The sequence below is a fragment of the Mustela putorius genome, unplaced genomic scaffold (genome assembly GCF_011764305.1).
Source record: "Mustela putorius furo isolate JIRA1106 unplaced genomic scaffold, ASM1176430v1.1 tig00000487_pilon_pilon_pilon, whole genome shotgun sequence".
Lineage (NCBI taxonomy): Eukaryota > Metazoa > Chordata > Mammalia > Carnivora > Mustelidae > Mustela > Mustela putorius.
Window position 1 is genome coordinate 3,781,908 of NW_025421399.1, and position 51,471 is coordinate 3,833,378.

General features: G+C 53.5%; 1 protein-coding gene and 1 long non-coding RNA gene across 2 annotated transcripts; both read right to left on the minus strand.

The window, feature by feature from the left end:
- Positions 1–5,985: 5,985 nt before the first annotated feature.
- LOC101684507 lies at positions 5,986–13,854 on the minus strand. The gene is made up of 4 exons (XR_001176434.2): positions 10,904–13,854; positions 9,833–10,008; positions 9,438–9,484; positions 5,986–8,941 (listed from the first exon to the last, which is right to left on the minus strand). It is a non-coding gene; the product is annotated as an uncharacterized LOC101684507 (long non-coding RNA).
- Positions 13,855–21,780: 7,926 nt separating this feature from the next.
- On the minus strand, positions 21,781–43,580 carry WNT9B (Wnt family member 9B). Its single transcript, XM_045080826.1, has 4 exons — positions 43,417–43,580; positions 25,909–26,165; positions 24,214–24,479; positions 21,781–23,369 (listed from the first exon to the last, which is right to left on the minus strand). Exons 1-4 carry the CDS (start codon positions 43,494–43,496, stop codon positions 22,896–22,898), a joined length of 1,077 nt encoding a protein of 358 aa, XP_044936761.1. The 5' UTR covers positions 43,497–43,580; the 3' UTR covers positions 21,781–22,895.
- Between the last annotated feature and the right edge of the window lie 7,891 nt (positions 43,581–51,471).

Below are 51,471 nucleotides of genomic sequence, written 5' to 3' on the forward strand. Positions count from 1 at the left end.
GCAATTTTTACTATCTTTTTTTTTTTTTTTTTTTTTTTTAAATCAGGAGAGCTGGGTTGCAGTAGGGGTCTCCAAATCCTTGTGTAAGCCAGGAGCTAGGGCTGGAGAGCAGGAAGGACCCCTTAGGTAGGAGCAGAGGATCAGTGGTCATCCCTCCCACTGAAGCCAACGGGCACCTTGCCCACCCTCCTCAAACACTGGGGACCAGCCAGCCTCCGGTGCCCTGAGTGCTCAAGGCCATGGTTAGGTCTCTCTGCCAGGAAGGTCAAGAGTATGGATGGTCTTCCATTCTCTCTTTCCTTCCCAAGGGAACCCCAACTGGGGCCCCCTAGTCCTGAGAACAGCAGGGCCAAAAGAACCTCAAACCTTCATCGTTGCTCATCAAGGCATCAGAAAGGCCTGCGTTCAAATCCTGACACAGCCCCGTACCCCCTGTTGACCTTGGCAGGCTTCTTGAATTCTCTGAGCCCCATTTCCTCAATGAGCAAGTGCTATTAGTAGACACCTGGCATAGAGGAAACTTATCTGGCCTTGCTCTCTGAGAGACCAGGGTTGGGGCGTGGTCCGTGGCTGGCTGTGCATCCTTGGGTAGGTTACTTGACTCCTCTGACTTTCATTTTCCTTACGAAGGATCAGATGAAATCACATATTTGAAAGTACCTGGCACAGCACGTGGCAGGGGCGGCCATTGGATGAAATTCATGCTCTTGTGTCCTGCCCTCCCACCTCACAATAGAGCTGCCCTTGGTGCCTTCCCAGCGGAGGTCTGGTCACCCTAATCATCCTCAGTGTCGAGTAGCTGTGGCAAGTTCAATTCTGGTCTCTCAGGCAGGGGGTTCCCAGTGGGACCCTGTGATAGCACCTGGCACACACAAGGTGCGCGCTCCAGCAGTGGTCATCTTTGTGCACCTTTGGGAGCCAGGGTCGCCTACGAGTTAAGAGCATCCACTCTACAGCCCGAGTTCAAGACCTGGTTCTGCCGCTTACTGGATGGGGCGTCTGAGGCCCGTTGCTTAACCTCTCTGTGCCTCAACTTGCTCATCTGTGAAATGAACAGAATGATGGCCCCATCCTCATACAGTTGTGGGAAAGGGAGTTACAGAAGGTGGTAATTTATAAAGGACACACACTACATGCCGCAGGAGTGTTTTGTTAAATCAAATTTATGGACCACCTTCCCTGCCCAGAGATGCACCCATCCCTCTGCTGGCCCCAGTTGGGGCCTCTGGCAGGCTCTGTCCTATTAGTTCAGGGAAGTCCTTTCTGACCCTATGTCTATTTTCTTACGGGAGAGGGGAGAGAGCCAAGCTCTAGAAGAGGCCTGGGGAAGGCCTTGGCTTGGCCTTGGGTCTTTACACCCTGTCCTCCCCCCACCAGCAACACAGGTCAGAAGCCAGGCCTTGCTGCTCCTTTCCTGGGCTGGCTTTCTCCAGGGTGGGGGGCTGGGCTGGGCGAGCTGCCCCTCACTTTCAGGAAGAGATCCGACAGGCAGGGAATGCATTTGTAACCGCCCAGTGGTCAGCACAAAGGTGGTGCAGGAGGAGCTTCCTCTCCAGGAGGAAGGGAGAAGGTCAGCGGCCCACATCCGGCCCTGCCTGTTCCTCCCAGATGCTGTGGAAAGATGTCCTAGCCGCTTCGTCATTGCTGGGCGGGGTCTTTCCTTCACACTCGGGCAGGTCCCTTGGAGGACCCTGGTCTGTGGGACCAGGCACATGCTCAGGGGCACACAATCTCTCCACCTTGCCCCCCCGCCCCCGCCATGCACACACACAGACACACAGTCCGGGGGCTGTGGGACAAAGCAGCCACATTCCACTGGGCTGTCCCAGGCTCGAAGGCTCAGCTACCTGGATGCACCGTGAAGTTTGGGGAATGATGACTTAACTGTCCGGGTTCTTTGCCTAAGAAGTCAAGGTCATGGGTCAGTCCTTAGATAGGGCCAGAGATTTCCTTCTTTTCCATAGCTACAGGTGCCACCCTGTATCTAACCTTCCTCTCTCTCCCACGGGCAACAGTAACAAAAGGGATCAGCTGTGACTCAGCAGAAGTGTACAACTGTGCCTTGTTGCTCTGGCCCGCTCTGGCTGGGCACAGGCTATTCCAAGCCTCGTCTTCACGGCAGACCCTTGGATTCTGTGATGCAGGCTAAGAACATCTTGCTAGGGCCACTGTATAAAAACAAGAGGCTTTAGGACACGTGGAGACCTGCTCCAAGATCTCAGAGCTGGTTCCTTCGTGGTGGGAGTAGACAGTTCCTGCTCTGTGTTTTGGGAGGGGGAGGCCCAAAAGAGGGGGCCCAGGGGATGGGAGCACCTCATATCCAAGGGAGAGGCAGAGTTCTGTGGGACCTGGGCAAGGGGGCCCAGGGTCATGGACTCAATGGCATCCCTGAGAAGTAGGATATTTTTCTGTCTTTCTGCCTAACTACTCCCTGAGTGCTTGCCAGCTCACCTCATGGTGTCAAAGTGGCTGCCACACGGCTGGGTACCACAGGCCAATACTGTAAATAACAGACGTAAGAGGACGTTTCTTCTCATGTCCCTTTTTATGAGAGACAGAAACTTTCTCACAAACCCGGCAGAACTTGCTTTGAAGTCCTTTGGCTAGTCTTGTGTTACCTGCCCATGTTCAAATTAATCTCTGAAAAGGGAAAAAAGGATGATCACACCTGGATTTACCCCTGAGCTGGGGGATAGAGATCGCTTCCCGGGAGGGAATGGGCACCTCATCCGAAATGAGGTTCTCTTTACCAAGGATAAGGGGGAGGTGGCTACTCACGGTATCTGTTGGCAACCAGATGAAAGATCCAGATGTTTTGGATTTCTTCCCCCCACCCCAGGAGCAGTAAACCCATCCCTGGCTTTCTCAGACCCCTGTTTTGTTTATTTTTCCCTCTAGAAGGACTGCTTGGCCACAAACTGCTCCTTGTTTGTTGTTAAAACTTAACCAAGTGAAAACTTCCTGCCACAGCGTTCTCGCTCTTTCTCTGTCTTAGACACACACACACACACACACACACACACACACACCCTATCTAGTGTCCACTGAATTACTCTGAACCCTATGTAGGTCTGAGCAAAACGCCTGCCCTGGTGCATCCCCCTTGTTCTGGCCGGGACAGCGCCCCCATCTGTCTCTGACAAGGTGTGCGCGGGTAGGCATCTATGAGCCTCCACTTTTTCATAAACAAGTCACAGCGAAAGACTGGGCTTGATCTAAAGCAAAGCAAAAAATGATCCCTAGCCTCATGTGCTCCACGTGGCCCAACCAGAAGAAAGACCCTCACGAGGCAGTGTTCAGGGAGGGAGCACCTTATCTAGCTGGACCCATAGCAGGCCCCAGTGGTAAAAAATCTTCCTCCACCTCACCCAGAGGTAGGGTCTGGCAGCTGGACATTGTGGAGGGAACCAAATATTTGTTGCAAATGACCCATCCCCACGCCACTGCTGGGAGCATAGGGAGACCCCATACTAGACACCATGCCCTGGGGTTCTGCTATTCCCCTCCCGTTCCCCCTTGCAAGAAGTTTGGAGACCCTTCCCATGCAGCCAGCTGCCCTACATACAAAAACCAAGTCCCTAACGAAGACCTGCTCACTCTGTGTAATGGGACCTCCTCTGACCTCAGGGTCTCCCCTTGCTGCGCCCTCAGCTCCGGCCACCCTGGCCTTTTTACTGTTCCCGAAATGTGCCAGGCTTGTTCCCACTTCAGTTCCCTCTTCCTCATGTGTCCCCATCCAATCTTAGCCCACAAGACAGTTTGTCAAGGGAACTTCCTTGAACACCTGTATAAGGTAGTCCCTCCCAACTTTATTTTAGTTCTTTCGATGGCATTATAGCTGGCAAGAAAATGCATTCTTTACAGGTTTACTTCTTTATTATCCCCCACCCCCAGCACAGAAGCTGCATAAGGACCGGGCCAATGCAGGGTCTGGTCTGGACTGGCCCGGCCCCCACTCCGTCCTAGAGCACAGAACTTGGCCTGTAGATGGTGGTCAGTCATGAATAAATACATGGTATCTCCAGACCAGACCACTTTTCTGGGATGAAATGGAAAAACTAACAAACCATCATTAGTCCGTGGCAAAAGTGCCTGACGTCGGGGCGCCTGGCTGGTTCAGTCGGTGGAACGTGTGACTCTTGATCTCGAGGTTGTGAGTTCAAGCCCCATGTGGGGCATAGAGCTCGCTTAAAAAAAATGTTGTGAGATGAAAATGCCCGATGGAGATTAGGTACAACTGTGGTCTTCCCACTCTGCTGTGTCCTGCGGTGCTGATGACGCAGGAGGGAATTGACAGAGAGTGGCAGATGGAAGACCCTCATAAATGCTTCTCCTTCTTCTTCTTCATTATCCTTGTCCTCTAAGGGTGATCACACTTTAGGGGGCTTGAGAAGTAGAAAAGAATGTGAGGAGGTCGCGTACGGTCTCTAATGGTGACAATGCCCTTGCGTTCCAGGCCGTGCTGTGTGCATAGCATTCAGATCAAGGTATCCATTTTACAGATGAGGATTCTGAGTCCCATAAAGACTGACGGACCTGTTTAAGGTCACAGTAGGACTGCAAGTTCTGTGCTGCACGCTGCTGTACTAGGGCCACTTCCCTAGCTCTCCCTCGGGTCTCTTTAAGAATTAAATGCAGTACCAATCAACTCACCTGACAGTTACCTAGCATTTTTCTGAATAACAAGTGTATTGGGAGAATTCACAGACCATAAGTTTCCCCCTTTTTCAAGCGTACAAGTCAGCACTTTGTCGTACATTCACAGAATTGTGCAACCATCACCATGACCCTACTTTCAGAGAATTGTTCACCACCTGCCCCCCAAAACCCAGGCCTGTTGGCAACCACTCCCGATCCTCCCTCCCCACCCACAACCCGGCCCAGACCTAGGCAACCACTGCTCTATTTTTTGTCTCTATGAATTTTTCACTTCTGGACATTTCCTGTAAACAGGGTCGTGCCATGTGTGGTGGTTTGTGACCAACTTCCTTCACTCCGCCGAATATTGTCAAGGCTCGCGCACGCAGCGCTCTGCCTCCGATCGTCATTCCTTTTGACGGCCAAGTGCTATTCCGTGGGGTGGGTAGACCACGTGGTTTGTCCGTTCACCGGTGGGAGGATTGTGGCTTGTCTCCCCCTCCTCACTACTGCGGATAATGCTGCTGCGAACGTTCCTGCACCAGCTTTTGTCCAGACTCATGTTTCCACTCCCTTGGGTAAATCCCCAGGTGTGTTATTGCCGAGCCCTACTGTAACTCCAGGTTAACATTCGGAAGGATTGCCAAAGTGGGTTCCAAAGTGCCTGACTGTGTTATGTTCCTACCAGTAAGGCAGGAGGCTTGTAAGGCATGAAGGATTCCAGCTGCTGTCATTATTACTGTTGAAATAGACGGTCATCTGACTCTCTGTTGAGGCTGGCTTCCCTAAGCAAGGATCCTTCCTGAATTCTGAGGTTCCATGAGGCCAGAACCCCCAACAGGACCCTTATCTCTATTTGATAGTCTCTCCTCTTCACCTCCCTCCGTCCTTTCCTCCTTGCCATAAGCCCTGCCTCACCCCCACAGCTCTGTGACCCCTACAGCCTGTGCCCCCTTGTCACACACAGCGGGGCAGCTGGAGGCCCTCATGGCCCAGAGACTGGGGGGGAGGTGCGGTCTCATGACAACAGCCATGAGCACAGGTGGAATAGAGCAGAGCAGACATGTAACTTACTTCCTGGGGGACTCTTGAACTCGGCAGTGGAAACCTTTGGGGTAGCAGGCCAAGGGTCCCATGGAATTATTGAAAATGTATACCTTTTGGGGGGTGCCTGGGTGGCTCAGTCGGTTAAGCAGCTGCCTTCAGCTCAAGTCATGATCTCAGGGTTTGGGGATCGAGCCCCATGTGGGGCTCCCCACTCAGTAGGGAGTCTGCTTCTCTTTGCCTCTGCCCCTCGCCCCACTACTGCCACTCTCTCTCAAATAAATAAAATTTTAAAAAAGAAAATGTATACCTTTCCTAAAAATTGAAATTACTAAGATTTCCACTGTTAAAAGCTGGGAAATTCATGGACATTTTTGATATTCTGAAGCTGTGTATTTGTTGGCTAGGAGAAGGTGGGGAAATAGAGAAGAATCCATTTCTACGTCTCCTGTCGGGTATCTCAGCAAGGTCCCAGTCATGTCCAAGGCTAAAAAACATGCAGAAATGTTAGCTCTGGGGTGGGTGGGATGGAGAGCCTGTGATTTAGGGAGTCCCTGTCCCTGATAATGGTCTGCTCTGTCTCTGAGGAACTAATGCTGCCTCTTCCAGGAAGTCCTTAGATCCTACTCCTCAAAATAACTTTCTAGAAAATGAGGAGACTCTGTTCAAAGGGCATGCACACCCCCTCTTGTTGAACAGACCCCACTCCGGGATGGATTCTAGGTGTGCAGAACTCACTCCCATGATACACACTAGCTGTTTTCCTCTGAAAAGTTCGCGGTGAGAATTCAGGACCCAGCTGAGTGAGTGGAAGAAGTTCATGCGGTGGGAGAAGCCACCCGAGAGACTCTGTGATATCTTATTGCTGCGGAGTCAGTAAAGGAAAACCTACCCAGAGCCTATCCAAGAGAAGCCCTGTGCTAAGTGTCAGTGTGACCTTACCACAAAGTTTCTCAATCCGCTACAAGTCCAAGACATTGATAACTTTGTGGTTCAACTTGCTGGCTCGCAATGACCCTGAGGTTTGGTTGATAGCAGTCCTGTGTGGGCTATTCTGGGTACTAGGTGCCTATGTCCTGTGGGTCTAGATGGTTGCAGGGGTCAACAGCACCAGGGTGGATGGCCCTGGGTTTCTAGGTAAAGGTAGCCCTGGGCTTTTAGATGAAGGAGGCATTGGCTAAATGGTAACCTCTGATCCTAGGCATCACGGACCCTGTTTATGACCCTTGAAGGCAGTAGCTCTAGACTCCCGTAGCTAATTGGGTGCCTCTCAACCTGCGGTGTTAATGACGGGAGCCCCATGGTTCTAGGTGGCCAACGAGTTTATGAGCATTGGCCCGAGCCTGTCAGAGAGGAAGAGAAAAGGAGCTAAGCCAGAATTGCACCCATCCTCCCCTGCCGCCTCCATCCCCGGTTCCGAGGAGTAGCCCCGAGCCTGCACCGTTAAGCCCTGGGCCGCAGCCACCTCTGGGCTAAGTTATCTGGAAGCACTTTGAACGGGACAGGCACAGCACACAAGTTAGTTATTACAAGTCACTGATGGGGCGGGACTGGGGGGATCCCAGCCAGCAGCCTCCACACTGACCGGTGGCTGAACCCAAGCTGGGCTCCCTGCCCTGGAAGCAGGGGGCGATGCCTGGGGACGGGTGGCCTCCTGTCCTCTCAGTCTGGCCCCGTGGGAGCCTCAGGCCACCTCTCAGGGGTCTCTGTGAAGGTGCAGGAAGGGGCCACCACTGAGGACAGTGGGATCCAGCAGGTCTGGGCAGGTCCACTCTGCCGAGGCCGGGCCCTCTCCTGGGTGGCTGGGGCACCCCAGAGCAGGCAGACAAGCACGTCCCAAGCACAGGCCCCTGCCCGGGAGGCCCGGCTAATGACCCCGTGCATTCCGGCCTGCATGGGCTGGGGAATTGGCTGAGGGCAGACCCATTAGCTGGAATTCTCCCAATGCTCACACATCAGAGTGGAGGGGGGGAGAAGTGAAAAGTTGAAAAAGAGCTAATTATCGCTTTTATCAGAGCGGGTGGGTTGATGGGTCCTGCCCCAGGGCAGCTGGGGCTGCATTAAAGATTAAACGCCAGGTAGGGGGGGGTGGTGAGCAGGGCTCGTCATTCCACAGGAGGGAGGCCGGCAGGCCGCCCTATGGAAAGCTGGTGGCTGGCGGCAGCCTTAGATCTGTCAGCCGAGCCCTTGGACCCAGCGCCCACCATAGCCACATTCCACCAGGGGACCCCCGCAGCGCCCGACACTTCCGCCCGCAGCTGCGGGGAGGGGAGCTGAGGACCAGCCCATATGCTCCCTCGAGGGACGAGGGGTCGGGGCAAGCCTAATTATCCAATTGGTAGGTTTCCTGGCACCTGTCCTACCTGCGCATAACCCAGTGACCTTATGCGTAGAACCTACTTTGGAATTAGGTGAGTCCGGGTAAGGACTCAAGGTCAGAGAGCCTGATACCTCCCTCTTACCACCCAGCAGGAGCCTAAGGCCCAGAGAAGGGAAGGGACCCACTCAATCACATTGCCAGGTGGTTAATCCCTTGAGGCTGTAAGTCCCTTGAAGGTGTGGGCTGCATTCTCAATGTCTCCTCTTTACACGAAGGGAACTGGAGGGATTAGCTTCGAGTCCGAGTCCTCGAGGCCCCGGGAGACTTCAGTATGCCACTGCCACCCAACAGTGTTTCAGAGACACTAGGTGTTCAGTGAATGTTTGCCATGTGGATGATGGACAGGCAGCATAGAGGAAGCATGCCGGTCATTTGAAGCAGTCTCCAAATCTTGGGAACCAATTCACTGGCCAGGAAGAACGGATGGAGGTGACCATTGTGGTCTTGAGTTACTAGAACAAACAGAAGCAGGAGTCAGAGAGGGTCGCTGATTGCCACAGACAGACTGACTGTAGGCCGATGGCGTCAAGGCAGCCAGCTATGCTCATCTTCATTGTGTGTCTTGACAAAGATGTCCACTAAGACATCTTTGTCTTAGGAGGATGTCCACAGGAGGAGCAGGAGGTCCACTGTCTGGCTCTTCTGAGGACACATAGGCTTACACCTGCCCTTGCTGGGAAGGATGAATTAGCCTCCTTGGTTCTTTCTCTTCTCCTAGCCTCTAGAAGCCAGAGCATTTCCGGTTTGGTTTCTTTAGCCTTCCAAGCTCAACTCAAAATCTGGTGCTGTTCTCGTCTCTCACCATGGTGAATAATAATTTATTCGTGTATTCATTATTCAGACCTCCCGATGCTTCTGCCAGCTGGGCAGCCCTTGACCCTCAGGGGGAAAAAAAAAAACATTCATTGAAGGAGGAAGGGATGGAAGAAGGAAAGACGGAAGGAAGAAGGGGCAGGATTTTTGTAGGAACGGAGGCGGATGAGAGCCAGGCCTTAATACCAGGGAGCTCACAGTCCGATCTGGGGGAGAGAGACATGGTTGGATGGGTGCCCACCATTCAGGGTGCTTAGTGTGAACATAAAGGAGAAAACAGTCTGATGGTAGAGGCTCCCAGGTAGACGTGATTCACTCTGGGGAGCAGTGGGAGTCTTTAAGGTGAGTCTTTAAGGTGAGGCCGGAGTAAGGAAGGTGGACCAGGGAGGAGGGCCTTCTCAGTGGGACTGGTATGAGCAGAGCCACAGAAGTGGGGAAATGTGGCTGCATGCAGGGAGAGTAGACGTGGCTTGGCTGGCTGGGGCATGGGACACCCACCTGCACAGGGCCTGGGACACCAGTGTGGGGCCTGGAGCTGGTGGGGAAAGGCTGAGGGGCATACCTGGGGATGACAGCCACGGTTCCAAGCAGGGCTGTGACATGACCAGCCTGGAAGAAATGTAAAGAAGGACTTTGAAACTCTGAGGCCTGGCATTAACTTGCACTATGAAGACAGACCATTCCGGGTGGAGCCAAGAAAGCTCTGGGGTTCCCGAGGCCCTGCAGAGAGTGATCCTCTGACCCTCACGATTAGAGCATGCAAAAGGACCAGGACCAGGTGACAAGGCTAGACTGGGCCATGGATGATGACATCGCAGCCCATAGGCTGTTTGGGCTGGGTGATATGGGAGGCATTTCATTTTCTTCAGGACACTCTCTACAAACTGACATCCTCCGCACTGAAAGGGGGGACTGGGGCAGGGGAAGGTTAGAGGAGCCCAGATGAGATCCACCTACTTGGGTACCTGCCGGAAACCTCTCCACTCTCGGGAAGCGGGCGGCATGGCTCGGAACACTGCAGAGGATGGGGTAGACGATGACTCTCCCCTTGGAGAAGTCAGAGCGCGCAGCAGCCGCTCTGCACCCCCGGGCCCCGCAGACCTCCCTGTGAGTTCTGGCTCTCCGTCTTCCACCTGCAACCCAGGAAAGCGGCTTACCTCTCTGAGCCTTCGTTTCCTCATCTTCAAAAAGAGATGGTAAGCGTCAGCCTCCCCAGGGAGCTCCTGGGGGTTCAACAAATGAGTAATAGCCACAGAAGGCGCTTTGTAAATGGGAGCGTCTTGCGCAAAAGTTAGACGCAGTGATTAAAACGTGATACCCGAGTCCCAGAGCGGGGAGGACCCAGATGTGGGTTGTCAGGGTTCTGCACCCAGAACCTTTGCCGGGGTCTGGGACTTGCCCGGGAGATCCCCTGAGAACCACAGAGTCCCCCTTCTCTGTCACCCTTCATTAGAGGCTCCGCAAGGGAGACAGACGGACCGGAAACCAAACCTGCTTCCCCCCTTCCTAGTTGTGTGACTGGAGAGCCTACCTCAGGGGGCTGTAACGCAAATTAAGGAAGATGAAGCCTGCCGAGTCCTTGGGGACTCACTGCCAGGCCGTGGGGAGAACGTGCCGAAGTGGTCCTTTGCTTGTGCAGCTCCCCACACTGCACGCAACCCCCTCCCGGCCCCCTGTGCTCACTCTTGTCTCTTCCCGTGGAACCCTGTGGCTGGTGAGACCCCTGGACGGGAGGGCAGAGGAGGGCTGATCAGGGCTGAGGAGAGAGGCTTGGCCCTGTGTTTTGGCCAGGAGCCTCCCAAATTCCCCCCAAATCCTGGTAACTCTGGGCCTCCTCTTCGACTGAGTGCCCAAGATGCAGGCCCCAGTGGACTCTGTCTGTTGGAGGACACTGGGCTGAGAGTCTACCCCAGGACCATGAGGTCACAATCCCAAAACAGCCAGTTCCCTGGCTGTTCCCTCCCATAGAGGGCCCCCCAGCCCCCACCCCCTGCCTCCCGCAGCCCCATCTCCGAGACAGGAACCCACCTGGGGAATTCACAGACCCACATTCCTTCTCCCGAAGCTTTCTCCAGCTGGGCAGCCCTTGCCCCTCATGGAGCACTTTAGGCAGAGCTGGGAAACCACAAAAATTTTAAGCTGAGATGAAGGAACGTAATTGGCTCTAATCTGAGCTGACAGGTAGCAGGATTAGCTGGCCGAGGGCCTTGGGAGCGGTGGGCTGATAGGGAGGGAAGGGGACAAAACGGGAGGGGGGCCAGGGACAGAGACACACCGCCAACAGGGAATGAGGCAGGGCCTCGGGGATGGAGGCTTAGGCAGGGCCAAAGTGGTGGTAGGAGAGGGGTAGCCCAGGACCCTGGGTGGGGAGAGTCTTCTAGGAATAGCGGTGATGGTCATGATCATAGCAGCCAACGCTGGTCTAGAGCTGAGTGTGCCAAGAGCAGTTCTGAGAGCCTGGATGAGTGAGCGGACTCCTCACACGGAAGGCTGGGTGGACCTCCTCCGCCCAGGGTCTGGAAGGGAAGAAAAGACATGTTCTCGTAACTACCGCATATGCACGGGGGTCTCCTACGTGCCAGGGAGAAGGGGGGCCTGGAACACAGAGGTTAGAGGTCTGAATTAAGCTTTAAGAGTCAGAAATCTGAGGGTCCATCTAGTCAACCCAGGGGCTGGAGACCATGACCACTGACAGCTGGCTGGACCCCACCGAGGCCACGATGAAGCTGTGGGCTTACGTAACTCCTGCTTTCTCCCGACGAGTAGAGAGGGGCCATGGGCCCCAGCACTGCTTCCTCGTGGCTCCCTAGCTCACAGCTTGCCTGGGGTCGGGACTCTTCCCCACTGGCCCTCAGCCACGGGGTCGCATGCTGAGCCCCCTCCCCAGAGCAGAGTCACTTCCTGTCAGGCTAAGACTGTCACACCCCCAGAGACCCTGACTCCAAAGGGAGCACCTCTCAGGGAGCTGTGCGCCCCTACCCCATCCCACGTCCAGATGCAGTGAATGCCAGACCCATCCGGCCTCCCTGGAAATCAGATTTTTCCAAAAACGTTGTTGCTGTGGTCATGGGTCCTAAGTCCAGAACACAAATAAGGTTTTCGATGTGCTTAGTGGGCTTTACTGAGTTGGAGGAAATGGTTCTCTTCCTGTTGCAGGGATGGGCTAAGCAGACACGCACAGACAATCAGACACGGGAGCTCTGCTGCAGGGCCCGGAAGAGGCTATGAGGCCGCCTGGGGCTGGGGGCAGTCAAAGCCTGACCATGTGACCTCACGGAGGTGACCTCTTGGAGGTTATTTAACCTTTGCATGCCTCGGCGTCCTCATCTGTAAAATGGGGGGAGTTATTACAGTCCCTCGTTCCTGATGGGGTGAGGTGAGGCCAAGGAGTTAGGCCACCCTTTGTGCTTGCCATGCTGGTGGGTCCCCGCTGTGCCACACGCAGCCCTGGGCCTGCGGCCCTTCTGAACCTGGGCATGTTCTTGTCTGTGATGTGCAACCAAAGCACCCAGGCAGCCGTCCTCTGCCTCAGAAATCCAGGCTGTTTGGGGCCTGTGTTCGAGGGAAAACGCGGCTAGAGGAGCTGCGCACCCCTCCCCAGAACAAGGCACCCTCAGCTGGGACCTTCTCTCTGTTTCCCCACACCCAGGGCTGGGTGCATGCATATGATAAAAGGCAGCAAATCCCAGGAACGCCCGTCACCAAGAGACTCCAGAGGACCCGGAATATCTCGTAGGGTCTGCAGCCCCATGAAGGCCCCATCCCTCGTCCCCGCCGACGATAATCAGAGGATAATTGTAGCAGTGACTGCTGTGCGTTAAGCATGTCCTGTATGCAAGACCCTTTCTAGAACGACCATCTAAGCCCCCCAGCAACCCTGCACACCCCATAATCTTCCTGCCAGCATCTCCCTTCTCCTTCCCTCCAAACTCCTCACCTCTGAGGCCTCCCTGTGCTGCGGGCTGAAGCTGGGCTTCTCCTCCTCCTCCAAGGAGCCTTCTCTCCCTTCCAGAGGCCAGGTCTGCACTCTGCGTACCCAGCCCCCCCGTCCCCTCCCCCAGCCATCCCCTAAGCACCCTGCACTCGTCCCTTGTCAACACTCATCACACTTTATTTTTATTCTGTTTTTTATTTTGTTTATTTTCAGGGGTGAGAAATGCATTCCCATGGTTCACAGTCCAGGATAGGGAAAAGCCTCCTAGCTCTCTCCCAGCGCCGTTCCCCAGCCACCGAGTTCAGTCGCCTGGCCTGGGGCGAGCAAGGTTGTCAGTTTCATCATGCTGAGCAGTGATGACTTGTTTATCTGTCTTCTGTCCTTTAGGAGCTGGGACCCTGCCTGCCTCGTTAACTGCTTCATCCCCAAGACCCGGTACAGCGCCTGGCACATACAGGCGTACTGTGATGCAATCTCTCTCTCTCTCTCTCTCTTTACCTTTAGCTACCTATCCCCCTATCTACCTATCAATCATATATCCATCTAGGGCTACCTATATAGAGCTTTCTGTCCTGTTTGTTTGTTTTAATGAATGAGGCCCAGAGAAGAAAGTTAACATGGCTGCTTGGCTCACCTAGAATTCTGTTTATCTGACTTTGAAAGACCCTATCCTTTCTTCTTGGACATTTAAGCACCCTTTGGGAAGTGGATCCTGATTTCGTTTTTTTAAATCCTAATTTGTAATTGGAACATAAATAGTATTCCTCAAAAAATGATCACAAGGAAAGGGCCACATAGCAGGAAATAGGGTCTCCCCACTTCGGAGGTCCCATGCTGCCTGCCCAACTCCGATCCTAAGGATATTAAGGCTGTTGCTCACCTTGGGGCTCAGTTTCCTCATCTGTAAAATGGAAAGAGCCCATTAGGTCCGAAGTTCTCTGGATCTTTGGTGTGTTCCCTATTCTTACTCTGTCCAACTGGTACTGCTTTAAGTCAACACTAAGATGAAGTGCTAGCTATGAGAGCTTTTTTTTTTTTTTTTGAAGATTTTATTTATTTATTTGACAGAGAGAGATCACAAGTAGGCAGAGAGGCAGGCAGAGAGAGAGAGAGGAGGAATCAGGCTCTCCGCTGAGCAGAGAGCCTGATGTGGGACTCGATCCCAGGACCCTGAGATCATGACCTGAGCCGAAGGCAGAGGCTTAACCCACTGAGCCACCCAGATGCCCCCTATGAGAGCTTTTTAACTCAAATGGATGTTTGATACCCATGTAAGAAATGCACGAGGTGGATGAGGTCAGTTTTCTGTCAGTTCTGCACTCTGCACCAGCCAATCTGGCCATGTCCTAGCTCTGGCCCAGGCCCGGGGTCAAGGATGCACAGCTAGGGGTCCTCTGAATGGCAGGAGGGAGAGGCATGGGAGACGCTCACCTGGGGGGGAGCAGGTGGAGTGGTGGGATGAGGGCCTCCTTGGGCAGGGTGGTTGACCCACATACCATCTTTATAAGGAGACCAGCAGGCTACTTTCCAGCTGATTAGCTCTTTCCCAGCCTGGGGCTGCAGGAAGTAGCTCTAATCTCAGACAAGCTCCCGGCTTGGGCTTCTGCATGGCCTTGTCACTGATGGTGGGGCAGCCAAGGGTCCCGGGAACTGGGAAGGTGAGGCCCGAGGGAGCGAGGGGAAGGAAAGGGAGGAGAGAGAAGGACAGGGAGCATGATGAGTGCCGAGCCAGGGCGTCCAGGGTAGGACACTGTTAGGGAGGGAGCAGTAGGGAGGGCAAGATTCACAAATTCATTGGTTCTTCCATCTTTTCATTCATCCAATAAAGCCAAGAATGTCAATACTAAGAGCTATTTGCTAGTCAACATATATGCAACATGTTAAGAAAATGTAAATGAGCAGGCAGACAACAATTTGATGGGTTGCAGGAGTGGGGGAGTTAGGGGAGCCTGCAAATTTCACTAAAGGTATTTAGGCCAAGCCATGAAGGAAGTCTAGCTGTCAGCCCCCAAGCCCTCCCCACCCCTGTGGCCCATCTCTTGCCAGACCTCCAAATCCTGGTCTGGCTGCACAGTGCCCTCACTGGGTCTGAGTCCTAGGTCTGCCACATACTTGCTGTGTGACCTCAGGTCAGTGATCTAACCTCTCTGAGCCTCAGTCCTCTCAGCTGTAAGGGAGGGACAACACCAATCTGGAGGGCTGTCTTGGCGATTCAAAGAGGACAATGCATGGGAGGCAGTCAGCAAGGTGCTTGGCACCTGCACAGAACATGCTCGAAACAATGTCCTGATGACATTGTCAGTATCAGTGGCAGAAGCAGCTTCCTTTCCCCAATCCTGGGCCTGTGTCTCTGGGCAGGAGAGGAAAGCTGAGGCTGTTCCCAGCATCTCCCATTCCTGGCCCCCGGCCTTTGGGGAAACATGAGAAGCAGAGCTGGAGGATCTAATGTGCGCCCCCCCCACGCCCCTTAATCCTTCCTGAACTTGGGGGGGTAGGGAGTGGGGGGGGCACGGCTGTAACACCTGCACAGCTCTGACATCTCCCGCCTCTGGGCAGAGAAAGCAATTTCAGAAATGACATGTTGCCAACAAGCAGAAATCAGCTTCTGAATTAAACTGTGTTGGCGTCAGGTGACCCCAGGCTCGGAGGGCTGGCTGCATGAAGACAGCTGAGATTAGAGCCTGTCAGCCACTAGAGGGGCTGTGCGGGAAGGGGTGCGGGGACCCGGGGGCTACCGTTGGCCGCCCTGGACTTGTTCAGACGGGGGCAGGAATTTGGACTCTGGGTCAGGTTCTCCTGCGACTCTGACCGGCCTCCACCTCTCACCAGTCCACTCTGCACGGTGGGGGCGGGGCGGGAGAGTCCGGCCCAGCTCCCCTGGGCCCGCTCCAGCGTAAACACATTAATGGGATGGAGAGAGCCAGGGAGGAATGTGGGCCTCACAGCCCCTGAGGACTAGAGCAGGGACGGGCCGGTGGGGGGGCGGGGGGTAGGCGGAGAAGGGATCAGACACCCTAGAGGCAGTCAGCCTCAGCTGTGCAGGTATGCAGAGAGTAAAGAGAGGGAGAGGGAAGAAGGAGGCCTGAGCGACAGGGAGGGGACGAGGGGACACCACCAACCACACTGAACCCTTGCAATTTCCCGATGCCGCCTTCTCCCTGGCGCCCTGGTTTCTGCACCAGCCGTGCCCTGCTCTTGGGACAAGAGGCGCCAAGGGGTTGTTCAATGGCCAGCCCTAGAGTGTACTGTAGGGCTTTGGGCATGGCAGGGAACCTCTCTGAACCTCTGTTTCCTTATCTGTACAACGGGCATCGTGTTTGTATACATCCCAGGGTGGCCGGAGGGACTGAAGGAGAGAACCTGGGAAGGGTGCCGAACGTCCAGTGCCATGAAACATCTCTCACACAGCTTAGCACCCAGTGACCTCTTCCCTTGCCTGTCTCCGTGCCCATGACCTCCCTGAAGCCTGCAACTCAGCCTCGTCACCCGGGCCACCCCAGCACACGCCTGGCACCAGGTTTGCTGAGCGAGCAAAAGGGACTACAGGAAGGGACCCCATTTGAGAGAGGGAGCAAAGTAAAGGCGGAGAATGAATGGGAAGGCCAGTAGGTAGGCAGAGGACCCCACCCCGCTGCTCTCACTCCTGCGTGTCCCCCACCCCAGTCACTGCTCTGGGCCTTTACAGCCTTTCTCCTGGAGCCAGGTTTAGGCAGCCAATGCTTGCTTGCTGGCTAGACAGTGACTACGTCTCTGTGACCAGAGATCGGACTTGCGGGATCATTCCATATGTCTTCAGGAGTCAATGGGACAGAATAATTGACCTTGGACCCTTCTCCAGAGCTCTGGGACTTGGGGTCACCATGGTTGTGCTCCACAGAGCCAGAAGCCCAGCAGAGAACAGAACACAGACCGCAGGGGTGGGGGTCTCAGGGGGGCAAAGACAGAGTTGTCAGCACCGCACAGCCTTTAAGGTGGGAGGCAGCCCTGCGAGGCCGGAACAAGGCCATCTCATGATTTCCAAGAGAGGAAATCTCTGTCCCCCACCCCACCCCACCCCTGCTGACCTATAGACCTCTCCCACCTGCTTTAGGAACTCCACTGGGAGAGGGCACCGCTCCTCGCCCCACACTCAGAGCTGAGTCATCAGAGAAGAAACCCAGAAATCTGAGAAGATTCCAGAGGGCAGCGAGTGACAGCTCAAACATGAGGAAGGCCCTGAATTTGAATCCTGGTTCTGCCACTCACTCAGACAATGACGGAAGCTCCCTAGACCTGAGTCCCCTCACCTGTAAAATGCGGGTAACCATTCTTGGGGCACCTGGGTGGCTCAGTTGGTTAAGCATCTGACTTCAGCTCAGGGTGCTGTGATCAAGCCCCACGTGGGGTTCCCTGCTCAGCAGGGAGTCTGCTTCTCCCTCTCCCTCTGCCTCTTTCCCCTTCCTCAAATAGATAAATAGAATCTTCAGGAAAAAGGGCAGGGATAACAATTCTTACCCTGCAGCATGGATCGTGAAGATTAAAAGAAATACCAAGCGGAGGAAGGAAGAAGGGGAATCTCTTCCTTATAGAAGGATGCCAACTACAAAATAGGCGGGGAATGACAGAATTAGAAAATCACCATTTGCAATCAGCTTGGGCAAGGACATCAAGGGATGCTGGAAGTTTTGGGTAAAATGTTTGTTGGGCAGCAAGATATTGCCAGGCTGCAAATATCCCCCCACAGAGGAATCACAAATCACCTGGGTAAAAGGTCCGCCTCATATCAGAGGGATCTGATGGAAACCACCTGACCCCAGCGATGAGACATAGCATCCCCAGTCTTGTTGATGAGCAAACATCCCCACGGCTCCTCATGGCCTGCACAGAGAAGAACGCCCATCACCCAAGGAGATTTCTTGCCAAAATGTTGGACCAGAATCTAGTTCTAAGGAAACAACCACAAACATCTCGATGGAGAGACATTCTACGAGACAGTTGGCCTAAACCCTTTAAAATACCAATGGGATGAAAACAAAGGCAGGGGGACTATTCTAGATCACAGGAGTGGAGGGGCAGGAGAGGCATGACCACAAAACGCAAGGCCTAATTCTTAAGTGGATTCTGGATCTCTCTCTCTCTCTCACACACACACACGTTAGAAAGGACAGTTTGAGGGACAACTGCAGAAGTTTGAATAGGGAGTGTGTGGCTGATAATATTGGGTCTTCTATATGATAATAGCCTTGTGGTTTTTTTGGAGAGTGTTCTTGTTCTTAGGAGATGTTTAACGAAGTGTTTGAGTGTCCTGGGGGTGTGCAGTGTTCTTACAAATGATTCAACAAAATCGGAAGAGAGAAGCAGGTCAGTGTCTTTAAAAGGGGGGGATACGGTATGCAAAATATCCACCTCATGATTGTCTCGGCAAGCAACGGTCCTCAGGGAGAGATGCCCTCACTGAGGGCCTGTTTGGGGACAGGTTCATGGGCAAGAGCAGACAGAGGGAGGCCAAAGGCAGTGTAGAGTAGAAAAAATGTAGAGTTTGGAGGCAAAGACCTGGGTTCTGTGCTGTGTGACCTTTAGTGAGTCTCTTAACCATTTTGTGCCTCAGCTTCCTTATATGCAAAAAAGGGAAGAAAGGTGCCTGCCTTGGGAAGCTCAGGTGAGAAAACGGGTAAAAAGAAGTCTCTTGGAACACTGGAACCTGCTGTGTGGACACTTCCGTCACCAATTGGAACCAGCCAGCCCCGGGCCCCGAGGGACACGTTAGGACGGGCATGCACGTAGAGGCATGGGCCTTCAAGGTTGGGCTGGACCACCATCTGGCTCCCTCTCCAGGGACCTGATGTGGATCACAGCAGGGCTGAAGAGTGGTGGGGGGTGGGGAGACGGGGAAGGCAGCTGCCAAGCCCTCTCTGTGGCCCTCTGCTCAATAAGGGGCCTGTCCCCCGTCAGGCCGCCAAACACAGTGGTGGTGAAGGCCATGCCCTTCCTGAAGCATACTGGGAAGGCAGTATGGCCAGAGAAAGGAACTCAGGGGCTCCCTCGTAAAAGGGCCCAAACCATTGCTCAGTTGGGCCTCTCATTTCCCCTCCTGGGCCCTAAGGCTCCTGCTTTGCATTATCTTGCCCCCCCCAACCCCAACCTGCGTTGCTGGGCTTGGGGTGAAGATGCTAGAAACACTGATCAAGTCTGGGAGGGGACCCAACCTCTAGCCTGGTCTGACTTAGCACATAACCTTGGCCGGGCCACTTCCTTCCTCCAGGCCTCAGTTTTATCCAGAATCCATAAAAGGGAGGGTGGCAGACCAGAGGGGGACCAAGCCACGCTTTGAAGGCCAGCAGATCTGACATCCCTGCTTCTTAGTGGCCTTTGGGAACCTTTACTGGTTGTGTCCAATATGCAGCGTTATTGCAATAAATCAAGACAAAGTGGGTACAGATATCTGACGTGGAGTTTATTGTCTTTCTCCCCCCGTAGATTGTCAGCCCCATGAGGCGGGGACTTGGTTTCGCTCGCTGCTACACCCCAGTGCCCAGAGAGGTGCCTGGAGCTCATTCAGGCCTCCCCCATGTGATTGCTGATTGAGCGGATGGACGTCACGTGTGCTCAGTATACAAGAGCTCCCACTGGAATTCCAAAATGTGCTGAGACAAAAAGCATGTGAAGTTCATGGTTGTTGAGAGAGGAAACTCTGGAAAACAAGAAATGATCTTTGGGGCTGGCATGGGTCTGCCTGTGGGCCTGCCAGGCGATGAAGGACACAGGGACACGGGGCTGATCTGGACAGGGGGAGGGAGACCATGTGCCCACAGGAGCCAGGCAGGAACATCCATGAATGAAGTGGACTGAGGTGGGGGGTACTGGGCAAACTGGGAAACCACCCCCCCCATGCGGCTTCTCTCCTAGGGCTCCCTCCCTGTCACTGACTGTGACCAGGTAAGAATGCAGATCCCGTTGGCCAGCACAACTGATTTCACAAGGCAAGCCCCAAACCCAATGGAAAACAATTCATTTTTAAGAGAAAACCACAAACGTGAGCAAACAAAACCCATCTCTGGCCCAGGAGGGGCTCTATGATGTGGCCCAATTCTCTCGAGCAGCCCCTGGGGTCCTTGCCTCCGCTTGGAGAGATGCTGATGTGTGTCCAGATCCGAAAGGCCAAGGTCACACACAACTGAAGAAGCAGCTACTTCCCTGGGCTCTTGGGCTCAACATGTCTCCAGGCTTTGGGGCTCCTAGGCAAGTCAGCTCCCATAGTGCCTAACCCACGCAGAGTTTTAGTAAATACTTGTCGAATGGATGTCCTCAGTGTGACGCTGGGCACAGCCCTCCAGTTCTAAACCCTGTACAGTATGAGCCCCCTCTCCCCGCTCCAAACAATTCAGGGATTACAGGGGAAATCAAGCAGGATTAAAAGGACAATAATGTTTCTGAAAATCGGAAGTGCTTTACAAATGCAAAGTGTCATCGTTATTCTGAGCAGGACAGTGTCACTGGAGCAGAAGAGGGGCCTGGGACCCAGAAGAACAGAGAATTTACAAAACCTCCACAAGGAAGATCCAGACCGAGCGCACCAGGCCTCCCGCACAGAGGGGATGCGTTCTGACCGGCACCAAGACAGGCTGATTGCAAGAAACTCCTAGACACCCCAGCCTCCTGGGGAACAGCTCAGAGGCGGTCCCTGTCTGGTCAAGCGGTGTCTCCCCAGACAGAAGGCTTCCGACAGCACACACAGCCCCCACAGGTGCTGCCCATGAAATATAGAAATTATATAAATATTATACATAAATATTTTCTCATATATCTTAGCTATATAAATTATTCTCTTTTGCCCTAAAAACTACATATGTGAGGTAGACAAAAAAAAAAAAAAAAATACCCTGTGAGCATTTCCCTTAAAGCTGTAGAATGAGGGGCCCCCGCAAGGCTGAGGTGGACCTTGGGGGCGCCCAGAAGAGAAAGGGATGGAGAAAAAAGAGCTAGAAGAGACAGAGGGCTAGATGGGGGGCGTCCCCCACAGGCCGAGGGGCCCTCAGAGCCCACACCCGTGCTAGTGGCCTAGTTCGTCAGCGTTGGCGGCCAGCTTTGTCCTTGGTCCCTCCGAGTCTGCCTTTATCCTCCTGCAGCCCCAGCCGGCAGGGGGCTCGGGGTGCGGATGGTCGGTTGGTGGATCAGGCCCCTTCTTCTTGTCTGGGAGCCCTCTGGGGCCTTATGCCGAGAGCTGGGGTCTCAGAGGAACAAGATGGATTGGGCTGCCCAAGAAACAGTCTCCACACAGTAGTGGGGGAGTGGAAGAACCTAGAAAACCAGCCCGCTCTCTCTTTTGCTCTTCTTGACAAGAGGTGGCCGGCTGCCTGGGCCAACGAGGTCAGTCCAGTGAGGAGGCTCTCTGGTAAGTTTGGCTTCTCCTCAGAATCTCTGCAGCCAGAGATCTTTCCAGTGTCCCACGGGCTGCCCTGACCCCCCAAAGCCAGGGAAGCTTCTCAGCCCGGGAGGTCCCAGAGAGCCCGGACCTTCTTCCTGGGCTCCCACTGGTGATTTCTGAGCCTTGGGCTGATTCTGAAGTTTCTGTTCAGCGGAGGGTCAGCAACTCCGGGTTCAGGGAGAAAGGAAGCTGACAGAGGGCGTGGCAGGGCCGGCAAAGCGGTCAAGGGCTTCCCGAAGGAGGTCACTTCCTCCCAGCTGGCCTTGGGCCCTGCTCTGGGGAAGCACTCAGCTTCCAGCGGAGTGACCCCGGCAAGGTCCTGGTTCTGAACCAGAGAGTGTGTGCTGCTAAACGGGAACCCTCCAGCCTGGCAGGTCCAAGGGGCCTGTGTGTGTGCACGCGCACGCCTGTGTGTTTGTGCGCGTGTGTTCCCACACACTCCCGCACACTCGTGCATGCGTACCTGGGTGTATGTACCAGTGACTGTCTCCTCCTCCCACACAGGACCTTGGTGGGTAGCACTGGAAATGTCCACAGGATCAGAGGAAATTAGCAAAGTCGCTTCTATTCCTCAGGTAAGAGCCAGAATGGGGGCCATCCGTGAGTGAAGGGGGCCCCCAAGGAACCAGGCTTAGCCAAGACGTTCCCGCGCCTGTAACTCCAGGGCAAAAGCTTAATTAGATGAGTAGCTAGCAGAGTGGCAATGTTAAGCAGAGTCAGAACTCTTCTGGGTCACGGATGTCAGCTGTGTTGGGGCCTCACGGCATGGGTGGACCGCGGCCATAGGCAGTGGACCAAACCGGGCTTAAGGGGAGGCTGAGAGACTGAACTCCCTGTGTCTCTGCCTCAGACCAAAGGCTGTCACCCTCTCCTGGGCTGGGACTAAAGTTTCCCCAGCCGGAACACAGGGGAGGGGTCACTGTCCCTCTGTCCAGCCTCGGTGCGCTAGCTGCACCCACCCAGGGACTGTGTGACCCCATCAGCCTCGCATACACTAGGGCCCTTACCGAGCAAGGCTGGGTGGGTGAGGACAACTCAGCTCTCCAGGCAAGAATGAGACCTCAGTGAGCATTTTAAAAGCCAAGTCAAGGACACGGGGCCCTGGGGCATGTATCTGGCTTTCTGCGAACAAACAGCCCCTCCCTCCCTGCCTCTCCCCCCAGCCTCTAACATGGCAAAGCCCCCCAGGGGTAGAGCTGCATGGCCCCCAGGGCTCACTGTGACCTGAGCAAGGCCAGGAGGACCCATCCCGGCCAGGCTCCAGCGGACACTGCCTCCCCGTGCCCCGCTGGCCCAGAAGCTCACCTCCCAACCTCTTGCTTGGCTCTAGGCCACTCACCGGAGGCATGGAGAGAGCAGGATGTCACCCCGCTAAAAAACCTCCGCCCTGGCCTCTTCTTGGTCTCCCTTCTTCCGCCCTACACCTCCTTTCCGACTCAGCGCTCCTGCTCTAAAAGGCTGGGGCCCTCCATGCTGGCGTCCTCCCTCCCCCCAGAGCCTCTCTCCTTGGAGTGTCAGGGAGGGAAAGGTGGCTGAGCCAGGCAGAGAGAGGAGGCGTGCGCAAGGGCACGTGCCTCAGGGAGTGCCTGCCTGCCCTGTGTCCCTGCCTGGGGGGGTTGCTCACAGTGGCCGAGCGCCCAGTGGGGTCCTGGCAGCACCCCCGGACACCCCGGGCAGCAGGCCTAGTGCTTGCAGGTGTATATCAGCTCCTCCCGCACGCACTGCTGGCACTCCACGTAGCAACACCACTGCACCTGGCAGTGGCAGGAGAAGGCCACCAGGCGGCTCTGGGTGTCGTAGCCCCGCCCGCAGCACAGGCTGCTGCAGCTGGCCTCCCGCGAACACACCCGGCCCGCTGTGCCCGGCGAGTACTTGCTGGGCCGGCAGAAACTGGGCGAGTCTTCCATGTAGACCAGGTCCCCGGGCCGTGGGGGCAGGCCCTTGGTGGGGCTGCCCGGCCGGGCAGGGGCCCACAGCTGCAGGCGGCCCAAGGCCTCATTGGTGGCACTGGACACCTTGACGGCGGAGTCATAGCGCAGCTTGAGTGCCTGGCCCGTCTCGCGGAAGGGGGAGAGCTGCTTCCAGCAGGTGCGCACGGCGCAGGAGCCTGACACGCCGTGGCACTTACACGTGGTCCTGAGGCCACTCTTCACGGCCTGCCAGGAAAGACAGAGTTGCGGGTGTGGCCGGAGGCCCGGAGCCCACGGCACCAGCCCTCCCCCAGAGCGTAGACCCTGGCAGGGATGTGGCAGCAGGATGGGCAAGAGATAGCGGAAGAGGGCAAATAGGACCCGAGCTAACCCACGTGCCACCTTTGTGCAAACTAGCTCAAGGCCACCCTTCTGCTGGGCCACTGTGCCTTGGGGAGAGCAGTATGGGCCAGATCTCAGCCCCTGCTCCTTCCCTTGTCCTAGAGTCCGTCCTTGTGGCGTACACAGCGTGCACAACCGAACGCAGCATACCTACACAGAGTTAGCAGTGAGGACACAGAAGTCAGTGTCTTCAAGAACTGGAAGCTGGGCCTCTCTCAGCCTCTGACCCCAATAGACTCAGAAACTTTTTACCCTCCGGTCTCCCACTGCTGTGTGCCTCTCTGCTAAGCCCCTTCCCTTCTCTGGGCCTCCTCCGTCTTTCCATCTGTAGGATGGAGGACATGGGGGTGTTGCACCAGATCAAAGTTTTCAAACTACATTGGCTTCTAGCACATCCAGGAAGGCCTGTCCTGGGAATGGAGACCCTTCTCCAAACCTGTTTGGGCCTCATCAGGGCCCAGTCCCAAGCCTGGCTCCCATCTCCTGCTTAGCCCACAATGGTGCCCAGGACCCTTCCCTCCTTCCTGGCACCCGGTAAGGGCATGCTGGTGGAAGGAATGGGGCTCCCGCGGGGACAGCTGCGTGTGCGCTGAGGGGCCTGCTGCAGACCTGGCCGGCTGCACGGGCACCCGGGCGGGGGCAGGGGCAGGGGCAGGGGCAGGGCTCTGGCTCCAGGCAACGTGCTCACCTTGATGCCCACGTGGGTGTTGTGAGCATCCGCCCGGGCCCGCAGGTCTTTGCTTCCTCTCTTGGGCCCCAGGAAGTTGCTCAGGAATTTGGTACTGTACTTGAGGTTGTCACCGCACACGCCCCACTGCCAGGCCTGCCGGCTCTCCAGGCCCGGGGAGTCGTCACAGGTGCAGCGCTCCATGCGGCCGGCGCTGCAGGCCCGGGCCAGGGTGTGGGTGAGGGCGGCCGAGGACACCGCGTACAGGAAGGCCGTCTCCTTGAAACCTGGGCCAGGCATCCGGGGGGTCCCGGAGGGAGAAGGAGAGTGGGCTCAGAGGCTGCCCTTTGCCCTCTGAGGGCAGAAGAGGATGGTGGGGGTGCCGTGATGAGCCTGAGGAGGGCCGTGTGGACCTGAGGACATGGCTCGGGGCAGCCTCCTGTCGCCTGTCCCTTAGGCTCCAGCTGCAGGCTGCCCTTTCCATAGAACATTCTGATTCACTGTGGAGTATATGCCTGATTCCCAGGGCAGCAGACAGCGCTTATTTCCTCTAGAGGAGGACAAGAAGATGCAAAGAGAGGTGACTTGGGCACCTGGTGAGGGGCAGAGCTGAGGCCAAACCATTGACCTTGACTCCAAGTCAAGGTGCGGGCAGACTGGACCAACCCATTTCTGAGGTCCCTGATCCCCTAAGTGTTGTGGGCATCAGGATGCCGCTTAAATGTCACTCTCTGCTACCTGCTTGAGCAGCAGACCCACTGAGAAGTGACTTGCGGTCTCCTGCCTGACTTGTTCAGGACTGATCACTCCACCCCCTGCCAGGAACATTGCTACTCCCATACTCTTGCAGGGGCATAGCCCAAACCCAACCGCCCTCTGCCTGCACTCCAGGGTCTCTGGGTGCCGGTAACTGTGGTGGGAAAGTAGCATCAGCTCCATCCCGGGCCCTCCCCAGCCGTGGAGAGCAGCTGGCCTATAGGAGGGGCCTGGCTCCTCCTATAGACCATACTGCCTTTTTCTAAACAGCCCCTGCTGCTTGGCGAAAGAGTCACAGACCACCGATGTCCTTCCCCCTGGGGCTATATGCTCTCGAGGCCAGTGGGGTGGGTTCAGCTCTGTGCTTCCAGCATCCAGCCCAGTGGCTGCCGGCTTGCTGCGAGCCTCACCAGATGCTTAGTGAATGAAGTGTTGAGGGACGCAGGGAGCGGGGAAGAAGGTGGGGTGTGAATGGAAGGAGAGGAGGGACCGATGGACCGATGGATGCGATGAACAAAGTCACGGGTGAATGAAGGAACACATGGATTTGGCCCGTCTCAGGTTATTTGGTCCACTGTTACCCGCCCTCCATCCTTACACGTTCTTGCCCCGTCTTGCCCCGTGTTCGCGTGTGTGTGAGTGTGCGCGTGCCTGCAGGAGGCTGAGGGAGGGGACTGGGGGGACCACCCGTCTCATCTGTGGACTCCTCCTCAGTCCAGGAATAGGCTGTGCCTCCTATGCTCCCGGGTCCCCCTTGCTCCCCTACTCGTCCCAAACCGAGGGAAAAGGCAAAGCCTCATTAACTCCCGAGTCTTCTCCTGGGGACTATGCTAGGTTCACGAGGGCAGCGTGGCCGGGGGTGGGGGGCAGGAAGGGGCCTCCTCCCCAGCCATCCTCCTCCCCAGCACTCCTCCCCCCACAGTCGTCTCCCCCCATCCCCGCCCCAGCCCTTCCTCCTACCTCTCTTGAGCAGGCCCGTCCTCCCCTCCAGGCTGCAGTTCCAGCGCTCGTGTCGGAACTGGAACTGGCACTCGAGCAGGCTGAGGTGGGCAGCGTCCTGCAGGGTCTCGGCCAGGCCGGGCTCCCTCCTGCAGAGCTGCTTCTGCCGCCGGGACAGCTTTAGCAGGTCGCACTGCTTCAGGTGGGCCCCACCCTGTGCGGGGGCCTCGGCGGTGCCCAGCCCTGGGAAGGGCGTCAGGACCTCCCGCCCAGTCAGGCTAGGGGGGAGTGAGAGAGAGAGAGACAGTGACCCTTGGGGGTTCTGATGGCAGAAGGCAGTAGGGAGGACAGGGGACAAGCAAAGGGGAAGCAGGCTCTCTCAGGGGGCTTCATTTGTTCCCTGCTGGGTAGTGGGCCAGCCCCATGCACTTATGAGCCCATCTTTAGAGTAGGAAACCCAAGTGCTTGGAATAAGATCAATAAGATCTCGTGCCCAAGTTTTCCAGATGCCAACGATTCTGTTCTTCTTAGTCATTCCATTTCCCAAATGTGCCCAATCATAAAACTCATCTAGGTGCTTATTAAAAATACTGGGCGCCTGGGTGGCTCAGTGGGTTAAGCCGCTGCCTTCGGCTCGGGTCATGATCTCAGGGTCCTGGGATCGAGTCCCGCATCGGGCTCTCTGCTCAGCGGGGAGCCTGCTTCCTCCTCTCTCTCTGCCTTCCTCTCTGCCTACTTGTGATCTCTCTCTGTCGAATAAATAAATAAAATCTTTAAAAATATATATATATATAGTTGCCCACGATCCACATTCGGCAATCCCGATCCTGTTGGTCTGGAGGGCAGCCTTGGGATCTGTATTCACCATGTACCTTGTGCAATGTCCCCGGTTAGGGACATTTGGGAAATACTGCATAGAGTATTGGCTGCCGCCTGGAGGGGAGAGCCACGTTTCTTGGAGGGGGCAGGCAGACATAGGGAGATGCAGGGCAAACACTCCGCAATTTCCCTGATACCCTTCTCTCCCTCAGGTTATATAATACGGCTCCCCAGGTAATCCTGTGCCCGCCCAACCTGTTTCCACAATTCCCAGCTAGATCGTCAACCTTCTGACCACTCAGTGCCTGTTACAAAGAGATGCGTAGGGAGTACCTGGATGGAAGGAAAGAAGAAAGGAAGGACGGATGAACTGACAGATGGGTGGGTGAATTTCCATCATGTCATCCCCTCCAGACTTCCTGTTCTACTATATCTGAAGTCTGTGGATTCTGAAGTCAGGCTGCCACTTCCTAGCCCTGTCACCTTGAAGCCTTGGTTTTTCTCCTCCGGGATCCCTTCCCTCTCCTGGGGCTGCTGGGAGGATTATACCTCCCAGCAAAAGTACCAAACATGGTGCCTGGGACACATTGGTTCCACCTTTCCACTGGCTGGAGTATGTCAAAATTCTTTCCTCTCGCAAGATGCTTTATTCTTTAATCTGGGTAGATCGTCCCTTTGTCCAGATAAGGAAATAAGGTTTTATGGAGAGGCAGGTACTGGCCTGAGCCATAACACAGATGAGCAGCAAGGGAGGAACTACTATTAGAGTTCACCTTCCCTCTCCCCAGCAGCCCTCTGTCCTGTCCCCTGCTGGCCCTCAGCATGGGTAGAATATCCGCTGTTCCAGGAGAGGTCCACTCCCCCTGGAGCCGAGGACACGGCTCTCCTGTTTGGAGCCACCTGACCCAGCCTGGACATCTGGCTGGATGCCACACTGCCCCAGGGAGAGTATGGGTTCTGGCCAGGCCCCAGGTGCCCCCAGAAAATGCCAGTAGATTCTAAATCCATCAGATGCAGCCAACCCAGTGTGGAGCCTATCTCCGAAACCTCTGAGCAGAGACAGATGCTATCAGGCTCCTCCTGGCCCAGCCTGGCCCTAGGCTCCCCTGCTAGACAGGGTGAGGGCCAGGACCTGTTAATCATTAATCTGGGGGCAAATGGGTAAATTTCCGGTCCACCAGGTCTACACCCAAGCCCCTCCCTGCAGCCTGGCAGGAAACCCTTAGAGCCTGACCCTTGGCAGGCAGGTCCAGATGTCAGCTCTCGCAGAGGAGGCCCCACCCTGCCTGGCTTCCAGTAGGAAGGGCGCAAAGGGAATGGGAGCCAATGAATCCCGCAAATGTTCCCCTCCCCACAGCAGGTGCTGGTGTGAGGGAAAACTCTGCTCACGCCCGTCCTGCGTTTCAGAAATTGGGACCTCCCTCATAGCAGCTGGTGGACAGTTGAGAGAACGGGCAGGGAGTGATGGGAGTTGGGACCAATGGGGTTGCATATCCTTCCAGGTCTGTCTCAGAGGCCATCCCAAGAATAATAGCTATGATTATTATATCATTAGAGCTACATCTTATACTTTCTGTTATATAATTTAGATCATCTCTATCAGGTTTTGAGTCCTTATTACTAAGACCTTTAAATTGCAGGTACCTGCTGAGTTGGCTGCCCACTGGTTGTTCCTGTCTGCCTGGTTACCCTGTGGCTGACCATTTGGAACCATGTGACCTGCTGTTCCAACCTTGTGATTGGACCAATGAGGATCACATGACTCGAGCTGGGCCAATCAGTTCTTTCTCTGGGAATTTGGAATTTGAATTAAGTTGCGCATACAGTTGGTTTTTTTCTTTCTTTCTTTCTTCCTTTTTTTCTTTCTTTGGGTGATTGGGCTTGTCACTCAGGAGATAAAAAGAAGAACCTAGTCCAGAGAGAGAGTGAAACAATGAACCAAACACATGGAAAGAAGCAGAGGTGAGAGAAGAAGGGAGAATTTGGGGAGCTTTTCAGCCCCAACCACAGAGTCTTCTTGTGGGCAGCTGTATTCTTGCCCTCTATACTCCTGTCTCTAGTACAGTGTTAAGGCTTGAAGTGGTTGTCTAACCAAGGGTGCTCTCACGGATTATGACCTCTGGACAGCGGTGAAGGACCAGCACACCCCATCCTGAACCTGGAAGCCAGGCTCAACAAATACCCTCTCTCCCAACCATTCGCCCCTATTTTTTTTAATTTCGTGTAATAGACCCTGTGATTGATGGCCCCAGAAAAAGTCCAGTATAAAGTCGGTTAATTTTATTAGCAGTAATGACACTTAGTAGCGATTAATGGTCAGGAAAGGCAGCCAACCGCATAGAGGCCTCGGGCCACACTGGGCCCTGGTCTGCCCAGGGCTGCTCTCAGAGAAGACTCCCCTGGGACAGCCTGAGGAATCCCCTCAAGGCCTGCGAAGACAGCTGGGGGATCTTCCAGGACCCAATTTCCTTTTTCTTAATTTCCTATTGATTTCCTATTTCCTTTGAGGAAATAGTGCCATGACATCAAATTTAGAAAACCCCTTATTCCCTCAAATAATGTCAGTCAGCTAACAGACCCCTCCCGTAGTATCTGCCAGGGAAGCCTTCTTCCCGGACCTCAGAAGAATTCTAGCCATCGCGGGTTCCCATCCATTTTAGGGTCCGTGGGCCTGATCTCCTCTCCTTGAAGAACCCACATTCCCTGGCACTCCAGGCCTGAGAACCCCACCGCACCCCCCAGCCTCTCTGCAAAATCGTAATTGCCTACATGTCAGTTGGGCCCCGTGGGGGTGAGATGTACACCTGGAAAAGATCAAGTGAGCTTTGTCAGTCGTACAAATCCAGACAAAATTTGGAGTTTTCGTAAAGACACAGTCCTGTGGTCAGGTCAGACGCTCTCCACCGAACAAGTAGCCAGGGTTCTGAGCTCAGGAGCAGGGAAGGAACACTGTGAAAGTTTCTAGTTGCTCTTCTGGGCTGTGGGATGAGTTCCTCCAGGGTTCTGCCTGACTCAAGGGCTCCTGGGCCATCTGGGTTCATGCCACCCCCCCCCCCCCCCCCCCCCCCCCCCCCCCCCCCCCCCCCCCCCCCCCCCCCCCCCCCCCCGTAGGCTCTATTTGCTTCGGCCCAGCACGTCTCCCCCTTTCCTGCTTCCGGCGGGGCTTCCCCAAACTGACTTCCAGGCCCTCTTTTCCTTGACAAAAGCAACAATCGCATGTGAATGGAGCTCCATTCTCCTCCCTTCTTTGCCTCCAGCCTGTGATCCTCTGCTCTCTGCACCCTCAGACCAAGGCCTTAGTTTAATAACAAGACCATTAGTCCTCACCCCTACACAGCAAGACGTCTCTGGCTTTGACTCCAGCCCCGGCTGTTCCCTGGGCCACCTTGTCTCCTCCCAGGGTGGGAAAAGTCAGGGCCCTCAGGACTTCACCTCACATACACCCCTACCCGCCCCCCCGGATCTCCTCTGCCTGTTCCAGGATCTTCCTGCCCATCCACAGTTTGGGCTGACGTTGCCCCACCTGGGATGACCCCGAAGGAAGGAAAAGAAGGTTCTCCCAGGATTTGGAGCAGGTGTCCCAGGAGGCTGCTTTGGTTTACCTTCAACAGGACCCCAGTCATCACCAAGCCCCAGAGAGAAAATGGAGCTCACCTTGCACTAATCACCCACCACCTGCTGGAGTAGGGGACCCCAGGGTCTCAGACCCCCAAAGTTGTTCTGGCCTGGGTAGTCTGGTCCCAGGTCTGCCCTCACTCACTGGTGACGTTGGGAATGTCAACTCTTTTGCTGAACTCATTCCATCTAACAAATACACACTGGCTAGCGGGAGAGCATGATGGGATCAGACTGCCCGGGTTCAAATCCCGCCTCCACCTCTTACTAGCCAAAGCACCTCGGGCACCTTGGACAAAGCACTTCTCTGTGCCTCACCTATAAAATGCAGGTCACCACAGCACCTATCTCGCAGGACTATCTGGAGGATTAAATGAGTCAGCACTTGCATGGGGCTTAGAAGAGTGCCTGACACATAGTAAGCTCCAGAGACGTGTCCTTCCCCAGCACTCACTCTGTGCCAGGTGCTATGTTGGCCTCGAGGACACACTCCTGCCCCTCAGTTTTTGGTCTAGAAGGAACTTGGTTGGACTCAGCAGTACTCCAGATTCTCCCAAGGCCCCAAGAAGCAGAAGAGAGGCTGAGGTGAGAACCTGACCTTGGTCTAGGCTGGCCTAGGATGGCCAGCCTCATCCTACCTGTAGTAAGAGTCCTGAGGGGTGGGAAGGAGGTAGGAGGAAGGTCCCCAGAGCACTTCTGGCTGGTCGGAGTAGGTTGTGGGGTGGGTGGGTGAGGGAGACCAGGCAGGTGTAGTGCATTTCCCATCACTTGGGGGCGCCTCAGGCGCTGTTCTCCACCCCCCCCCCCACTCCCTCTTGTTTCTGCTTGAGAAGGTCTGATGGTTCCAGAAGAGGTCACCACCAGGATGTGGGTGAGTGAGTGGGTGGGTGGTGTAGGACAAGCCTGGCGGTTCCCAGGGCACCAGGTAATGCCAGCCTGTCTAGACCCTTAGCTGGAGGGGCCAGGAGCTGTGCCTGGCACCAGGGACCATGCCAACTGTGGGCAGCTGCCTGGGAACCAGGAAAGCCTTGCCCTGCCTGGAGCACTGGCCTTGGACCTGGAAAAACCCCATTAGATGCTCCCGATAAGAGGCTTCCGCTGCACGGCCATTTGCATGGTAAGTGCTCCTTTGTGCTTTCATCTCAAACATCTCGGTGCACCTCACAGCCCTCACTAAATCCCCCTACACATCCACCCAGCCCACCCCCTCCCAGGGCTCTCCACCACCCATCTCTTCCCAGCAGGGAGAGTTGCGGAGGGCCGTGCCTGGCCCTGGAAGAGAGAGCATTTGGCTCCTCTGCAGAGAGGGGGTACCCTCAACACCGACTCCAAGCTTCTCTCCCCACTTTCTGTCATGCCGAGAAGCCCCCAGCATACCCTGGTGAGGAGCGCACGTTCCCTCCATCCTTCAGACTCCTTTCTCCTCTCCTGGATTCCGTGTCAACCTCATGCCTCCTCCAAGACCACGTCCTTAATGAGCAGCCTGGCCGAGTCGCCCGCCAGTTGTCATATTCTACCTCTACTCCTTTTTTTTTTTTTTTTTAAGATGATTTATTTATTTCTTTATTTGAGAGATGGAGAGAATGAGCAGGGCCAAGGGCAGAGGGAGAAGAGGGGAGAAGCAGGCTTTCCAAAACAGGGAACCTGACGTGGGGCTCGATCCCAGGACTCTGGGATCACGACCTGAACTGAAGGCAGATGCTTAACCGACTAAGCCACCCACCCAGGCACCCGCCTTCCCCACTCCTCCAAGCTCCAGCCCCCTTCACTCACCCCTTCACTTAAATATAAATATCAACAACTTTATTGAGGGTCAGCTTCAGGCCAGGTCTACCCACGGAAGACTGAAAGACACAAAAGATCACTCACTACCTCCCTGTCACGGGTCCCCCTCAGCCCCTCCTGGCTCTACCCCCCTTTTCGTCCTCAGCTCTTAAGTTCAGAACTCCATGAACCTACCTTGAGGACCGAATCTGGGCACCACCTCCCCCCTAGAGCCCATCCCCAGAGCCTCATGCCCCGCCCCAGCACTACCCTGGCTCCCAGAGAAAAGAGCCCAGCTGTGGGCTTTGTCTCTCCCAGAACAGCTCCACTTCCTGTCTGCAGCCGCTGAGGATGGCATCTCTGCAGACGTGTGCTCACAGCTAAGTGGGCAGCAAGCACGCTTTGCATCTCAACAGTCTCGGTATTTTGAGCTTGGCTGGTGCAACATCTGCAGAGGAAATGTTTCCCCCTCCTCCTTCCTGGCTCATTCCCTCTCCACTCAAGCTCAGGCAGAAGCCCGAGAGGGGAAGCCTTCATCCCCAGCACGCATGGATCGGGTGGCGCAGTGGCCACTGAGGGTCCCCGTGTGCAGGGGGGCTCCCTCATCTCTAGAGGCCTGAGATTAGGAACATCTCCCCCAGCTCCCTGGCTGGGTCCCAATGCACACCACTTGAATCATTATATTTTAAGGCTGAAGAAGACCTTTAAGATCACCCAGGCCAGAGGTTTTTGCCCTGATAGCTCCTGAGAGGTATTCCAGAGGTTTCTGGGGGCAAGTGGGAGGGCAAGGGGTTTGCCAAGGGTGCAGGTCTCTGCTTTGACCTGTTTGGTGCCCTGGGAGTTCATGTAGTATTGATTGCCTAAGGTGACCCGCTGAGTTAGTGGCGGGACAGAGATGGGATTCCTCATTGTTTCTGTCATGCGTGGTGGGTTCTGCTTTCAGTTTCACTGCAGCACTTTAGGGAAGTAAAATCAGCACCACCACAGCAAAGGTCCAGGATGAAAGAACACAAGATGGATAGGTATGAAAGGAAGGCAATCTCGTCAGGACTCCTCTGGGCTCCTGGGCAGCTAAAGGGAGAGAAGTATGCTTTGTTTAAAAGACTGCTTTTTCCTGGTCTAAAACTCAGCTTCTTTTTGGCTAAAAATTAGAAATAAAGCTTAAAGAAGTGACCTGCTTCTTCATACTAAAGTGTGAGAGTCTGATACAATATTAGCGCCTGAGAACCTACTTGGCTAGATAGAAGGAAGATCATAGGAGAGGATCTAGGATCATGAAGAAACTGAAGAGGAAGGGGAAGCTTAGAGCAAGGATGGGGTGGGTAGAGAAAAGAGTGGCTAGAAGCCTTAAGACAAGCTTCCCCAGCTTCACAAGCCCAGCCCTGACCCAGGGGAAGAGTAGTTTAAGGGATACAGGATGGGGACTGCAGGAAAAGGCAAGTAGTCACTAAGAATGTCTCTTCTTGTGGTGGCCAACACTCCCATCTGGTTGTGCCCCAACCTTGAAACCCTGGCTCCTAGGCTGGGTAACTTTGACCAAGTTATTGAACTGTATGTAGTACGTTGACCAACTAGCCAGCTGGGCAGGCTCTGGAGTGGTCAGCCTCTTCCCCACCGGGGGGCAGGCAGGCTCAGGCTAAGCTGGGGGCCCTGGAAGAACCAGGCCCCTGGGGAATGCCCTGTGTGTGATCCTTGTGTGATGAGGTTAGTTCACTGTTGGTGGCTTCTCTGGGCAGAGATATCCCAAGCTGTCTGTTCTATTTGTCCTCCTCTAGGGCCCAGGGGTGGTCCACACCGCCACACCTCGCCTCTCAGCTCCAAGGACAGCAAGAGCTTCCCAACCTGGTGAAGGAGCCACGTCCTGAATGAGCCTAGGGAACACCTGAGTGGTCAGGACGGCCCTCAGAGAAGAAGCTCTAAGGGGCTTCTTCTTTGGGAATATAGCAGCACACACACACACCCCACTACCACCAACACCGCAGCAGGACCAGGACATCTTTCCACCTTGGAATGTCCTGCACTCAGAGCCAGGTGCGGCTGTAGCAGAGGATCCATCCCCTCGGGCCGTCGTTTTGGTTTTTTGTTTTTTTTTTCCTTTTTCTTTGCATTCTCTCATTTTTTCAGATATAACATCCTTAGTTCTGTGTGGTTGACACTCTTTTCTTCCTCCTCAGAGCTGCACAGACTCTCCAAGTAGCCTGTAAGCCCCTGGCAGAGGTCCTGGTTTCTCTTACCCTGAAGTCTGCTGTCCCTAGCTCAGATTCTCCACCCCAAGCACGTACTCCTCAGACACCTGCTGGCGCCCCCACCCCAGGCCCATTTCCACACCCCGCCTCCCTGCTCTCTCACTCCCAACCTGCAGGGGCCACAGGGACCGACCCGAACACCCCCAACCTTCGCCAGTTCGGCCCTGCAGGCTCTGGGGGGCGTGGCTCTGGAGGGGTCGGCCTGAGGCCACGCCCTCCCGGGCCCTCAGACCCTGACCACTGGCCCGCGCTCTCCCCAGGGCCTGATCCGGGCTCTCAGTCAGACCCTGACACCGCCGGCCGCAGGCTCAGCCCCTGTGGGGACTGGGAGAGCCAGGTCTGTTCCCTCCCGACCTCAGTTCCTTGGGACAAGCAGTGCCAGGCAACTGAAGCCTCCCTTTGCTACCCAGTGAGGACCCGACAAGAACTTGGCCCAAAAGTCTTTCTTTAAACCTCAGCTTGCACAACTTCTAGTGGTGACAGTGCTGAAAATTTACCCCAGGTTCACAGACCTTCCTTCACAATTCCAGCTCTAGGAAGCGCAACCACTAAAGATTTTTATGCAGTTATGGTGAATTCCTACCGCAGCAAGTCCTGACCTGAACCCAGATGTGAACAGTTTATGGTCTGACCGTTTATCCCCACATTTAGATATTTTCCTGCAAAAATAATAAAGTGTCTGATTATGGGGTGCTGCCCTACACATGGTATACACATTATATTACCCTTCTAAAATTCACAAATTCTTGAATTCTGACATGACCTGGCAGTAAAGCGAATGTAACTATCAAGAAAGCTCTGCTCTTGCCCTAAAACCAGTCTCTTTAGAATTTCCAGGATTCTGGGGGGTGCCTGGCTGGCTCAGTGGGTAAAGAATGTGACTCTTGATCTCCAGGTAGTGAGTTCAAGCCCCACGTTGGGTGTAGTGCTTATTAAAAAAAAAAAAAAAAAAAAAAAAAAAAAAAAAAAAAAAAAAAATTCCAGGACTCTGAACATGGTGGTTTAAACCTATTCTTGCTCTTTGAGACTCTCCACCCTTCCCCTTCGGTCCTCATCTCTCCAGTGAGGGGGCTTGAGGCAGCTGTCCTACCCCCCAATTCATCCTGGCTGCCACCAGGATTCCCACAGAAGGCCAGTTGTGGCTGACTTCTAGAATCCAACAGAGGCAAGTCTCTGCTCTCTGCTTTGTTTCTGCTTCCTATCCTGACAAGCGGCCAGGTCATAACAAAGCAGTGTGTGCTCGAGAAGCAAGAGCAAGCAGGAGATGGAAGAGCAAATACGATGGGGCAGAGGGAGATGCTGGGGGAGAGGAAGGGCCCACGAGAGGGAGAGAGGCTGCCCACCTCGACATTCACTGTGGACCACGAAGCAGTGTTACTGACTGTAGGGGGCTCAGCCAACAACAGGGCCCCAAGACCCTTGCCTAAAGGGAGCTATGCATGAATCAAAGACATCAGCACCTGAAAAGAATGGGTAGCAAAGCAAGTGTTTAAGACCAGCAGTGCAAGAGAGGATAGGTCATATGCCAGGGGTAGGATGCGGGTGACAGATGGGAGGGCTCAAAGGTCAGAGCTGCCCCCAGGGGTGGGGCACAGAGGCAGCAGGAGGTGGGAATGATGACAAGGTTGGCTCTGGATGCTGACAGGCCAGAATTCAAACTTCAGTGTTGCCAAGACCCCCTGGGTGACTTTGGGCAAGGCACTTGGCCTCTCTGAGCTTTTTCCCTATTCACCTGTATAAAGAAAATTCTACCAGCACCTACCGCCTGGGATGTCACCATGGATTAATGAGATCATGCACATAAAATGCTGAGCATGGAAAGGATTTGAATTATACAGTGACGGGGGCAAAAATGAAGAGAGAAAAAAATTTATGGGACATTGAAGATGCTCCTAACCTGGGAGGCTCTAAGGCCAGATCATTAGATTTCTTGAACTCTTAATACATGGATAGCATTTCAGCAGTTTATATGCACTTATTTAACTATAACAACCCTACAGGTTAAGGATTAGCCCATTTTAATAGATGAGAAAATTGAGGTTGGAGCAGTTAACCGACTTGGGGCGCCTGGTGGCTCAGTTGGTTCAGTGGCTGCCTTCGGCTCAGGTCATGATCCCAGGGTCCTGGGATCAAGTCCCACAGTGGGCTCCCTGTTCAGCGAGGAGTCTGCTTCTCCTTCTCCCTCTGTTGCCCCCCCTGCTCGTGCTCTCTCTCTCAAATAAATAAATAAAATCTTAAGAAAAAAAAAAGAATAGTTAACTGACTTGCCTTGAGTCACATTAATAAATGGTTGGATGGAAGATCTGAGCTCAAGCTATGTGACTCCAAGTCCAGTGCTCCTTACACTGTAGCAGGGCCTCAGGCCACCTCTTCCCTGCTTACGGTGATGCTAGGGTGGGGTCACCCTCAGAGCACCTGGCCCACCTCCTCCTGAGCCCAACTTCTACCTGAGCACATAATCCTAAAGGCACCTGGACCTCTCTGGCTTACAGGATTCCAGCCCCGGAGTCCCCCAGCTTGCCTGCTCTCCTCAGCCTTCGAAAATCCATCACTCTCCATGAGGAGGCTGATTTGACCCTGAGCCCAACTCCAGAGCCCAACTCCTCCTCAGGGGTGGGGGTTACAGCTCAGCCAGGGACAAGCCGGCCTAAATTCCTTCCCCAAACACAATGATTCTTATCAGTGATGTTTGGCTTTCAATCCACCACCCCAAAGCAGTAAAATTTCTTTTACCCCTTCCTCCCTCCAACGCTGTTTTTGTTGGGACCCAATCAATTTCTTTAAAAAAGTGTATTTAAGTCAAATCAATACCATCCAAATACAAAAAACACTTAGGAATGTTTTTCAATATGTGTACAGCTTATATGCTGAAAATTACAAAGCATTGCTGAAAGAAATTTTAAAAGCCCTAAATAAAGAAAATATGCCTCTTTATAAAGTAGATTCAATATTGTTGGAATGTCAAGCTTCTAATAAACTGACTTACAGATTCAAGGCAGTCCCAAACAAAACCCCAGCAGACTTTCCTATAGATATTGATAAGCTGATTCTAAAATTTATGTGGAAATATAAAGGACCTAGACTAGCCAAAATAACCTTTTAAAAAGATTTATTTACTTATGTATTTATCTTAGAGAGGAAGATGGGGGGGGGGGCAGAGGCAGAGAAAGAGGGGGAAAGAGAGTCCTGAAGCAGACTTCCTGCTGAGCATGGAGTCCAGTGCAGGGCTCTATCCCAGGACCCTGAGATCGTGGCTCAGCTGAAATCAAGAGTCACACGATTAACCAACTGAGCCACCTGGGGGGCCCCAAAACAATTTTGAAAGAAAAAAAGGGGGGTACTTAGAGTTCTTGGTTTTAAGTCTACTATAGCTACTATAATCCAGACTATATGGTATTGGTATAAGGATAAACATATAGGTAAATGGAACAGAATAAAGAGTCCAGAAATAGAATCTCAAATGTTGATTCATTTAATTTGCAACAAAAATGGCAACAGAGAAAGGACCATCTTTTCAGCAAATGGTGCTGGAACAAGTGGATGTCCACATGGAAAACAATAAACTTTGACCCTGACCTTAGACAATTCACATAAATTAACTCAAAAGGAACAAGTAGACCTAAGCGCAAAAGCTAAAACTATAAAGTTTCTGGAAGAAAACATAAGAGGAAATCTTTACAGCCTCTGAGTAGACCGAGATTTCTTGGGTAGGACACAAAAAAGAATAAACCATACAAGAAATTGTAAACTGTACTTCATCAAAATTAAAAACTTCTGTTCTTCATAAGATTCCAATAAGAAAATTAAAAGGCAAAGGGTGCCTGGGTGGCCCAGTTTTCAAGTGTCTGCCTTCGGCTCGGGTCATGATCCCAGGGTCCTGGGATGGAGCCCCATATCAGGCTCTCTGCTCGGTGGGAAGCCTGCTTCTCCCTCTCCTACTCCCCCTGCTTGTGTTTCCTCTCTTGCTATGTCTCCCTCTGTCAAATAAATAGACAATTAATTTAAAGAAAAGAAAATTAAAAGGCAAGCCAAAGGTACGGATGAAATATTGCCAATACTTTCTGACAAAGGACCTAGATCCAAAATATACAAAGAACACTTACAACTCAACAAAAGAAGAAGAACCTGATGAAAAAAATATATTCAGATGACTAACATGCAGGTGCAAAAATGTTCAACACATGGAGTGCCTGTGTGGTAAAAAGTCAGTTAAAAGTCCTGGTTTGGGCTCAGGTCCTGATCTCAGGATCATGAAATGGATAGAACCCCACATCAGGCTCTGCACTCAGCACACCATCTGCTTGAGATTCTCTCTCTGCCCCTCCTGATCATGCTCTCTCTTTCTCTCTCTCTCTCAAATAAATAAATAAATCTTTTAAAAAAGTGTTCAATATGCCATTCATTAGTGTGAAAATGCAAATTAAGACCACAATGAGATATCAGTACATATCCATTAAAACGGCTGAAAATTATGACCGCCAGTCATTGACAAGAGTACGGAGTAATTGGAACTCTCAGACATCATTGCCTAAAATGGTACAATCACTTTGGAATATTATTTGACTGTTTCTTATGAAATTAAACATAGGCATTCCAAGAGTCAGGTCCTAGGTATTTATCCAAGAGAAATAAAAACATAAGTCCACTATGTACATGTACACAAATGCTTATATGAAGCTTTATTTGGAATAGCTCCAGGGGCGCCTGGGTGGCTCAGTCATTAAGCATCTGCCTTTGGCTCAGGTCATGATCTCAGGGTCCTGGGATCAAGTCCTGCATCAGATTCCCTGCTCAGTGGGGAGCCTGATTCTCCCTCTCCCACTCCCTCTGTTTGTGTTCCCTCTCTCTCCGTGTCCTCTCTCAAATAAATAAACAATCTTAAAAGAAAAAAAAAAAGGTATAGCTCCAAACTGGAAACAATCCAGATGTCTATCAACTGGTAAATGAAGAAACACATTATGGTATGTGCATACAGTGGAATACTACTCAGCAGTAAAAAGGAATGTCATACTAATAGGACATACTAATACTAAACATACTAAAGAACATACTAATGTATGTCACAATGTGGATGAATCCTAAAAACATTATTTTGAGGGGTGCCTGGGTGGCTCAGTGGGTTAAAGCCTCTGCCTTTGGCCCAGGTCATAATCCCAGGATCCTAAATTCAAGCCCCACATCAGGCTTTCTGCTCTATGGGGAGCCTGCTTCCTCCTCTCTCTCTCGGTCTCTCTCTCTCTCTCTGTTTCTCTGCCTACTTGTGATCTCTGTCAAATAAATTTAAAAAATAAAATAAAAAATTAAAAAGTCTAAAAAGACAACAACATTATTTTGAGCAAAACAATTAAGACACAAAAGGCCATGTACCAGATAATTCCATTAATGCGAACTTCTACAATGGGCCAAACTGATGTATAAGGACAGAAGGCAGAGAAGTGATGATCCAAGGCTGGTAGGGGAGGGCTGACTGCAAAGGAGCACAGGGATCCTTTGGGCTGATGGAAGTGTTCCATGCAGTAATTATGATGGTGTTTACACAAAGCTATGCATTTGTTAAAACCCAAACTGTGCACTTGGAATGCATGCATTTTACCGCATGTAATGTTGATCAGAGAAAACACAGCAGGTTGAGTTTTGCTTTCTTCATGATGATGCCACCTCCATGTGCCAAGAAGATGGTCAGAGCCCCAGCAACCACCAAAAGTGAGCCCCTACAGGCACCCAGTCAGGCCGCTTTTCATCCATCATTTCAGCGAAGCCTCACATCAGCCTTTAAGATAGGTGTTACCATCATCAAAAGCTCAGCAAGGTTAAGACCTTTGCCTGAAGCCACATAGCTAGCAAGACAAAAGGCCAGGATTTAAATTCAGATCTAAAGACTGTGCTTTCATAAACTTTTCCTTACCCTCTGTAGAGAGGAAAGGAACCTAACCAGTGCAGAGGTCACACGTTTTAAAAGCATCCCCAAAGTCTATCAGGATTTACAAAGCTGTATCCACAGGAAGGATTTGGGAGTTATCAACCCATCGGGATGACTTAAAGACTGGATCGGGGGACAAGGGCTGTCATGGGCTCTACTTGTCACATAATACAGTGCATGTTCATTTATAAAACACCACACCAGGCCTCCCAAGCATCCAAGCCAGAACACGAGTTGTTGAGCAATCTGAGATTTTCAGGCCAGGATCAGCCTATTAGAATTAGGGAAACTTAGGACCTCCAGGTGCTATAGACCTTGGAGGCAAGTGACCTATACAAGTAACCAAGCAGGGGAGGGGGCCACCCTCTCCCTTGCCCCCCTCCCCCCGCTTTACCCTCTGTAGCTCCTTGTAACTGCTTCTGCCCTGGATGATCACACAGCATTCGCTCTGCTGACTATTCCCAGGAGGGCAGAGAGCCCAGACTGGGGACAGAATCTGGTTTCTGTCCTGCCTCTCCCACTGATTTGCTGTGTGGCATAGGGTAAATCTCTGAACGTCTCTGATCCTTGGTTTCCTTTGGGGAACTATTTACCCCATCCTATAAACCCCAAGAATGACTCTGGGGATCAGGAGAGAGGGGCTGTATGATTTGTAAACAGCAATTCTGAATTAGGTCATTATCAGCAACACCAGAATTCAGCTCTGGGTTGCTGGCTTACTGCGGTTTGGGGATGATGGCTGCTTCATTTGAAAAATAGGAATAATCACACACAACCCACTTGAAACAGGGGGGTGAGCCAGAAATGTTTCAGGGCATGTCCGACTCTTAGGTCTATGATTCTGTGATTCCAAAGACCCCCAGAATATTGGTCTCGCCTCCTCTCCTGGTATCTGAGCTTTCTTTTATCAAATGCCCAAACATTCCATCTTATAACTGGAAATGATACTTGAAGTGCAAATGACCCAGAGAAAGGAGAAACACATTTCCTCCTATTCTCACTATGGTGTGGATGATTGATACCAGATTCCTTCCAGAGGGCAAATTCTAATGAGAAGCTGGAGAATCTGGCCTACCTGAGTCCCATTAGCGCTTTCTCAATGAGAACTCAGGCTGAATCCTGTCCATTCTCTGAGTCTAAATACATAAGAGCCCAAGGCCCCAGTTTAACTTATTCTCCAAGTATTTGTGTCCTCACCCACGCCCCGGCTCACAAGCCTCAAATTCTACCCCTGTGCGCTGCCACAAATTCCTTTCCCTTCCAACCACACCAGCCGGGATGGTCCAGGCCTTCTGGAGCCCCTCTCTTCTCACTCCATCTGGCCTTGACCCCATCCCCAACCCCAAAACCCAAACAAAGAATTATGGAAACGAGCTGATGTCCAAAAGGATGCAGGTGCATTTGTTCTCTTTTCTCTCCATCCAGCTCAGACACCCCTGTCAGGGCTGGGATACCAAGCTACTATACCTCATCTCCTCACTGATAATAATAACTGGCATTAGCTGAGCATTCACTATGTGCTAGGTGCTAAACTAAGTGGTTTCCAGGCACTAACCCATATAACGTCTATATGAAATTGGCACTACCATCCTCATTTTACAGATGAGAAATTGAGACACAGAGAGGTTAAGTGACTTGGCCAAGAGCAAGGGCTAGCAAGGTTGGGCACTGTACCCGAAGTCTGTGCCCTAGCCATTGTATCCTGCCTGCTGAGACAGCAGCAGTGCCTCCAAGCCTGAAATCATTGTCAAGCAAACACGTTTGCGCATTGCTCTCCAGGTGGAAATAGAGGCTCGGTTCTATCAAGTTCAGCTCTGTCTTTGTACAAAAAGGTCACTGAAGTCCAGAGGCTGCTCTTCCCCTGTCACCAGCAAGCTGAGCTCAGAGCTAGGGTCTGGGCTGACCTGCCTACACCACCCCCACCCCACCCCCTTATATATCAGGAGAGGCCACTGCTCACAGCCAAGGCACGTTTTCAACCAGGGTCATGACCCGGAAATTAGCCCACAGCCCTTAGTTCTGCCTGTGCGGGGACTTCTCAGATCCTTACTCCCCTCCCTGGCAGGTCCTTAAGAACAGTCTCTGGCAGGTCACTGGCTTGATGTGTTTTCTTGCCTTTGCTTTAGTCAGACTGTGAACCTCAGTGAAGATCACACACACACACACACACACACACACACACACACAAAATGACAAGATGAAAGTAACAGCCTGTACTTATTTGGAGCAAGCGTTAGGTGGAGGTCATGTGAGTGCCTTCGCACCCACGACCCCACCTCCCACCCAGGTCCCTAAGTCAGAGGAGGAGGGTCAGAGAAGGAGGGACAAGTGCCCTGTAACTCAGTGCACTGCGTTCACTCCCTGCTCCTCCCGCTCTCCCCTCCTAGTGTCTCCCCAACTCTGAGCCTCCTTTTCCAATCATGTACCCCTCCTCCCTTCTCACTCTTGGTCATTCACCCCATAATTCACCCGACGCCAAGTCTGAGACTTGGCTAGGCTTCCCTAGCGGAAGATTCCCTTCCGCATCTCCAGTTCACACCCCCCACCCGCCCGCAGGTCCGCATTCCCCCGGCATCAACGCGATCCCCGCCCCCAGCCGGGGCAACAACCCACCCCGCCCAGCCACCCAGCCCACAGGGTCTCCGTTCCGCAGGGGGAGGGCAGGGGGTGGAGAGAGAGCCCGGGCGAGGGCTGCGGCTGGACAGAGACCAGGTTATTGGCAGACAGGGCACGGAGTGAGGATCCTGAGAGGGCATCGGAGCGCGGGAGGGACGCCTGGACCAGCAGGGACTGGGCGCGCCGCGCGGATGGGGCCAGGGTCCGAAACGTGCCCAGTGTCCGGGAGCTCGCGCCGGGGTCCGAAGCCCGGCGGAGTGGGCGGGATGAGGTCTCGGGTAGGGCGGGGTGGGAAGGGCGGTGGCGAAGAGGACCGAGAGTGGGACACCAGACGGGGCGATCGGTGCCGGAGCTGGGGAAGTCAGAGACGGAGCTCGAGACGCGAACTCTGACAGCGAGCCGGGACTGGGGCCCGCCGGGGCCTAAGGTCTGAGTTCGAGGTCCCGTCGCGGCCGGGGCCAGCGGAGGGGAAAAGTTGTCCCTGTTCTAGCCGGGGGAGGGGAGGCAGGCTGGCCGGGGACGCGGGCCGGGGGCGCGGCGGGCACTGACCCGAAGTAGGCAGCGGCGGCGGCGGCGGGCAGCGCCAGCAGGCAGAGCGAGGCCAGGGCCAGCGCGGGCGGGGGGCGCATGGTGCCGGCGGCGCGGCGCCCTGTCGCATCTCCTCGAGCCGCTCAGCGCTCGCAGCGCCGCCACCAGCAGCCCGTGGGGCTTTAAAGCCGGGCGGGGCGGAGCGGGGGTGGGGGAGGGAGCGCCGCTGGCGGCACCCCCGCGGGCGGTGAGCCCCCCGCCCCATTGGCCCTGCCGGTCTCGCCCCGCCCCGTCGCGGGTGGAGCCTCCGCCTAGGGCCCGCCCCCGCCCCGCCCCGCCTCCCGTTTGAGCTTCCCACCAGCCCCAGGTGAGACCTCACCTGAGGCGGCGCCCGCCCGGGGCGCGCCGGCCGAACGTGAAGGTCCCCAGGCCTGGAGAGGCGGGAAGAGGGGTCCGAGGAGGAGACCAGGGAGTCTCTGCATCTCCCGGCGGGGTAGAGGGACGCGCAAGATTCTCTCCCCCTAGGTACGCAGGTGGAGGGCTCAGAAAGAGGGAGTCCCCTGGAGTCTGCGGAGAGACCGCTTCGTGTCCGCTCTCCTGCGCGGCGGGTGTGGGGCCCTCTGCCCAGTCCTGGGACTCTGAGGGCAGGGCCAGGTCCTAACGCAGAGCCGCTTACTCCCGGGACCGGAGTTCCACGTCTAATGAATGGCTGGGGGACTCTGCTGTCCAACAAAAGGAATCCTTGGAGGGGTATCTCTTAGAGCAGAGGAGGGGGGAAGATCCCTCTTTCTAAACCCGAGACTGTCGAGGGCAAGGTGCACAGCGCGAACCTCAATGGGCGTCCTGAAAAAGTTCTGCTGATGTTCCCTGAACACAAATCAAGATTCTGGGGGTTGGGGGGGAGGGCGGCAGGAGGAGCCGGGGTGGGAATGGGAGGGCCAGGGAGGATCCTGCTTTCCGAAGTGTGTGGATGCCAGACCTCTGTCAGACAAGATGGGGCTCTCCAGTAGTGGGCCACAAAGCTCTGACTTGCTTGTCCTTTTTAAAAGTTTAACCCCAGTTCCTGCAGCGACAGTGCAGTGATCAAGGCAGTCAATGACACCCGTCTATGAGAGAGACATACTACAAATGACCCAAGCAAGATTTTAAATGTTTTTGAGAGTCTTGAGCACTGGGTCAAATCAAGCAAAACAAAATAGAACTTGCACTGAATGTCAAGATCTGCATGTAAAGTTTCCAAAATCTCAGCCATGCTTGTAGAACATCAGGTGATAGTGACCTTGGCTTTGCGGTGGGCACCAATGTGAGGGTGGTGGGTCTGGGAGGTTTGTGGGGAGATGGCAGCTTCCACCTTAGGCAGGATTACCAGAGGAAGCCCCTGCCACAGTGAGTCTCTCTGAGCTCAGTTTCTCTGCAGAGTTGGGTGACGAGATGATCAATGATCTTTAACAACTCGGCCAGCCCTGTCAGTTCTCATGGTCCTGGTTACTGAGGTGCACAGACCAGGGTGGCAAGCTGGGACCCAGCATCAAATCATGTACCTCGTGAACCCTGAATATGAAACGGGGATGCTGATGACTATCTCACAGGATTTTTGTGCAGAGAAGAGTGACGCCAAATGCCTAGTAAGGGCTAGCAGGGTGTTACAACAGTGGGCAGGACCAGGGGTTTGCTCGTGTTTTACATGCTTTCAGGACATGGATGGGTGTCTGATTTGTATCATTTCTCAGTTGCCGTGCTGTAAATATTCCCACCATGGCTGATGTCAAGACGACAATGTGGCATCATCCCCAATCTCCTGAGTCAGGAAGAGATTTGCTTAATCAGTTCTGGAAGCCAGTCGGAACTGATGCCAGCGTTCCACTTTTAAGACCTTGAACCAGGCTCATGAGGCTTAAGGAGGGGGGTGGGGCAAGCTCAACCAGTGTGAGTCAGGGAAGAGGAAGGGTCCCCAGCCACACCCAATAGACACCAGAGTGTGGGCAGGTGAAGATCAAGGAGACCCAGTGGGCCCTCCTGTCCTCATGCCCATGGCACAGGTCATCATATACCGTACACACAGGTGAACATGTGCCTGAAGGAGGTGGGGGGGAGGGACTAGGGGGGAGCATATGCTCCCAAAGTGACACATTCTCAACCTCTCATAAAAGTTGCATGCGGACACCTGTCGGTTAAGGCTGTGACGCAGGGCTTGGAGGAAAAGCACCAAGATGGGAGGGAGAGGTCAATGGTTAGATAGTGGGATACACACAGAAACTACCCAAATGGGTGTTCTTGACTCCTCACTAGCCAATGGCATGGATGCCACCCCTGACTTATTTATTCCTCCTGGTGTTAGAACTGTGTGGGTCTCTGGGGTGGCTCCTGACTGGCCCACAAAGTCATCAGAGTTCTGCTTCTGCCTTGCCCCCCTTCTCTGATGCCAGGGCTTCAAAAATTGCCCAGGTGGCAGCTCCTGCTTCTCATCACAAATCCAGCAGCAGCTCCCATGTATCGTGCGCACACGTGTGTGTGTGCGCGCACGCGCGTGTGCCAGCATGGCACGTGGTCTCGCTGAAACCTCCCACTGAGAGATCAGGGCCATCATGATCCCCACTGCGGATGAGGGAACTGGAGGATCAGTGAAGTTAAGTAGTTGGTGAGGGTGACCCAGCTGGAAATAGTGGACACAGAAGTGGAGTTCAGGCCCAGCGGCACTGTCACACTAGTGGTGCCTCACGGCTGGCTGTGGTGGGCTGGGGACTGCCCGGGCACATCCTGACGCACACTGGCTTGCATAATTCATCCTTGTGGAGCTCCTGCCTGGAGTGGGAGGCAGTGGTGAGAGCACACCACCTCCGCAGTTGCAGGGCTGTGGAATCCCCAAGGAAGGACATGAGGGGGGGCCCGCAGGACTCAGAGCCTTGTGCCATAGGCGGTTCGCCACTCCCATACCCTGTGAGCCTGACTTCTCTCCATATGTCCAGGGGCAGGCACAGGACCCAGCACGTAGTCGGTGCTCAGAAAATACGTCTTGTTGCCAGCTTGCAACCCATCTGTGATCTCCGTGCGGGGCTGCAGAGAAAAGGTCACACTGACAAAATGTGTGCTCACAGCATCCCCTTCCAAGCTCAGACACAAGCTCCATCACACACACACACACACACACACACACACACCTATAACTATGAAACTCTACAACACAAGTCCAGGCATTCGGCGACACACAGACTCCCCCACACCTCCCCCTCGGATGTCTAAATTCCTAGGCAGACCCACAGCTGCTCCTGGACCCACAGGTTCACACAGGTGTGCAGGAGAAGCATTCTTAGACAGCCACATGCAGCTACCTGTCTCCATGAACCAGCCCAAGGCAGCCAAGCTCAGGGACAGAGCCCTCCCCTCCCCCTGCGTGTACACACACACACACACACACACACACACACACACGGAGTTTGGAGGGCGCAAGCATGTGCTGAATGGTTTGCAAAGGCTGCATCAAATCCAGTGCCTGGGTCTCTTCAGACCTCCTTCGTCCCCCTGAAGTCTGTCCACAGACCAGGATGCCCTGTCTGATCCTAACCCTCAGGGGGCATCCAGCCAGCTTTGTCTGTCCCCAGGTCCCCCAGGACTCCAAGCCCCAGCTCATCCCAGGCCCCAGGCAGAGGCTGACAATCACACAACCTCCCGATCCCCCAAGCCCACCACCAGGCCATGAGCAAGTGGAAATGAGGAATTCCAGGCTGGCTATCTCCCTCTGATCGCCCTCCAGGCTGCACAGGAAATGGACTCGACCTGACAGGAAGTGGGGCAGGTGATGGCCCAGCAGCTGTGCCGGACGGCACCAGTGCCCTGGCTGGTCCGAGGCACAGCTGCTCAGGAGAGCTGGTCCTGGCGAGGCTGGCCTGTCCTCCCTACCCCCTTGTGACCCAGGCTTCTTTGCTACTTCTGTTCTGACCTACCTTTGCACATTTGAACCGGACTTGACCCTCCCGTGCATGATTTGACTCGGGGGCATTGTGCGATAGCTTGCCAGGCATCAATCACTGTCCTCGCTGTTCACATACAACCCCAAGGTCCACAAAGGTGGGCAACATCTTCAATGTCATCGAACTCACTGGCACTTGACGGTTGGGGATTTCATGTTGCCAGAACATCAGACTGAGATGAGACTGAAACTCGGTGGGGAGCGCGGACTACCAAATCCCACGCACAGGAGGCTCAGGGCTATGTGTGAAAAGAACAACAACAACAAAAGATGCTGGAGAGAGACACCAAAATGTTAAAAAAAAAAAAAAATTAGTGGGTGCCTTGGAGGTTGAAAGTCTGGGTAGAAAACGTTTATATCCCTCTTGCATTTTTCAAATATTCTATTACAAGCATGCTTAAAATTTATAATGAAAATTCCTCTTAAGGGGGAGGGGACAAATACCCAAGAATAATACCTAATGATAGGACTTTAAACATTGTCAGGAAAGATACTTGGGAGGGGGAGGGGAAGCATTCTGGATATCCTTCTTTGGCCTCCCTCTATCCATACTTCTATGGAAAGTGCCCCTGTTCTCTCTTGCAGAGCTCACCCCAGAGATGGCAGATCTGCCCCACCCACGGCGATTCCAGTGCAAGGTCTTTTTGCCTCAGTTCCTCCTTACCTTCCTCACCTGAGTAAAGGCTGTGGTAAGGTATGAACCTCCCTTGTGCCCTGCCTGCATGAGGCTTCTCTCCAGCCCTTGATACAGCAATATCAAGGTATCAAGGTATCAAGTTCTTTGAACTTGGCCAAGGAAGACTGAATGCAGAAGGGTGCCCCTTAGCACCCCTCCACCCAGCCATGCTTCCCTTGCCAAGGCCAGCAGATTTCCTGCTATGGGGCACCACCTCTCCGGGAGCCCTCACCTGCCTTCGCTGACCACTCCTGGCTCTGCTCACTCATCACTTTGGACCTCGAGACTTGATTGGCGCAACTTAATTTTAGGCTAGTCTTTGAGTTTGGGGGATGTTCGGTACCCCGGCTATGGGTAGATTGCAGATTTTTCAAAGACCAACACCTTCACCCCTGCTTTTTTATATATACTGAGCTTCAACCCACAGAAATCACTAACTATTTGAATTAAGGGATAAATAAACACTGGACCGTGGATAGGGCCAAACCTGACATACTGAAGGCTACAAACTCTGCCCTTGATTTTGTAATCTTAATGAAAGACAAGACGTTCAGTCCTCTACACCAGCATGGTTAGCGGAGGAGGAAGTGTTCTGATCAGTCTAGTTCTGTCTAGGGATCATGGATAGGTTTGTACGTAGCTGGGTAGGTAGGTAGATAGATAATAATACGGATGGACAATTCCAATTTGAATCGCCTGCTCCATTGTCCCCACACGTAACTCATAAATGTTAGGTCACATATATGTCCATGCTCCACCTGGGCACCAGACTCCACATCCGTATACACGCTCCCTGGGTCTTTGCATCCAGAAACATTCAAGTACAGCAAGATGATGGGCCATGCAGCGCTGGGCAGCATCCTTTCTATTTTTGACTATTGTGAATCCTCCACAGGGCTTTCCCAAGGCAAAGTACTAAGAAGAGACTCTACTTTGGGATGTCTTACTGCAAAAAGATGTTCCATGTAAGGCACAGCTACTAATACAACTCAAAGATGGAAGAATGAACGAAGAAAGGAAGGAAGGAAAAAAAACAAAAAAAAAAAAAAACAAAAACAAAAAGCCCTCCCAACTTTCTTAGCAAAAAAAAAAAAAAAGAAAGAAAGAAAGAAAAAGAAAGAAAGAAAAGAAAATGAAAAACAATCCAAAATGTACTACAAATAACATTCTAAAGATTTGATTCTGAACAGAGGCAGACTCCACATCGTCTCTGTAGTTGGTTTTCCTCTGAGGACATCCTTGCTCTCCGGAAGGGAAGGGTGAGGGGGAAGGAGTCCTGTCTTGAAGTTCAGAATGCCATCCCCTGCAGTTGTCGGAAAAACCATCAGAGACGGCTTCCTCCAGGCCACATTCTCACCACTACAGATACAAATAAGCTAGTAGGGAGTGCTCGTTAACAGAGTCTTCCCCGGTGGACAGCTGGACCACAGGATGTCTCCCTGAATTCAGTGCGGGATTCCATTGTTCCAGCTGGAGGTTGTTCTTTAAACTGGGGAGAGGCTCAAACCTTGACTTCTATCTGGGAAACAGTAAGCTCAGACTTAACCCCTCAAGGAGAAAAAGGTGACTACCTCCATTTTACTGCAAAATTTGCATGCCATCTGAAGTGTGATTGTATAATATGCAATGTAACGAACTTCTATTGAACTTCTGGTATTAAGCCCTAAGAATAAGTCATGATTAATTCCTTAAGGAACAGGCCGTTTGTTGGGAAGGACACATAAATAAATACATAGAGTATTTTGATATTTCTCTGCAAGTGTAAGTTAATTATTTAGCACTTACTATGTGCCAAGCATCATTCTAAGTCCTATAAGAATATTAACTCGTGTAATTCTCACGATAGTTTACAGATGAAGAAACTGAGGTACAGACAGGTTAAGCAGCTGGCCAACTAGTAAGCTTGGATCTGGGATTAGAACCTACGGAGCTGGGCCCAGAGGCTACGAGTTTCATCACTGTGCTGCAGTAAACACTAGAAAGCCCCAAATGAGAGGGGAACTGGCAAGAGGGCAATCCACTCATTGTTCCAGGGGAGGGATGTTGGGACACTACCAGGGGGCAACAATATTTGAGCTGGATCTTGTAGAATTGTTTATTCTGTTCATCTTCCTGAACTTTACCAAACAGACACAGTCCATCCTAATTTGCCACATAAACGTTTGAGAAGGAGTCAAGTTTTACCAGTGGTTGTCCTTATAATTCTAAGGGATGACCCTCCAGAACATTCCTTTGCTGTATTGAGTCCACCTTTGGAGTCAGAAGTAGATTCAAAGGGTACTGGGGACTTGAGATTAGGAAATGTCTTTGAGACTTGCTGAACATTGCCACCCTATATTACTGACTCTGGAATCTCATTTTCAGACAGACTCCCCCCACCCCCCCACCCCAGCTCCAAAGTGAAGGTCTACCCGAGTCGCTCTTTCTGGGCTTAGCACCTGGATGTGCCTACGGTTCTCATGGCCCGCAGGGCGTTCAGTGTCTACAATGACCTGTAATACCACATGTCTTCAATAGGGGTCGCTGATTACTGAAAGGATGACCAATAGTTGGCCGTTCACCTGCCGATAGTTGGACGGAGAGAACCGTGGGTCCTAACTTAACCTTTCTCCGTGTCCTCATTTCCTCGTCCATAAAATGGAAATAACATTCGCTGTCTTCCTCACAGAACAGCGGTGAGAAATGGGGATGAATATGGACATCTTCCACTGTGACTCAGAAGAGGCAGCTCCTGTCCAGATGATTTCAAAAAACCAGTCATTCCATAACTACCTTGTGAGCATCCCTTATCTTGCCAGGTGCCATATGGAATCCAAAAATCATCTCTATCTTTGTATCAGACTTTGAAAACGAGTTTTAAAGCAAACCGTAACACTGAATGGGGACAGGGAAGAATTCTCCCCCCAGAGAGCAGTAAAAGCAGCATCCCCGGTCCTGGGAAAATGATGAGATTTAAAGCGGTAGGACATCCACCTCAGCCTCTGGCTGGAAGTCTTTCCCACCCAATAACTCATCTCTTCCTCACATAACCAGTTTGCACATGGGGAAACTGAGGCATGGAGAAGCGAAGTGGCCCTCCCAAGAAAGAACCTGGATTCGAAGAACCTCCCAGCCAGCTGATACCAGGACATGGGGTTGGAAGGGGCATAATGAAAAGGCAGTCGGCCTGAGCAGGCCCGGGGGTGGGGTGGGGGACGGAGAAGGGAAGCCCTCCCGGTCGGGACACCTTGGTCAAGCGGGTGGAGCCAAGGACGGCTGTGGCCACCAGCCTTCTGCAGGAGCGCCCCCTACTGGTCACCGTTGCTGCTGCTCACGGCAGCCGCTGGTGGAGGAGGATGCTCAGCGCTGGAGGGACTGTTCTCTAGAGGACCGAAGACCACCCCGGCTCCCCGGGCTAGAACAGGAAGAACCCAGGGGACGTCCCAACCTCTTC

Excerpts from the sequence above, each read along its gene's own strand:
- WNT9B (XM_045080826.1), bottom strand. The coding sequence starts at position 43,496 with ATGCGCCCCCCGCCCGCGCTGGCCCTGGCCTCGCTCTGCCTGCTGGCG. Across the intron at positions 26,166-43,416 it reads GCCGCCGCTGCCTACTTCGG|CCTGACTGGGCGGGAGGTCC; the intron begins GTCAGTGCCCGC and ends ACTCCCCCCTAG. Across the intron at positions 24,480-25,908 it reads GACGGGCCTGCTCAAGAGAG|GTTTCAAGGAGACGGCCTTC; the intron begins GTAGGAGGAAGG and ends TGCCTGGCCCAG.